General features: G+C 36.7%; 3 protein-coding genes and 1 long non-coding RNA gene across 4 annotated transcripts in view; 2 read left to right on the forward strand and 2 right to left on the reverse strand.

The window, feature by feature from the left end:
• Positions 1 to 2,742: 2,742 nt before the first annotated feature.
• Positions 2,743 to 6,808, forward strand: LOC113343263. Its single transcript, XM_026587509.1, has 3 exons — positions 2,743 to 3,207; positions 3,336 to 3,491; positions 6,662 to 6,808. The coding sequence occupies exons 1-3, from the start codon at positions 2,989 to 2,991 to the stop codon at positions 6,806 to 6,808; spliced, it is 522 nt and encodes a 173-aa protein (XP_026443294.1). The 5' UTR covers positions 2,743 to 2,988.
• Positions 6,809 to 7,664: 856 nt separating this feature from the next.
• On the reverse strand, positions 7,665 to 10,457 carry LOC113343366. The gene is made up of 3 exons (XR_003357204.1): positions 10,196 to 10,457; positions 8,679 to 8,884; positions 7,665 to 8,256 (listed from the first exon to the last, which is right to left on the reverse strand). It is a non-coding gene; the product is annotated as an uncharacterized LOC113343366 (long non-coding RNA).
• A 2,749-nt stretch (positions 10,458 to 13,206) lies between these two features.
• Positions 13,207 to 14,160, reverse strand: LOC113343264 (F-box/kelch-repeat protein At3g23880-like). Its single transcript, XM_026587510.1, has one exon. The coding sequence runs from the start codon at positions 14,158 to 14,160 to the stop codon at positions 13,207 to 13,209; it is 954 nt and encodes a 317-aa protein (XP_026443295.1).
• Positions 14,161 to 71,004: 56,844 nt separating this feature from the next.
• The window catches only part of LOC113343355 (IQ domain-containing protein IQM4-like), a 2,178-nt gene continuing 1,093 nt past the window's right edge, over positions 71,005 to 72,089 (forward strand). Inside the window, exon 1 of the mRNA XM_026587576.1 lies at positions 71,005 to 71,123. Within this exon, the coding sequence (XP_026443361.1) occupies positions 71,112 to 71,123 (12 nt within the window). The 5' untranslated portion in view covers positions 71,005 to 71,111. The remainder of the gene's footprint in view (positions 71,124 to 72,089) is intronic.

Below are 72,089 nucleotides of genomic sequence, written 5' to 3' on the forward strand. Positions count from 1 at the left end.
ATGGTTGGATGTGAAATTGCATATTACACATGCATTTAGGGGTTGTATATCTACCATGTATATATGATTTTTCTCTTAAACTATACATTACAAAAGGAAATAATGTAAATTTGCTTACTTTGGATTTTGTGGTTTGCAATTAATGTACTTATCAATAGCCTAGCGTTGATTAAATGCTTTACCAAGACTTAACATATGCATACATTAGAGTTTATGTAGCCTCATTTTTTTTCAGTTTTCTTTTGGTTGATGTGAATTATTCGTAAATAATATAGATCTGCTTACTTTGCGTTTTGTATTCTGCAATTGATGTGCTTATTGACTGTCTAGTGAAGGTCAGTGACTATCCGAGTAAACAGAATGGGAAGAAGTCAAGTGGTGATGTTAACCAAGAAAACAGTGGAGACACCAACGGTTTGCATAGGTCCTGTGCTGCTATAGACCTAGCTCAATGGCTGTGTAGCCGTGGTATTCCGGAATGGGTTTTGAAGTTGAACGATGAGCTCACAGTCAATATTTGATAGTTCAACGGATTATCAATGAGCTCACAGTCAAGGTATGTCCTTACTCTAAAGAGTTCAAATTGTTGTGACAATTCCAGTTTAATCTTTTAGCTTCTAGCTTATGTTCTCATGCACCTGTTGATATTTCTGATACTCTGCATCATCAATTTATTATGATTTTAAACCAGCAATAATCAACATTACTTGTTTCAAAGAGAAAATTTCTTAGATATAGAGCTCTTTCCAAAATGTGTATGATTCCCTATTTTCACGCCATGTTTCTTGTGGTTCCAGGTATATGAAACACATGACCGTTTATCTCTAGAAGCTGGGGACTTGCCGGAGTTTAATCATGTTGTCTACTGATTCTTTTGTAAGTTATCTGACTCTTTTTGATTGTATAACTATTAGTTACACATGCTAATTAGATGTGTAACTTCAGGTACACAAGCTAAATGTATGTGTAGCTACTGGTTACACATGGTAGTTAGATGTGTAACTTATAGATACACGTTCTAATTGAATTACTAGTTAGTCAGATGTGTGACTACTATTTTCTGATGTTGTCATCTAGTATTGTTCCTGCATTTCTTATTCGATATTTAGGTTCACGGTTGCTCACTGATTGGTTATGTCTCTCGATATTGAATTCTTCATATTCCATTTTGTGGGTCTATATGGTCATGTTCTTCAGACGGAGTAATGATATTTTCAGCATTTTCAGTTCCTTCATTTTGCCGCAACCATCATTTGCTTCAGGTAAATTTTCCTTTAATTGCCTTCAGATGTTTGTCCTCCATATAAACTATAGACGAAATAACATCGAATGTCAGTTCGTTGGTATTTTTAATCTTGCTTTCATTCGGTGCTACTACCATATAATGTTATCTTAAGATGAGTTTTTCACATTGTCAGTCATGAAATCATGTTTAGAACCTTAGATTTTATCATAGGAATTTCTCCTTACACAACTCAGTTGCATGTGTAACTTCTCCTTACACATTTCTATATGCATGTGTAACTTCTCCTTACACTAGACAAATGCATGTGTAACTAGAAGTTACACAAGTTAGATGCTTGTGTAGCTCCTTATTACACATGCTAAAATAAAAATAACTCCTCCTCCTTACACTAGGCTTCAGAGATAAGTTATCATGTGCCTTTTATGTGATCTTTGTTCTATAATTTCGCCTTGCAATTATTCTATAATTTTGTTTCTTTATTTTTTGTCCATCCAACCTAATTCCATGGATGTTTATTCTTGTTTGCAAATGTGAAAATATATTGAAATCGAGAAAGACAAAAAAGAAAGGAAACATTTCTATTATAGGATATAGTGGATTTTTTCTAGGATTTCGCTTTCCATATCTCGTATTTTAATTTGTTTATTGTGTTCAAACAACCAATTACTATAATTGTAGTAATTGATGAACGAACAAATTATTGTAAAGGAAAATTAAAGTAATACATTTATTTATGATGAATAACTTGTAAATAACCTTACATATAGCATGTGTAATAAAAAGTTACACATGCATATGGATGTGTAACTTGTAGATACACATGCCATACGCATATGTATCTTTCGCGTACATATGTGTAACTACATAGTACACAACTATGTACAAGTGTAACTTTGGATTACACATTTTATATGAATGTGTAACTTCTGGATACACATGTCATATGCATGTGTAACTTCTGTGAACACATCCATATGTTGGTGGTTGTCGGCAGTGGTGGCGGGAGGTGATTGGCGGCAACGGCGTTTATCAGTGGCGGCGGGCGGCGGCGGCGGTTGGCGGTGGTGGTGGTTGGAGGTGGCTGACGGTGGTGGTTAGAGGTGGTTTGACTGGCGGGGGTGGTTTCACGATGGTGGTCGGAGGTGGTTGGTGGCGGTGGTGGTTGGCGGTGGGTGTGGTGGTCGGAGGTGGTTGGAACATCATCACATAATATTTTAATAATTATGGGCCTAAATTTAAATTATATTTAATTATGAGCTTGACAAGATGCGTAAGGGTATCAAGGTCTTTTAATATTTCGGGCCTAGATATTATGGGTTATCCATGTGTGGGGCCTTAGCCGAATTTTTCCTTCAAAAAATTCTTGATTTCAGAAAAGAGAAAAATGTTGAACGGACCAAAGCCCGTGCCACGGGTCATAACCAAGTCAAGAAATGAATTAACACTATAAAGACTCACCTCCTCCGATAACTATTAGGTTTTGCTTTCTTCTTAAATTAAGAAATGAATCAAATTTCAAGATTTTCTGTGTGCAGATCATTGTTAAAGAAACCCATTTATACAGAGAACAGTGTCATCAAAACCCATATCTTCTTCTTCATTAATCTCCAATAATAATCCAACTTCTTCTTCTTCTTCAAACCTAATAACAGTACTTATCTCAAAATTTCAATTATCCTCCGGAAATTCAGTGGAGAAGCAGCAGAAGACTGTCAATTTAGCATGATTATCTGAAAGATGAAATGTCTAAAGTTCATGATGCAGTACTCTACGCTTGGGATAACATAGAACGACGCACTCTACCTCCTCTTGATGCTGCCAAGGTACCGGCCGAGACATTTAATGCCTTCAGGGGAAAATTTGGTCTTGACAATGGGGATTTTCCGCATTACCTGCAGAGATTCGAAGAAGAGATTGATATGTTAGAAGAATCCGTTGATGAAACTGTGGCTTATGGGAAGGTATACATAATATCTGATTACTTAATTTATTTTTGATATTGCAATATGCTGTAGAAGTTACTAAATCACAAGAGTCCCTGTGTATGTAGTATGCTGATGTAGGTGGCGAATTGGGTTATGTGTTCTAGGATTGGTATAAAGCTGTTGGTAGGTTCCAGGGATGGAGTTCTGAATCAGAAAATGAAAGCGGCACTTTGCCAACTGATCAGGATCAGATTGCTATGCCTGTGGCTGATGCTGCTTCTGAAGTTGTTGCTGGAAACCGGGCTGACATTACCTATCAGGTTAGTTCTTTTTAGCTACACTATTGTTTCCTTCACATCACGTGCATCTTCTTTTTCATATGCCATTAGCTTAATCAAGTTATTTGCTGTTTGAAATATTCTTTGCAGTTTAAATTTATATTATTTGGATATGCTTGCTCTTAGCTCTTTACTTGATAGTCCATATTGCTTGTTGGATCTTAGCTTATTTGCCTCCGTGTTTTCTGTGCTTCTTGCCATATCTGGTTCAGCTTACGTATCTGTATTCATAATAGTAGTATGAAGCTTCTGTCAAGGAGTGTGCAAAGGCTAGCCCCCTCTATAACTTAAAATCACCTAAAACATCTAATAGAGCAATTCAATCCGTATCTGATCTTTCTTGCTGAGACTAAAGCATCTTTAGAAACTATGGAAAAAAATTACCAGGCGATTTAAGATTTGCAGAATGGTCCTTTGTACCTAGAATTGGTCTTGATGGGTTTCTATCAAATAGTTACAAGCGGAAAGCCACCACTCTACTAAATCGACTGATTGTGATTTTAAGAAAATATCATAAAAAGTCTGTTTTTTAAAGGACACGATAACAAGTATTTAAACCAGAAAGAAACCTCTATGGAAAAAACACAATACTTAGGACTGAAAAGCTGTCCTAAAGGATGACAACTAGTAAAACATTCCTAAAGAAGCTCAAACACTCTCCTGAATGTATCATATGATATCTTGCTGCTTTCCCATGATCTAAAACGAAAACCATATATTGAACTCCTTGTTGTGATTCCTTACATCTTTGAATAGCATACGGTGTATCTATGTACTTCTCCATTATTCGTGTTGGTTGTTTCACTTTAACATATCCCGCAAGTCACTAGTTGTTCCTTCACTTCTGTTATCTTAAGAATGACATCTGCCAACAAGTTCGGTTTGCAACCAGATCTTTTAGCCAAAGGGTAACCAAACTCTTCAAGTTAGTCAAGATACTCTCTAACCTTCGTGTTGCAGAAGGTTGTAGACCTTCACTGTTTGCAACAAACAAGATTGATCAGGGCCAAGCTTTTCAGCAAGAACAATAATCTTTAATACCCCATCTTTGCGCACTGCAAAGTTTGTAGAACTAAGATACTGCTGTAACTTCAACTATGTCTTTTGCCATAGAAGCACACATCTTGTCAGTCAAACCAGGAACTCTACTTCTAATACTAGTCTTATACCCAACTGCGTTGTCAAACATTGAAAGTTTCCATTGCAGCAGATATTGTATTTGTTCACAGAACTAATGACAAACCTCAGATTCCTACTAAATAAACAGGCTGTCACTTTATACCCAACCTGTGTTTCTGGATATTTAGGTGTCGATATCAAGGAAAGAGCTTTCATGTTACCGAAACTCACATAATCACCCAAACAGTATGTTCTCCCTACATCTGGAGGACACCTTTCTTCGACATTTGATGATGTTAACTCGACTTGGTGTAACACCAAAATCTTTTACGAGTTTGATACACCTTGACGTTACATCCTTTGAAATATAAACATCTCTGATGACACAACACAGTATAAACGAAGTGCAATGACAGTTCTGGATAACAGAATACATGGTCTATCCTCCCTTTCCTTGACTTAGGTGTGTTTCCTCCCCGACGACCGATTTCTGTTTAGCAGTCGAAAGTACTTGTAGACAGAGCCAAAACAAGCTGCTCGGCTACTAGAGTTGCACAGTGGCACGTACAAATCAGCTGAGATAGTCCAGGTTATTATTATCTCATGAGTAGAATTAGCAAAGAACATAGGCTCATATTTCACAAGAGATAGCATGACTTTCAATGCGTATAAAATTAGAACTGTTGGAGGATATAGGGAGCAACGTGGCTTTCTAAAACTAAGTTCCGATTTGATTTTAAGAAGACCACTAATCAGTTATTCCATTGTGATTTGATTTTAAGAAGACCACTAATCAGTTATGTCCATTATTTAGATCTGTCATCATAATCCCAACCATCGAACATTACACCACAGTTCATAGTGTGATCATGCATTTAGAAAGGGACGCATTCTTCAATTCTACCTCGGTCAGATCTCTACCAACAATTGAGATTACTTCCTCTGCCACTGTTTTTTTTCTTCTTTTTGATGGTTGCACACACCTCGATGGATACCCCTTATGTCATCAGCTTCTATTCCTCTCCAATTTGCTGGTCCAAAGGAGTGTTACTGGATCAACACCATATGCAGCTTGAGCAACACTTTTGTGATAGGTTGTGCTGGAATGGCGCACGTCTGTTTCAAGTTTTCCTAATAAATCGTGTCATTGGTTTCCTCCCGGAGTTCGAAAAATTCGTCATGGGATTCTACTTGTATAATTTACTGCACAAGTTTCCTCATGATAACTTTTTCTTAGACAAGTCTGAACTGAAAGTAATATTCTCTGTCGTACATGAAACTTAGAGTTTCATGAATGGAACATTGATAACGTAGGATTGGAATGCTTTAAAACTTTCATTCATCTTTCGCCATAAAAGAATGCCATGGGTTTACTGGGATACTTCGATGCTTGTGTCATCCTCAATAATAGAATTAATGCAAGCTGATTCAACGACTACATTTTCTTGTATCTCACTTTGTGAAAACAGCGGTTCCTTATGAACATGTCTATGAATAAGATTTTCATGGACTTCTGCGTTTCATCTTTTTTAGATTTAAACTAGATAACTTTACAGACAGTTTCATAATTTTCCATCTGAATACTATTTCACACAATTAGATTTAAGCTAGAAAACTGCTAACCTGTGATTACAAACTCAAATACTACATCATAAGCAAAAAAAAAAAAAGAAAAAAAAAGAGCCTAATACTCTGGCCGTAGCATATTGCTGTGATAAAAGAGAATAGAGTTAAGGCATCTGCTTTTCGGCATGAGTTGCATTAATGTTAAAATCCCTGCTGATGTTGCTTGTGCTAGAGAACACCTTTATGAAATTGGTAAGAATGTGATCGGCTATGCATACATTCATGGAAAGGTAGAGAGTCCAAGAGTTTTCTGTTTCTTTTGTGTTTCCTCTCACTTCTGTATCTCTATTATTTATTTTTCTATTCTGCTTATTTGGTGCAAATTACCCACATTGGCCACATCAGGAAACAACATCATTGTATTAATAAACTATCATGTTCCCTCCATATCCCTTTGAAATACTCAGGCTATGCCCTTCTTGAGTAATCCGCAACAAACACAACCTCGTACCTTTCCAACCCATGATGCTACAAATCCTTATGTCAAGTTGGATGCTGCTGGTGCTCAAACTCCTAATGATGGACTTCAACATCTGCAGTTATTAAACAGATAAATGTAACACAGTTGCTGCAGGTTACATAGCATCTGGCAATGATGGTGAACTGTGTCATGGATCAGAGGTGTTTGAACCCGTGGAGGCTACTGAAATCTCAGCTAATAATTACATGTTCAGTATTTCTATTCACGGATTGTTCCGAGCTGGCAGGATGGAAGATGCAAAAATACTGCGACTTTCATCATGGAAGCAAACAGATCTGCCAGCGGTTCAAAGGAAGGGTAGTTGGTCTAGAAATGCTAGATGATTTGTGCCCAATAGAGTTGAATTTTGATTCTCCTACCGGAAAATCTGAGAAGGAGTTGGACGCACTCAATTTATTGAAGACACTGATTTCCTTGTGACAGGATTTTGTTGGACGTCCAAGCATAAAAGATGAGTTTTAGAATTTCTCTTAATATTATTATACATCAATACTCTTTTAACTCTTCAGGTTGAAAAATTGGTTGAGTTATTTAGCTGTATTAGTTGCACATTTGTTTAGTAAATTTGGGTTCGTTTCTTCTAATCTGTCACAGTTTGCTGCCATATGTTTATTACAGCATATTTCAGTTTGCTGTAAGTGCGCACTAATATTTCAGTTTGCTGTAAGTGCCGCACCAATATTTCAGTTTGCTGGAAACTGCCATATGTTTGTATTCTAGAGTTCATTGTTTAAGAAGTTCGTAACTAGGTCTTTTCTTCCTTGTTCTGAAACTATGTTTTGTGCTTTTTCCCTGTTGGCAGTGTATAACAAAATTTGCGAATGTTTCTAGTATAACAAAATTCTCTTTTGCTTGCTAGTATGGATGTACTTGGTTACTAGCGTTTGGTTACTATTTGTTCTGTAGTCAATTTAAAAGTATCATCAAAATGAGAAATAAATTAGTGGTAATTATATAATTGCCCCTTGTTTTGATGGGCTTCACAAGTACCTTATCATACAATAATTATAATTATGCCCCTTTCAATCTTACGCCCATCAGGGTCCATCAACGAATTCTGCTCTTTCCATTTTTGTCCTTTTTTTAACCTTCGGGTCGTATGCTTCTTATTTCCACTTCCTCCTATTTTCACTAGTATAACACGCACGCGCGATGAGCCTGCCGCCTGAACCATAAAATTCTGCACAAAAAAGCCGGAAAATGGAAGTACTTGTGCTTTGACATTTATGATTACAAAAGCACGATAATGATATGATACAATTTTATTTTTTTTATTATTGCTTCCAGGCAAAAACGTCTTAATACAGGCTTATTGCCCTCCTTGCAACAACCAAACTACCCTAAAAAAATTTCTGCCATCAATTTCTAATGTCTTGCACAATTTGGCATTGTTGTTGCTTTGCCTATGTAACCATAGCTTGTCTTTTCCCTTGCAACAGCATTGTTGCTCCTCTTCGGAAAAGACAAAAGCAAAGACTTTAACTATTAAACCACTCTCTTCATCAAGCTTCACTCTGAATCCTGTTTTAGGAAACCGATAAATAGATTAGTACTTATAAAGGCTTGATCCTATTACAAAGTAGTGTACAGATATCAGTTCAACTATTCAAGTGGGGATTTAAACTTCGAATAGGACGTATCCAAGTACAGTGAAGTTTTAGATCATAAAGAAATATCAAGGAAATATACTCATGAAGGTTAAAGAGAGATATGGTGCAAGTATGCGCAAAAATAATCAAGCATGATACAACAATTTTTAAGCTTCCTACGCCAGCCTCACACAAATAATTGACACAATAAGGCTATATGATTGACGCCATAAATTTCATTTAGATACGAAAATTATTGACATTTCCAAATTTTTGAACCTCCAAATATTGGAAATGAAGTCGCAACTATTCAACTTGATAGAAAAATATAGACATAGAAAAAAGTACACTTACTTGGATTCCATTTTACTCTAATCGAACGCCATAGATTTTGATTGCTACACCTCCTCTGATCCTCTCTAGTGTGTTAAATGATTGATCATGAGTATGACATTGCTTGTCTTCAGCATTTTCTGTTGCATTGAATTCTGAAAGGCGCTCTGGCTCGATTAGTCTAGGACTTCGACAGAGATCAGGGAGGTTACTCTCCATCGATAGGTCTGCATTGAAAACACAAATCAACTAATAGAAACATATGAATTATCAAAATAATCAAGATGTCATCCCACATTTCTGATCCCCAGGATCATCAAAACACTACACATATCGAAAACGTTGAAATGGTGTGAATTATAGTTTAATCTATGAAGGTTCACTTGAATTCAATAAAATTTAATAAGAAATTGAGAGGCTAATAGGAAATAACCAATATGTTACCAGTACCAACTACAATTATAAATAAAGATATAAATAAGTACAAATAAGGACACTTGGTCTGGACAAAATGAGAGAACCACAGAACCTAAATGTCCCAAATACTTTAAAAGTAGGAATTTTTTTCATTGGGGTATTTTGTCGAACAGTTGAAGCTCTAACTGAAACAAATAGCAAACATGCATGAAAAAATGAAAAATCATGTAAATCTTAACATGAAATGGAAAATCAGGTATGTTTTAGCGAAAATGAATGATCGAGCTTCCCTATTCGGCTTTGTCACGGAAGGTATGATCCTTAGAAACCCCAAAGTTCCAGTGAATATAAATCACCTAACTACTGCAAACACGGAGCGTATACAACACAGAACAACAGCAAACATGGAGAGAAAAAAAAACTGAATTCACGAATAAAATTAGAACATGGAACAAAACATTAAAATTGTCAACTAAAGCAGTTGCAGACCCGGAACAACCATGATCAAACATAACGACATTACATTTTTCTCAAGCTTCTTATTCATGTTTTTATCTTCTGATTTTCTTTCAGTTGTGTCTTGGAGACATACTTAGCAAACAATATTCAAACCTAAACTGTGTCATAGAGGGATGACAACACAGGCATCACAAACTTAGGATTCAAACAGTAAACAGGGGTATATTCTTACCCAAACTGTGTTGCTACTGCTACTGTTATTTTAGGCAATTTATGGAAACAAACAATTCAAAAATTTGATCATATTGTTCATACTGTAACCCAGAAACCCAATTCAAACATTTGTTCCATTCAAACATCAAGACTACAAAATGAAGCTGGGAAAGTAACAGGTGAACGAAAAGGATGAATTGAAATTATACTATCAAAATCAGTCTTGAGCTAAAAATTTGCTCTAAAGTAACCCTAGAATTTGAAATTACACGATCAAAAGAAAATTTCAGCAACAAATTGGCCCTAAACTAACCCTAGAATTTGAAATTAAACAATGAAAAGAAATTTTCAGCCACAAATTAGCCCTAAACTAACCCTAGAATTTGAAATTAAACAATGAAAAGAAATTTTCAGCCACAAATTGGGCCTAGATCATGTCTGACACTTACTTGGGAAGTCTCTTCATTTTTTCTAGTTCATCTGCTACCACCAAAATCTTCGTGTTGCACTATTTTTGTTGTACGTTAAATTAATCGAGGAGAACGAAGAAGAGGGATGTTTTCATAGATTTTCTTTCTCAATTTCATAGTTAATCGAGGAGAACGAAGGAGATGCTTTCATGGAAGTCCCCAATTTCTGAATGAAGATGAAGAAGGTCTTCTTCTCTTTTTCTGAATGAAGATGCGAAAAGAAAAAACGATGAAAAGAAAGGAAAGGAAAAAATTGAAGGGAAACTGTGGATAGCAGGATTCGAACACGGATTCGTTAAGTCAGCGTTTTACATAACTAACCTTTCAGTTTGTCTTTTTTACGTGACATTTTAAAGGAAAAATGAAAATTCAGAGGGGTATTTTAGTCATGTCAAAAAGACTTCACCAAGAATAACTCTTTTCTACGTATTAATATATATATACTCGTTCGGTTTCTAAAAAAAAGTCAGCTTTGATTTTATCAAAATATTAAGGAGACCGTACTAGTTTACATGCATACCCTTAATTATTTGCCTAATTTATTTGGATAAAAATGTTAGTAATAAAAACTACCAAAAAATTGTTATGGGATTGTAAATAGAAAATAAAAATATATTTTAGATTTGACCCATTAAAAAAATAATTATGTATATAAAACTTTAAAGATATATCAAAGAATTTATTAGAAAAATATGACTATAAATAGAAATCGAAGGTAATTTTGAAACAGACCAAAATAGTGTAGAGGACGGTCTTTAAAAAAAATAGAGGGAGTATATATAAAAGAAGATTTGACCGCCACCCATCCATCTCAGTCGAAATTAATCGATATCATCACCATTTTTATCTCCCACCACCGCCATATTTATTGCTTCCACCACAACCAGCAACACCACCTCTGCCTCTACTATTAGCAGATTTAACCTGTTTTGTGTTCGTTTTCTAACCTATTTCAATTTGTTATTGGTTGTTCTTGATCTTCAAGACCAAATTCAGAGATCAAGTTGATTTTTTTGTTTTCAATTTGGTAATTTTCAACAATCGAATCCAATTTCTCTTCTTCTAATCCAAAACATTGAATGAATATAGAGATTCAACAAAAATGAATGTGTTGTTCTTCTTATTTTTAGATCGACTTTGGGGATTTTTCTTAGGGTTTGATTTTGTTTTAGATCGAGATTAGAAATTTAGAAGAAGAAAGTATGCCATCTCATGCAGATGTTGATCATCAGATCGAACATTTAATTGGATTTTGTTATCTGTTACACAAGACAAACCTATATTTAGTCAGTATACTATTTCACAACTCTAATTTCACTAGTGATAATGGTGGTGCTGGTGGCGGCCGTAGTGGAGGAGGATATCCACTATACGAGTGTAAAGACCTTGGATAATGATGTTTGAATAAATGCAAGAAAATTAATGGGACTATTTGATTGGAGAGAACTAATGGAGACCTATTTGATTGGAGAAAATTATTTTAAATTGCTGAAAATTACTTAAAAGTTTTGGTTGATGGGTGTGGAGTGGTTGTGTGATTTTGGCAGTATTGGTGGTGCTGGACTTACGGTAGTGGTGGTGGTACTGGTGGTGCTGTTGGAATCGGAGTTGGTGGTTTGCTATTGGTATTGGTCGTGAAGCAAGAAGGTGGCTTGCTCTTGGTATGTTTAACCCACTGTCGACACAATTCTGTTGGAATTATTATGAATACAGAAGTCTATATAATTGATACAGATAATTGAGTATTTGTTATTTGAAATTGTGAATCGTAAATTCATAGATGTCTGTTGTTGGTCTCCTAGTTCCTGATCTTTGCAAACTTTATTGTATTTCTCAAGATGAATCTGTGGAGTGATGGGATCACAATTGACTCTAGTCAGAAAATGCGTGTTCGATTTACGTCAGATCACTAATTTTAGTATATTAATTTTTGGGATCAACTTTGGTTGTTATTATCATATTTTGGGGTCAATTTTGGTTATTGATACCATAAATAAACATTATTTTAATTCTGGGGATCAACTTCGATTGTTGACACCATATTATTTATTTATTTTATTTTTTAATTTTTGTTTCGGGATCAACTTCGATTGTTGATGTCATATTTTAGGGATCAACTTCGATTGTTGACACCATATTTTTTCTTTTCATTTTCTGATTTTTAGTTTTGGGATCAACTTCAGTTGTTGACGTCATTTACTTAGTTTTTTTAAATTTTTCTGATTTTTGTTTCGGGAATCAACTTTGGTTGTTGACGCCATATTTTAGGGATCAATTTCAATTGTTGACACCGTATTTTTTCTTCCCATATTCTGCTTTTTGTTTTTGGGATCAACGCCTGTTGTTGACGCCATTTATTCATTTTTTAAAAACAAATTCTGATTTTTGTTTTGGGATCAACGTTGGTTGTTGACAGAGGTGGTGACGGCGACGGTGGTGGTGGTGGCGACAGCGACGACGGTGGCAGTGGTGGCGACGGCGAGGTGGTGGTATTTCGGTGGTGGTAGTGGAGTTGTGGTGGTGGTTGGTAGGTGGTGGTCGTTGAGTGGTGGTGGTGGAAATGGTAGTTGAATGTTGGTGGCGGTGGTGGAATAGTGGTGGCGACGGCGGTTAGGTGGTAGAGAAAAAAATAGTTGTATTTTGAAATAAAAGAAAATATTATATGAGTGAGGGTATCATGATAATCTATTTTTAAATGGATAAGGTTTTTGAATAATAAGCGTATATTTATTATTGCATAAGGGTATATTTGTTGGGTATTAAAACTAGGGGTACATAAATAATGTACCCGTGGGAAAATTAGAACGAATTGTCTGAAAAAGAAAAAATAAAAAAAAAATGGAAAATCTCAAAGAAATAAAGCACACATCTGAACAGCAGACACCTAAATACTTGGCACAACGCGCGGCATGTCTCACAGTCTCCTATGTGTGCTGTGCTGTTCACAAGAGAAGGATAATGAAAGAAACAAAACACCCAACAGCAGAAACCTAGATCCTTGGCGCAATATGGCACAGCGCACGGCATGCCTCACACTCTCCTATGTGTGCTGTGCTGACACACTTTGAGCCAACTATATCCTTCAGACAAACAGTGCTCTTTGTGTAGGCAACAGCATAATTATAACAATGAGCTTCTTTGGTGAAAACCATCTCAAATTCTTTAGTTTCCGTATCATAACAAGCCAATCCGTACCTGCAATTGAGATAAATCTTCTTACCTCGAACGCAAAAAGGCCTAATATGAAAAGGTGGCCTCTTAAAATTAATAGGATCCAGATCAATAAAATATGCCTTGACCCATAGATTTGTCATGTCAACGCAGTCCTTCTTCATCATCCATATATCCATCAGTCCACCACAAATATAGAGTTCCACAGAACAAAGACTGTTATCTAGTTCAACCATGTGCGATGTTGTGCTATCGTCATGACGCGGCTGCAGATGATGAGGACGTGTACTCTTCTCTACAGCTGCCGGTGCAGGAACCATTTTGAATGTGTCAGCTGTAACATCAAAACACACAATGTCATCGTAAGTCCACCAGTATATGGATCCTTCGAAAAATATTGATTCCGGACTGTCGTCAACATCCTTGAGATTTTGGTGAAGAAAGTTGTCTTGCTGTTGGATTCGTCTCCATGACATGTTGGTACCTATGTTCAGAACCATGCACTCCAATGAAGAGTCAGAGGGGCGACGTAACAATTGAACCGCTTTATATTCATTATTTTCCGCATCATATCCGAATCCGCATGCATTCGCAAACTCCACCTTTTCGTCAATCCTAGCCTTGGAGAGCATTATGGATTCTTTCGTAACAGGGTTCCACATAAGTACTGGATACTCCCTGTAAAAACATACGAGACCGTTGCAGGTAGCCAATCTCATTGAGTACTCCAACTCCGTAGCAGTCAAAGTTAATTCTAGCTCCTCAGCTTGCATCGCCACATGATCGCAATCTATTAGGAAATAATATAGGAGTCTATATTTAGGAGATATACATTTTAAGGAGTTTGAGTTATATTAGGAAAGTGTCTATGTTTAGAGTTTGATCTTAGGTAGGAAAGTGCCTTGAGTGGTCGTCAAGTTTGTGAACAATATAAATAGGCTGTTAAGCCATAAGAATTATATACCAAGATTATTATCAATGTAGTCTTTTATGCTTCCGCGTTTATGCTCTCCTCTCTCTTGCTCGATCCTTAACATGGTATCAGAGCGAGGTGAGAGGAAGAGAGGAGATGAAGAAAGGTTTAAAAAAAAAAAAAAAAAAGTTAGAAGAGTTTTTCCGTTTAGGGTTAAAAAAAAAAAAAAAAAAAAAAACGGCGCAAAGTTCTAAAACTGGTGTTTGGTTTTGCTTGAAATTAAGAAGACGTAAGGTATGTTGCTGCTCCAAAACCCGTGGCCTGTAAAGCCATGTTGCTGTTTTTCAAAGGAAGGAAGATGCTGTCATGAAAGCAAGGTTACTGTTCGTAACTTGTTGGATTGGAGAACAAGTTTTGGTCGCTGTTAGATCTGTCAAAAGCAGTGATTCAGTGAGGATGGATGCCGTAATAGGATCTGCTGCCAGTTGTTTTTCTTGGAAGATTGGTGGTTGATCGATGAATCTGAGTTCCAGTTTGGTTAGAGTACGGAGCAAACAAAAAAGAATTGGTGGGTTCTGCTGGTTGTCGAGAAAAGAAGGCTGCTACAAGAACCTTGAGATCAAGAAGAAAAAGGAAGAAAAGATGGAGAAGAAATTAGTACCATGAAGATGAGTTGATGCCGACTTCAGAATAGGGAGTGATGGATTCAGTTGAGCTCGAGAAAGATCAATGGAAGAGAGGATACAGAGCTTTGCAGTGACTATGACTATAAAACGGTGGTTTGATGATAAGAACTCGAGTTGTTGCGAGCAATCGACGGAGTTGCAGAGAGAATGGTTGCTGCCAGCGATAGAAGGTCCTGCAGTCGTGTAAGGAGCAGTTGTTGTTAATGGTGACTTCTGGTACTGGTCATTGCATTGTGAGAACGAGAGAGAAGCTTGAACTACAGAGAAGAAACCGAAGGGGATGGAAGAAGCTCAAGCTGTTGACTGCTGTAATAATTCCATGAAGAGAGAAGAGTATTGCCGATCGATAGTGATCATCAATGGCTCAAATAAGGAAGTTTGGGTACGACTTTTAGTTGGAATTTTTGGGTGAGATTGATTAATCAAACCCGTGAAGAAGAATGTTGCAGCCGGTTATATAAAGAGGGTGAATGATTGATAAGGGAGTTGAGCAAGGTGATGTTGTCATTGTTGGCAGTGGCGATGATGATCTGCTGCTATTGTTAAAAGATGAAGATGGTCACAAGGTCCGTAAAAAAAAAATAAAAAATAAAATAGTACGTGATGTTTAGGGTTTGGAGGAAGTGTTATTGCAAGTCAGTAACAGTACGTGATGTGTTCAAAGAACAATCACAGTTACAGAATTGTTACAGAGGAACAAGTAGTGTGACTAAAGGATGTCACAGTTAAGAAGAATCGTTACAGAAGCGTAACAGAAGCAAGTGTGACAGTTCTGTCAGAGGAGTTGTAGAAAGCTGTTAAAGAGTTTGAAGAACATGGTGATTGAAGAGTTTGTGGCAGAAATTTGGAAATCCTACAAAGTGTGGCAGACTTTGTGTTAGTTATTGCTTGTGGAAGAAGCATAACAAGAGAATTGTGAGAGAATCTTAAAAAAAAAAAAAAAAGTGTGAAGGTTTCGCAAAAATAGCGTGACTGGAACAAGAGAAGAGAAACAACATTCATGTTGTGAAGAAAGAAAAAAAAAAAGAGAAAAGAAAACAATCACCAAGAGGTAATGAGAAAAAGAACAACAATAATAGGTTGAAATCCTATGAGTTGTCGAGAGAGTACAAAAGTATTCTATCGAAGAAACCAAGAAAACAAGAGTACAAGAAGTATTCTTCAGAAGATAGGACCGAAACGTCCTTAAACTACGAAGATGGGACCGTAATGTCCTTAAACTACGAAGAGGACCGAAATGTCCTTAAACTACGAATAGGGGACCGAAACGTCCTTAAACTACGAAGAGGACCGAAAGATGTCCCTAAACTACGAAGAGGACCGTAATGTCCTTAAACTTCCGAAGGGGACCGAAATGTCCTTAAACTACGAAGGGGACCGAAACGTCCTTAAACTACGATCTGAAGATTTTTTTTTCACCAAAGTGTTGAAAAAAAAAAAAAAGAAGAAAACTGAAGTTAAATTTCTTTTGTCCAAGATGGGCATTCGTGATCTACATGCTCCATCTTGAGGGAGGGTATTAGAAAATAATATAGGAGTCTATATTTAGGAGATATACACTTTAAGGAGTTTGAGTTATATTAGGAAAGTGTCTATGTTTAGAGTTTGATCTTAGGTAGGAAAGTGCCTTGAGTGGTCGTCAAGTTTGTGAACAATATAAATAGGCTGTTAATCCATAAGAATTATATACCAAGATTATTATCAATGTAGTCTTTTATGCTTCCGCGTTTATGCTCTCCTCTCTCTTGCTCGATCCTTAACACAATCACACAATTTGTTGAAATTCTCAAGATCGTATCCCTCGGGATCGGGATCATCTGTTGTTGCTGTCATGAAAACAATACCCATAATAGTACTGAGAGTTTTACAGTGTTCTCACGTGTGTCTGCTTGTGTGAGAAATGTCTCTCATTGGCTGAGTGTGAGTTGTCTACAGCCTGTCATGTTCTAACATCTCTTGTCTTAGTCAGGTCTTGTATAAATACATGTCTGTCTAGTTTATAGTGTGTAATGAAAATCAGTTTCTTGTTTTGATCAATTACTGAAAGTACTACTATGGTATCAGATGAATACAGCTTCCGCAATCGCCATTAATGGCATTCAACCTTTCAACCAATTTTCAGATCTAATTTCTTCAATTTAATCAAAACTTTAATCAACCATCTTACTTCAATTCAATCTTTCAATCTACTTTCATCACTTTTATACACAATTTTCTTGTTTGTTCTTTCAATGGCAGCATATGAATCAAGAATTTCTCAGGTTCCTCTTATTCAAATCTCACAAATTCTCAGTTACAAACTCAAGGATGACAACTTCCTCACCTGGAAATCACTTCTTCTACCACTTCTGCGTCGATACAGAGTCAATGGTTTTCTTGATGGATCTTTACCATGTCCACCTTATCTGCTTAATAATGGTGTCAATCCTGGTTATACAGCCTGGCATGATGATGATACTACTCTTGTACTCTGGATTCAGATGTCTATCTCTGAATCTGTAATTCCATATGTTGTTGGAGCTGATTCTTCAAAAGATTTATGGGACAATATTGATTCCAGGTATGCAAGAAGCTCTTCTACACATTCAATTCAGCTTCGTCTCAAACTTCAATCCACAAAACTTGGATCAGGTACTATTTCTACTTTCCTAAGTGAAATCAAGAAGATAACAGATGAATTGTTTGCTGCTGGTTCACAAATTCATGATGATGAATTGGTAGTTACTATACTCAATGGGTTAGGCCAAGATTATAGTTCTTTTTGTACATCTATTCGTATTCGCAATCCACCAATCTCATCAAAGGAACTTCATAATCTGCTTCTTACTGAAGAAATAGTTGTCACAAATAAGCAAAAGAACTTACTTACTGAGGCCAATTCAAAGGATTTTGCTGCTACAAGATCTTTTGTTCAAAACTATAGAGGTAGTGGTAGAGGTTATCATTACTCTTCAAGTTCTGCAGTTCCTTACTCTGGATACATCAGACCACCTCCATCTTTTTATCCAAGAGGTTATTCTCAATTTCAGATGCATTCTGCTTCTTCATCAACACCATCACCTCATTTCAGTCCAAGACCTCACTATGGTTCAGCTCCTTCTTCTTCTGCTCCACCACCAATAACTGACAAGATTTGTCAGATCTGCAACAAAACTGGTCATCTTGCTTTGGAATGCAGACACAGATTGAATTTTGCCTATCAGAACAACTATACTCCTCACAATCTCAGTGCCATGCTTGCTACTGCCAATATCATGGGTGAAAATCCTTGGTATGCTGACTCTGGAGCAAAAGCCATATCACTAATGATGAATCTGAATTACCTGAAGCAACATCTTTTGAAGGCAGATGAGATTCAAGCTGCTAATGGAGAAGGTATGCCAATTACTCATATTGGTCATGTGTCTAAAACAGCTTCCTCTCATTCTTTTAATCTAAACAATGTGCTTCTTGTTCCAAAATCATCTCAAAACTTATTCAGTGCATAAATTCACTAGTGATAACAACTGTTCTATCACTTTGATTCTATTGGTTTTTTGTTAAGGATTACTCAACTGGGAGGATCATTTTACAAGGACCACATAAAGGAGGATTAATCCAGTAATTTTCCAAGTCTACTAAGAATAAAGCTTTCTTTAGCAACAATAATTCAGCTTCAGTTTGGCATCAAAGGTTGGCTCATCCATCTTTCAAGTACTTCAAAAAGTGTGCAGAGATATGCAACTGTCTAGTTTAGTCAAAACACCACTATTTTGTAATGACTGTCATCTAGGGAAAAGTCATAAATTGCCTTTTACTTTGTCTTCACATAGGGCTCAATCTCCACTAGAACTAGTGCATATGGACTTATGGGGTCCTAGTCCTGTAATCTCTTCAAGTGGTTTCAGATATTATGTCAATCTCATAGATGACTATTCAAGATTTTGTTGGATATTTCCTTTGTCTGAAAAGTCTGAATTCAAAGATATTTTTCTACATTTCAAATCTATGACTGAAAAGTTACTGCATACTTCAATTGTTAAAATCAGAACTGATGGAGGAGGGGAATTCTTAAATAATGCACTACAAGAATTTCTTAGTATACATGGAATTATGAGGTTTCTTGCCCTCATACTCAAGAACAAAATGGACTGGCTGAGTCCAAACATAGACATCTTGTAGACACAGGGAGAACTTTTTAATTCAATCAGGTCTCTCAGAAAAATTTTGGGTTGATTCTTTTCATACAGCCAATTATGTTATTAATAGACTGCCTGTTAGAAGTTTGGATTACTATCTCCTTTTGAAAAGTTGTTTGGTCAGAAACCAGATTATTCCTTCTTCAGATCCTTTGGTTCATCATGCTTTCCATGGATAAGGCCTTACACTACACACAAACTCCAACCAAGGAGTGTACACTGTGTTTTTATTGGTTACAGTTCTATGCACAAAGGATACAGATGTTTAGATATTAAAACAGGGAAAGTATATATCTCCAGACATGTAGTATTTAATGAGACTTTCTTCCCATTGAGATCTTCAGATACATTACTTCCTGGCATTGCAAATTCTCAGCACCAACTGATATTGCTTCTACAGCTCCATCTGTCAAGATTTCTGCACCAACACCTGCAACATCAACCTCACCAGCTGCATCCATTGATACTTTATCTACTGATCCTTCAAACATTGTTAAGTCATCTGATGCTCCACTACAACAATTTCTGAACATACTTCAGCTTCTGGTATTCTTCACTGGCTAATTCACACTCCATGGTAACAAGGGGTAAAAGAGGTATTTTTAAACCCAAAGTTTTAATACAAAGTATGTTCTATCAGCCAATTACTTCTGCTATTCCACCACCACACCTACTTGTTATTCTAAGGCAATTAGAATACCTCAATGGAAACATTCTATGGAAGAAGAACATACAGCTCTTAAGGATGCAGGCACATATACACTTGTTGCACCAGATCCATCCTATAATGTTGTAGGCTGTAAGTGGGTGTTTAGAATCAAATATAAGGCTGATGGTTCTTTAGATAAATGTAAATCTAGACTGGTGGCCAAAGGGTTTCATCAACAAGAAGGAATTGACTACACAGAAACCTTTAGTCCTGTAGCCAAACCAACAACTATTAGACTAATCATTTCATTGGCAGTTCACTTCAACTGGGAAATGAAACAATTAGATGTTAGTAATGCCTTTTACATGGGGATTTAGCTGAAGATGTCTATATGCAACAACCTCCAGGCTTTGTTGATCAAACCAAGCCTCATTATGTATGTAAACTTCATAAATCATATATGGCTGAAGCAAGCTCCCAGAGCTTGGTATGATAAATTGTACAAATTCTTATCACTCATGACTTCAAACCCTCCTTAGCAGATGCTTCCTTATTTGTTCAAAAGTTTGGCTCAAGGATTACAGTTCTTCTGGTCTATGTAGATGACATTATTATCACTGGGAATTCAACTGAGTATATTTCTCAGTTTATCAATCACCTTAAGACATACTTTCCCATCAAAGACTTGGGCTCTCTTCATTATTTTTTGGTCTTCAGGTGAAAAGAAATTCAGACAACCTTTTTCTTAGTCAAACTAAGTATGCCTTGGACTTATTGGAGAAATTCAATATGACTGGTGCTAAACCCTGTGTACACCAGTCTCCTCTCTACTTCACTCACTGCTTCAGCTGGTACTCCATTAGCAGACCAAGTGAATACAGATCATTAGTGGGTGCTCTACAATATCTTACTTGGACAAGGCCTGAAATTGGTTTTGCTTGAATCAGGTATGTCTTTATATGCAAGCTCCCACTGATCAACACTTTATTGCAGCCAAGAGATTCTAAGATACATCAAAGGCACCCTAGATGGTATACTGTTTTCCAAAGGTCTTCTTACACTACATGGCTTTAGTGATGCTGACTGGGCAGGATCAATTGATACAAGAAGATCTACAGGATGCTTTTGTATATTTTTTGGTCCGAATCCAATTTCATGGTCTAGCAAAAGACAAGGTGGTGTTTCAAGAAGTTCCACTGAATCAGAATACAGGTCTCTAGCCAATACCACAGCTGAAATTGTTTGGGTTTGTCGGCTACTCAAATATCTTCATCTCTTGCTTCCTGCTCCACCATTGATTTCTTGTGACAATCAAAGTGCGGTTTCTCTGTCATCTAATCCAGTATTGCATAGTAAAATGAAACACCTGGACATTGATTATCATTTTGTCAGAGAACTTGTCCAGAACAAAAATATTCAGGTCACATACATTTCAACTTGGGATCAAATTGCTGATATTCTCACCAAGGGACTGGCAGGACCAAGGTTTTCTACACTCAGAGACAAGCTGAAGGTAATCTCTAGTAGAAACCTCCAGCTTGAGGGGGTCTAATAGTAATGAGAGTTTTACAGTGTTCTCACGTGTGTCTCCTTGTGTGAGAAATGTCTCTCATTGGCTGAGTGTGAGTTGTCTACAGCCTGTCCTGTTCTAACATCTCTTGTCTTAGTCAGGTCTTGTATAAATACAGGTCTGTCTTGTTTTTAGTGTGTAATGAAAATCAATTTCTTGTTTTGATCAATTACTGAAAGTACTACTAACCCATAGAATCATTGTTTCCATTGCTAACGGAATTCATCTTTGCAATTGATCACTAAAAAAACTGGTTCTAGACTTGCGGAAGTGTATAAAAGACGTGGGACGAACAAAGCAGTAGTTGTCTTGGCCAAGGACTTTGGGCCAAGCGCATATATATAATCAAGTTACGTATAATTAAGGATACTTTGGGTAAAGAAAGGAAGAAAAGGAAATAACGTGTAATTGCTAAATCTGGTTTTAGACGAACGGTTTAACCTCAAACCTGTAAACGTACGATAATGAAGACTGGTTTTAACAGGTAAAAACCAATTTATTATGTACGAATTATATATTTTTGGGACAACAAAATGCAAATTTAAAACAATCTGTCTTATTTTATATTTTTTGTGTGGTAAAATTTCTACAAACCATTGATCATCGGAGGAGGAGGACTCCGTGGATAGAATTTTGAATAGCAACGACTCGTAACAACGACCATAGGTCCAAAATGCTATGTATATTCCAATTTCCAAGACACTCACAAAATACCCCATAGAAAAAGGTTGCTACCAATATTTAAACTCAGGAGTACAAATACTGACTACCGAGTATATTTTGTACCCCCAAAGTAAAAAATAAGAAGCATAGCATTGCTTGGTCTTCTTTCATGTCGATGAAAAGTAAACTTTCTTCTCAGTCGACAAGTTTTGATCTCTATTAAATGAGCTGGTCACTCCGATCTCGACCTTCAATGAATAAATGGAATCTTAAATCAATAAACTTTTTTTTTATAAGTTAAAACGCATTCAAAAGACTAATTTAAGGAGTTAGTAACCCTTACATCAAGTTGAGTTGAGACATCCAATTTTGAGGTATCAGTCTCCCCCAAACATTTGATTTATCTATTTCTAAAGCAAGTTTAATACATAAAAGAGGTTCATTTTTCCAATTAAAGAAGTTTTTGAAAAATTTAGCCTCTTTAGCCAAGATATCAGCTACATTATTTGATGTTCTTGGTACATAGAAGAAACCCAAAAAATTATGGTAAAGTTTAAACTCTCTACTAACTTCGTCCATGATGGCCTGATTTTTCCAAGTAATCTGAGATGGTATCCCATTTAGGTAGTCAAATTCTTACAGTCACCTTCCACACCGAAATTTGAAAGCTTTTCCTCTTTAGCCCACTGTGCTGCATGTAGAAGTCCTAGCGCTTCTGCTTCTTCTGGAGATGAAGCTGCAATTGGTCCTGCTCTTTCTTTTTCAAAGTGTCCTACATCATTTCTGAAAATTAAAGAGAAGTCCAGGTTGCATCAATGATTATCTTATTTTTACCCTTCCCTGGGACTTGCCATTTATCATTAGGAACCGTTCTAATAGTAGTAGATCTAGAATGAGATATATATTTATCCTTATGCCAAAACTGCAAGTGTCTTTGGATTTCTAAAGCTAATTGGTTATGGTTTGTTGTTGTTTACTAAAAGCTCTATTGCATGTCTCTTTCCAGATAAACCAGATTTTGGTCATAATAATTTCTAAAGGTATAGATGGATTGTTCTTCCCCATCCAGTCTTTACAGACATCTAAAAAGGAAGTAGAGGTATTAAAGTTCAATTCCACTGGAAAGGGATCTGTCAGCCATACAACTTTAGCAAAAGAGCAGTGCAAAAAAAGATGTTCAATAGATTCTGGTTCCATACATCCAAAAGTACATGAGGGGGTTATGTCTTCCTTAAATCTAGACAGTTTGAGATTAGTAGAAACTGCATTTCCAAGTAAAAATTTTAATTCTTTGTGAAACTTCTAAAGCCCATAGTTTTTTCTAAAAGGATTCAGGTTGACCTAAGTTATAATTGTTTATAGTTTTGTCATATAACTTATGATACATGGATTTAACTGAGAACTTTCCAAATTTTGTAAGGAGCCATCTTAGAGTATCCTCTCTAGCAACCAAGTTATTACCCATGGCAATTCTAATGTTACAGTTTTTCTTAGCTAAATTGAAGGGGAATGAGGCATGAATCAAAGATTCATTCCATTTTTTTGTATTAGGATCAATTAGATCCTTGACTAGGATTAAGGAAGAGTTAGTTGTAGTTCTGGATTGAGAAAGGTTTCCTATAAGATTTGGTATCCAATTATCTTCCCATATATTAACACTAGACCCATCCCCTATTTCCCAGATACTATTCTGTTCAACTAATTTAATTCCTTTGTAAATGCATTTCCAAATCCAAGAACTAGTAGATGGGGCTTTAGCTCTAAAGGCTGGGGAGTTCCTAAAATATCTAGGTTTTAGTTGTGTGTCCCATATAGCTTTGGGTTCTGTTAAAAGATCTTGGATAATAACCTTTATAGTTGGTTTCTTTTCCCCACCAAAAATCTCTTTGAAGAGCATCAATTTTACTAGTAATATTTTTAGGCAGAATGAAACACCCCATCTGTTAACTGGCCATACTGGCTAAGGTTTCTTTGTTAAGGACAATTTTACTTGATTGAGCTTAAATTTTACCCACCCAACCTTGAACTTTCTGTTCCATTTTTTCAACAATTCCTTCAAAAAGTTTTTTTTTTGCTCTATCTATGAACAAAGGGGTACCTAGATAAAAATCCTTTAAGTCTACTTGTTTGATCTTCAACAACATACTAATCATTCTATGGTGTTTAGGATGAACCTTTTTACTGAAAAAATTCCTGATTTCTCAAAGTTGATTAATTGTCTAGAGGCTTTATTAAAAGTTTCTATTATTTTTAGTATATTATGGCATTCTTTTAGGTCTTCTCTAATAAACAGAAGGCAATCATCAGCAAAGAACAGATAAGAGATGGGACTATTTTTTGGAGTTAGTTTTATACCATGAATAACTTTTTCCTCTTCACTGGTTAGCAGGAGTCTAGAGAACATCTCCATACAAATAATAAATAGATACGGAGATCTAAGACCTCCAGAAGGTTTAAAAAAATTCCCTGGACTTCCATTGAGCAAGAAAACAATAGAAGTAGAAAAGACACATTGATAAATAAGATAGCAGAAAGCTTGATCAAAACCAAAAGCTTTCATAGGGGATATTAGGCAGTTCCATTTTGTCATATCAAAAGCCTTAGACATATCAATTTTAATACCCATTCCAGCATGCTTGATTTTCTTTTTCTTAAATGAATGAATATGCTCCTGGGAAATTACTATGTTGTCTGATATTTGTCTACTAGAAACGAAAGCAGCTTGAAAAGGGAAGATAATAGAGTTAAGGAGGTTTTATCCTATTGGCTAGAATTTTTGCTTTAATTTTGTAAATAGTATTACATAATCCAATTGGTCTAAACTGACTAGGGTCTTTGGGATGCCTTTTTTTAGGAATAAGAAAAAGATAAGTTTTGTTAAAATCAGGATGGAGCTCTCCCGTTCTAAAGAAGTCTTGAAAAGAGGATATAACTTGTTCTCCTATTATATCTCAGTTCATCTTAAAAAATCTAGCTAGAAGGCCATCTGGTCCAGGGGATTTATTAGGTTTAAGTTTTTTTAAGACTAGGAAAATTTCTTCAGGTCAGGGGATAACATGCATTAAGAGATGAATTTTCCTCTTTTGTCACACTTGGTTGGATATTCTCAAATAAGGCAGGACAAGGTGGTTCAGAGTCAGGAGATTCGGAGAATAGTTTGGAGAAATAGGTTCTTAGAGTATTATGCATTTCTAATCTATTAAAAGTAATCTCCTTATTCTCCATTTGGAGACATTCTATATTATTCCACTTTCTTCTTCTAAGGGTTTTGGTATGAAAGTATTTGGTGTTTTTTCTCCAAGTTGGACTTGGTTGTCTCTAGACTGTTGTTTAGTTATAGCTTCCTGTGTTTCATATAGTTTTCAAGCAAAGAAAGTTTTTCCTTGATTTTTTCCTCTTTCTTGTATACATAGTTGGATTTATAAAGGTTGTCTATTTGAGCTAAAACTCTTTTGATCTCCTTAGAAGGCTTCCCAAAGACATTTTTTTTTCCAGAAATCCAAGTTAGTTCTAAGATCTTGTATGTTAAGAAGCAGGGAATTAGTTATGTTTTCCTTAATAACATGGTTCCAGGAATCTCTAATTGTTTGTACACAAGAAATTTCTTTTTGCCAAGTGGCATGGTATTTGAAAGTGTATTCTAGTTTAATATAGTTAGAGTCTAAGTTTAAGGATATTGGACTATGGTCGGATCCTACAACTACCTGATGAGTAAGTTCAACATTAGGGAACTAAGTGTTCCATTCTACATTAGCTACAGCTCTATCCAGCCTTTCCTGAATGTTTGTTGCACCCTCTCTATGATTGTTCCATGTGAACTCATAGCTTTTAAATCCCAAGTCAATAAGACCAGCATTATTTAAGATATTTTGGTAATAGCAGCTATCTTGATCCTCCTATTTTTTCATCCTGATTAAAGACCAAATTCATATCCCCTATTTTTTCATCCTGATTAAAGACCAAATTCATATCCCCTAATAAAATCCATCGCATAGAATTCTTGTCCACCTGTTATGAGATTTCAGAAATGAAATCCCATGCAATATTTCTGTTGGAAGGGTATGGGCTTCCATGGAATCAAGTCGACAACCATTTTTTTGATTCTAAGTTAGTTTGAAATCCTATGCCATTACCCCAAAAATGTCTTAATACACCTCTATTATTTTCTGTTGAATAAGTTTCAACAGAGAAGACTCTGGCTAATATACTATTTTCTTTAATCCTAAAATCTCTAATGAACTCAGGGGGGAGTAGGGAGAATTCCTATATTAGTATAGTTTGCATAGCGTTGTGTTAATGAAAAACCACTAAGATGCCTATATAAGCTGTAGTTATCGCCCATTAGAAGAATAAAAGAAGAGAAGAGTTAATAAGAAGAAAGGAAAAAAAAAAAGAGAAAGAATACAGCGACTAAGGAAGAAAGCGCTAGAAGAAATATATAGAGGAGGGAGAAAAGCTAGAGAGAAAAGCAGCTTTGTCCATGACTTACAAAACGATATTGGGAATAAAACCTTAATCTATCTGAAAGAAAAATCGAACAATCCTAGGTTGACAACCAAAGGGATAAAAGAACTTAGGGAAAAGCGTAAGCAGTGTCAAGGAAATAAAGGTGCAGTCACCCAAGCAAAGGATATGTCCATCAACTGCTCTGTCCTAGAGAAGCTAAAAGACTATGAGGGGACAAGAAATATCAAACATTCAAATTTGACTAAGGTCTAAAGGGAAGGGTATACCTAAAGGTGCAGCTAATGAAAAAGGGTTATATGAATAGCCACTACCCTCCATTGCCGCCTATTCTAGAATAGGGTTACTGTTTCAAAACGCCACTAATCGAAAAATTAAGAGAGAAGGAGACACGAGGAGGCAAGGTTCTATGAATGACGAAAACCATTCTTGGAAGCAACATGAAAGAAATTAATGCAAAGAAGGTGAATAGAGATCGCTAGCTAGTATTTAAAAGGTCTCTAGAGGAAGAAGGTAATTAGAGAAGCTAAGAAAAAAGAATAGAGAAATTATGGCTTGTAATTATTCTAGGATTCCTTTAGGTGCTCCAATATCTTCAACCAAAGTTGTTCGGTGTCGAGAGAAGCAGCTTTATCGAATGCAGTATTATCGGTGCATGACATGTCAAAGAGAGGCATTTTTGTACCCTACTCAGGCACAGAGGTTCGCCCTATGCAACTTGAGTGAAGAATAAAAAGAACGAATTGGGAAGGCACGTCTTTAAGGAGTTGCATGAACGACTAATCACCGGAGTACCGGTCATGGATGCCTACTTCCATGGAGAGTACCTTCCAGGGATGGATTATGCATATGTGCATGAAAAATCCGCGATTTACCAACAAAAGTTTGTTCATATACAAATAGATGATAAAGAATCAGAAGAAGAAGAGTCATGAAGATGCAATTAACTGGGGATCTAGCCAGAAACTGAGATTGCAATTCAATAAAGTTAAGACGAATAACGTATCAAAAGAGATGATGGTATCTGAAGGGATTATATAACAGTTCTTTGGAGTTACCATTGATGATGTGTATGCAATTGGCAGTTAATATTTTCACACACTTGTTTTTTTTGCATATATCGATAGAAATAAACCATAACCTCCATAAGTTGAGGTTCGGTAAACTATTCATCTTGATTTCAGTTTCGTATGTTCAAATAAGTTAGAATTTCCCATATAGCATTTCCTCACCGGACATGTTTAATAGCATACTCGTTACAAAATACTGCTAATTTAGTTGCCCAAATTATGTTTGATCTCATAACTAAAGTGAAAGCTTGAACTAGAAAATTTATATCAAATTTTGTGTTATTGCAGAAGTATCCGATGTCTCTGTATCTTTGTTCTCTTACCTTTGCGTATTTTCTTATAAGCAACGTAAGAGTAGGTTCTGAACCACTTCTGAAAGTGATGGTGTGTCCACTCCATTTTGTGGCCCATTTAAATGCTGCCTCGGCTCCTTCCTCTTCTAGTTGATCTCCGGTTGTTGTTGTTGTAGAGTGCATTCCCCTTGCTTCTCTGATGTTTCTTGTATAATCACATAATGTCAGCCCAATTCCATATTTTGCATTATATTTCATCATTGTTAGTGCTATGTTAATCTTTATATCCAATTGAAGCCTGTTTGGCCTTTTGTCTGTTAAGTTTCACTTTCAGAGTTTCATCTTTGAGGGGATTATAGAACAAAGATTGTATTATACTCTGATTAGTCTTGTTCACTACCAAATAATTGTTTAAGTATTTTACAATGTTATTAGCAATTGTTACACTGTTCTGCCTCTTCTTAAAAGTTATGTCACATCTCGCTTTCCAAATATGTTATATGATAACACTACAAAGCACTTGCCAATCTACCCCATACCCACCTCTATCAGGGTTTTCAAAACAGTTATTTTAGCCGTCCATGAAAAGAATTTGTGCCATTAGTAATAAATTGCATGCCAAAATTAAAGTGCATCCAAACCTGAATAGCAAAGTTACATTCCAAAAATAAATGGGTTAGAGTTTCCTAACAACTCTTACAAAGATTACATGTGGTATTTATATTTGGAATAACGACTGCAACTCTCACACTATTAGGGAGTATAGAGTGAGCAGCTTTCCATATGAAATTTTTAACTGATGGAGTGATTTTCACACACTTGGAAAGCTATTTTCTTCACGTTTTTTGTTCCCACCTAATTTCATGTAAATCATCGGCCGGATCTCCCTCACCCATTTTTATTTTGTTTTGCTCAAAAACTCCCTCACCCATTGATAAACGCATTTATGTGTCTAATTTATCCTCAATATTTCGTATTGTTAGTACTCGTTTTCGTCCTTATTGTGGTGTTTTGTGTGTTTGTAGGTATTTTTGGAGAAATAAACATGCGTGGAAAATTCAGCTTGAAAAGTTGTCTATGGCACCCCGGAGAACATGTGCTATGTGGACTCTCATTTTGGTTAAGGGGCTCCTCAATCACTAAGGGGCACCTCAGTTGGGCAGCTGCTATTCGCACCCTACTCTGGATAGGAGGATACCCATCTTCATCGTTTCAAAATTATGGTTTTGGCGGGAAATAATGGCAGCAGAAGAACATATTTCTGGTTCAAGATTTGGGATGATTTAGCGAAACTCAATGGCTAGATCCGCAGAGGAAGACGTGACAGAGATTAACAGGCGTGGTATGGGATTTTTCTTGGATTAAGTTGGGCTATATTGGTCGGGTTAAAGATGGACAGTGTGCACGAGAATATCTCACCCTTTCCCGTGAATTCTGTATTGTGCGTGTGTCTTGAGAGTGTTTGAACCAAACAATGACATTCAGTAGCGTGTTTTAGTGTGTATAACCAACAACAGATACTGAGAATCACTTGCAGACGCGTGAACGGGTTTTAAAAGGAAAAAAAATAATCCCGTGATAGAAGAGTATTGAAGAGAGAATTATTTACAGTTATGATGCGAGATTTGGGTGCAGTGAGGCTATATAAGTCGTTCAGGTCAGTAGAGTGATGGGGGTAGTGATTGGGAGAGTTGCAGAGCATTAGAGAGTCGAGATAATCAAGTGGCAGGAAACCACCATTTTTGCTGCTGTGAAAAACACGAAGAACATAAGACCAACATAGACAATCGTTTACGCTACAGTAATTGCAACAAAGCCTGGAAGTCTTAGAAGCTACAGTAACAGCGACAATTACCCGTGGGGTCGCAGACTGATAGTTGACAGTCTTATATACTACAGTAACAGCGACAGTTTGCATTTATCTTTCTCTGTAACTTTAACCATTCTCATCATTTGTAAACCATTTTTGAGCATAAATGAAATCAACTTTTGAGCGTGTTTCCAAGATGATCATGAGCTAAACACAATCCTTGGGGCGATGGAGGAAGCTGTTGTTTCGGTAAAAGTAACATATCTTTATTTTAATTAATTATAAGAACTCTATTATGTTTTGCATTGAACTCAAAATTGATTATATGATTTTATTAGTTAGGTGTATTTTCTCTTGATAGAATATGCTTTCTTTAGTGTTTTGATATTCTATGCTTGGATTAACATCTATTCTTTTGGAAATCTACATGTCTAGGCAATACTATTAGAATCAATTTGAATGTTGAGTTGCATAATTATTGTTTTATTAAATCACTAATATCGACCAATGGTGGAATCCTAGCCCCGGTCTTTCTATAATTTTTACAACACTTTTATTGAGTTTGTTTTTTTTTTATAAAATTAATCAAAATCTCCTTCACAAGTCTCAACGAACCTTTTACTACAACATCATTGAAAATAACCATCAATTTTTGGCGCGCCGACGCGGACTTGTCTTTAGGCTAGAGTTTTTAGATTTTTTTTCTTTTTAGGTTTTTATTTGTTTTATTTATTTTGTTCTTCTTTACGTTTTTGGGTTTTTGTCTTTTCCTTACAGAATTTGGAATTGGAGCGAAAGAATATTTTGCCAAAGCTTTTGGTGAATACTTAAAGACTTGGAGTAAAAGGCAAAGCGAAAGGAGCGAAAGAAGAAGTTTTTTTTATTTAATAAAAAAAGAGAGACATTTTTTTAGATATTATTTTTTTATTTTTTTAGACTTTTCTTTTTCTTTTGCACTTTTTTTTTGGACTTGGACTTGGACATTTTTTTTTTTAAACCCTACGGAAGGGTAGTATTAAATATAAACTGTTTGCAGAGAAGGACGCGATTGCGATATCGCCTCGGCCCCTCGGGTTCGTACATGACATAGGAGTCGTGGCCCGAGTCGACTTCAGCGGTTCATCCCCCGTCTGGAACGGGAGGTAAGTTTGTCGAAACACTCGCGAATCCCCTGTCAGCGAGTTACTGTCTTCCTTCGTGTGAATATATGTCGAGGAACTGAATACGGCTGCTTTAATTTCCTAGTAAAGGGCAAGGACTGGCCATACAAGATAAGGGTTCGGATTTCATCACCGTTCTCTTCTTGCCCGCCTTAGGAAAACGATACCAAACGCGAACCTAAGCTTAAAATACTGACTAGAACGAGATCTATAGGGTAACGAGCTTAATAGGAAAGTCGTTCGAAAAATATTGGTTACTCTTTTAAGCATACTTCGAAGTTCATGATGGTTTCTGTGAGTTGAATGCGTGACTGCGCCGCCTTGTAATGCGGTGAGGCCTTGGGTATAAAAGCTCCACGCATCTTCCCTCGCCTCTATTCAACTTACTTTTACTCGGATTGACTCCAGAGGGGTTTGCTTAAATTGTAACGAATTCCCTTTCGAAGGATTAGAAGCTGGTCTAGAAACAATCTAAGTGGAGCCATCATGCTTTTTGTTTGCTAGAAATCAGTAGGTTTGTTGTGGTGAAGTCAGCCTTGTTTGTGTTTGCATATAACTTCCCTTCCTTTTAGGACTTTTCTTTTTCTTTTGTTTTTCTAGTGTATGCCCGAGGTTATTAGAGAGCGGGCTTGGAAAAGAAACACTCTAGGTCGTTTGATTAATGATAAACCTAGTAGTTCTTCTTGTGAAGGCGGGAAGCTCGAAGATTCTTCTTTTGAGAGCCCCGTTTTTGGAAACTTCAGTTTTGAGAATCTATCTCTCTCTGAAGAAAGTACCCCTAGTACTTCGGCTGTGCCAGCGATGACAACTTTGAAAGATTACATGTTCCAACCGAGCTTCGTGCATTAAATTGCCAGCCAATACAGCTAATTTCGAGATAAAACCTAGTATTCTTCAGATGATCCCTATATTCTTAGGAAAAGATGATGAGAACCCTTATTTTCATATTAGGGACTTTGAGGAAATTTGTGTGACAGTTAGAATAAAAGACCTTACTGATGAAGTTTTGAAACTTAAGATGTTCCCATTTTCCTTGAGAGATAAATCCAAAACATGGCTGAAAAATCTACCATCTGAATCCATTGAAACATGGCAGGAACTTATTGCTGCTTTCTATACGAAATTCTACCCTAAGCATAAAACTGCAACTGTTAGGTAGAAAATCAGTGTTAGTGTGCAACAAGAGGGAGAGTCTCTCTATAGGTTTTTAGAGAGATTCAATGATATCCTATCCCAGTGTCCTAACCATGGATTTGATAAGATGAAACTTGTAGAGATTATTTATAATGGTTTAGACTATTCTACCAAAGCCATGGTCGAGTCTATGTGCGCTGGTGAGTTTACTATTAAAAATGCTGATGATGCTTTTACCTTCTTAGGAGTTATTGCTGAAAAATCCCAACAGTGGGAGTCTTGTGTTGAACCCCCTAAAAGACTCTTGGTCAATAGAAATTGCACCAATGTGGTAGATACAAGCTTCGGGTCAGATGCTAAGTTTGCTGCTTTGTCTAGAAGGTTAGAAACTTTGGAATTGAATTGCCTAAACATAGGTCTCTTGTTGAAACTGATGATAGGATTAGAGCCTCTCAAGTCTCTAGTTGTGGAGTAGAACCCAATAACTCGTTTTGGGAAGGTCATGTTAGTGAAGAGCAAGCCCATGTTGTCTATAACAATGCTAGGTTCGAGAACCGTCATAAGTTTGATCCATACTCAGAGACCTACAACCCTGGTTGGAGAAACCATCCTAATTTTTCTTGGTCCAAGGGACAGAATCAAGGTCAGCCTAGTAATACTCATCCTCCCCAAGGTTTTGGTTATACTCAGAACCCTTCAGGACAAACCCAGTTCCAGAACACTTCTGAGAAAAAGATCTCTACCTTAGAAGAAGCTCTTACTATGTTAGTAAAGAACCATGATATGTTATCAGCTAACCACCTTAGCTTTCAACAATAAACCATGCAGAACCATAAGGATAATTCCCAGACTCTTGCTAAATTAGAACTTCAAGTCGGCCAAATAGCTAAGTATTTAAGTGAGAGAGGAGAAGGTAAGTTTCCTAGTCAAACTCAAGCCAATCCTAGGGGGTCCATCAAATATCTTTAGTTGGTGAGGAATCATCAAACCATGTGAACTCGATAAAAACCCTCAGGAGCGGTAAAATAGTATACAATAAGGTAGCCATGCCTAGTGACCATACTGTAGTTCCACCCTCTACTTCCCAAGAGGAACCCATTACTGAGGAAACTGAAAAAATTTCTAAGGAGTCACAAGAAATTCCTGATAGGACTATCTTTGTGCCTAGAGCCCCATATCCTCAGTTGTTAACCCCAACAAAGAAGGAGTCAACTTTCAACGAGATAATGGAAATATTCAAGCATGTGAACATTAACATTCCTTTATTAGAAGCAATTAGGCAGATGCCTGCTTATGCCAAGTTCCTTAAAGATCTTTGTACAAGAAAGCGTAAGCTTAATGTTCATAAGAAAGCCTTTTTAGCTGGTCAAGTAAGTTCAATTCTTCTAAATCAAACACCCCCTAAGTATAAGTACCCTGGATTCCCTACCATATCTTGTGCAATTGGTAACCACACTGTCGATAAGGCATTACTTGACTAAGGAGATAGTGTTAACTTACTCTCGTATCATTATACACCCAGCTAGGTCTTGGTAAGTTGAAACCGACCAAAATGATACTACAATTAGCTGATCGGTCTGTCAAAGTCCCTCGTGGTGTCATAGAGGATGTTCTGATTGAGGTTGATAAGTTTATTTATCAAGTGGATTTTATTGTTTTAGACACCCGGTCAGTTCAGAACCCAAGTGCTCAAATCCCGGTGATTTTAGGTCGCCCATTTTTAGGCACAGCTAACGCTGTCATCAACTATAGAACCAGACTTATGAGCATATCCTTTGGTAATATGACCACTGAACTAAATATCTTTAATGTTACTAGACAACCTTCTGAGAATGATGAATTAGAAGAAATGAATATGATTATCACTTTAGTTCAGGATAATTGGCATGATACTCTATTGGGAGATTCTTTAGATGAATTTGAGGAAACCATTCTCTTAGATCAGATGTGTGATCAATCTTTAGAAGAAGCCCTTGAGTATTTTAAAGACTCTACGGACTCTGAAATTCAGGCAATAGTGTTAGGTCTTTCTGAGAGTAATGATAACCAAAAGATTGGGGCTGGAGAATTGGAAGAATCTCTTGAGTATTTTAAGGACTCTGAAGATCCGGAAATTCAAGCAATAGTTAGAGGTTTTTCTGTGAGTAGTGAAAACCCTAAGTTTGGGGGTAGTAATGGTTCTTATCATTGTCACGTATCCCTAATTTGAGTCCCTAACTTGGAACTCGAGCTTTGTGCATCTGAGATATCACTTGAGTCTATTCAGACTCCGCAACCCGATCCACCTAATACTGTCCAGGAGGTAACTCAGGTATTAGAGATCCGTTTTTCGGATGAATCTATTTATCAAGATACACATAAGAAGCTCAATTATGCTACCCAGATAAACCCAGTTGTCTTGACAGAAACCTTAGAAGAGGATGTGCTCTTTCTTTTCATTTTTTTGAACCAGTGTTGTTGTCTCATATTTGTGTTATCTCTATTTGGTCTTGTGGACCCACAATTGTTTCGACTATTTGTATACGACTTTGGGAGGTGGCAATCCTTTTTGAGGTATTTGATGTCTAACTAGAGACTTTAAATTTAGCATTTACTGGGAGGCATCCGCGCTCATGTGACACGGTAATATCCTTCCTTGTTTCTTTTCCTCAAGTGGTAACAGTTTCTCCTTGTTCATGCTTTTAATTTCATTTTTAGAACATTGAGGACAATGTTAGATTTAAGTTTGGGGGTGGGGAAGAAACTTTTTGTTAGCTGCAATACATAAACTCCAGAGCCTAGAAATTTATGTTTATTAAGGATGGCACTAACCAATCTAAGTGGATGGAAGCATTTTGGTTGTAGGAATTGAGGAACCAATCTGATTAGATGGAAACATCTAGAAGAGACTATTCATAAAAGCACAGAGCTCAGGTGTTAGAAAAAAAGAAAAAAAAAACATGGTAGTTTCACCATATCCTCGTGATGGAAACATCGAAAGAATCCTGATCAGTTCTTTTTATCTTTTTACCATTGCTAGGGTGAAATAGAGTGACTGAGATCAAAAAAAAAGAAAGAATTGAGACAAGACCACCAGACCAACCGGAATAAATACAATAAATTCGACCACTCGTACCCTTGTATATGCCAGCTGAGTTGACCTAGAGTTAGGATTATCGACCACTGGTTCCCTTGCATATGCCGGTGTGTTGATATTAGTCCAGACCAGTATCTCAGTCCATTAGATAGGTTCACCTTAGTTAACATCATCTACGTTTTTCTCTACATCCATCTTCTTAATCTATCCATGTGATTGGTTGACTCCGGTTTATGATGTCCAGAAACTATCTGAGTAGAGCTCTGTCACTTTATATGAATTTTAGTATGCTTGAGTTCAAACTCGTGTACATCAATTGGAATTTCGCATCAGGGTACTTCCTCCTGTAGTCAATAAGTATGCCAACCAAGGAGATTCTTTAGTGCCTTCCAAGGTTCTGCGTAGATAGCTTGGGTCTGGAGTAATGGTTTTGTGGGTACACCTCTGGTAAGCCCTCCCGAGATTAACTCGGTTTTATTACTTTTCCTCGAGGACTAGCAAATAATAAGTTTGGGGGTATTTGATAGACGCATTTATGTGTCTAATTTATTCTCAATGTTTCGTATTGTTAGTACTCGTTTTCGTCCTTATTATGGTTTTTGTGTGTTTGTAGGTATTTTTGGAGAAATAAACATGCGTGGAAAATTCATCTTGAAAAGTTATCTATGGCACCCCGGAGAACATGTGCTATGCGGACTCTCATTTTGGTTAAGGGGCACCTCAATTACTAAGGGGCACCTCAGTTGGGCAGCTGCTATTCGCTCCCCTACTCTGGATAGGGGGATACCCATCTTCATCGTTTCAAAATTCTGGTTTTGGTGGGAAATAATGGCAGTAGAAGAACATATTTCTGGTTCAAGATTTGGGATGATTTAGCGAGACTCAGTGGATGGATCCGCAGAGGAAGACGTGACGGACATTAACATGCATGGTCTGGGATTTTTCTTGGATTAAGTTGGGATATATTGATCGGGTTAAAGATGGACAGTGTGCACGAGAATATCTCACCCTTTCCCGTGAATTCTGTGTTGTTCGTGTGTCTTGAGAGTGTTTGAACCAAACAATGACATTCAGTAGCGTGTTTTAGTGTGTATAACCAACAACAGATACTGAGAATCACTTGCAGACGCGTGAACGGGTTTTAAAAGGAAAAAAATAATCTCGTGATAGAAGAGTATTGAAGAGAGAATTATTTGCAGTTATGATGCAAGATTTGGGTGCAATGAGGCTATATAAGTCGTTCAGGGTCAGTAGAGTGATGGGGGGAAGAGATTGAGAGAGTTGCAGAGCATCAGAGAGTCGAGATAATCAAGTGGCAGGAAACCGCCATTTCTGCTGCTGTGAAGAACACGAAGAACATAAGACCAACAGAGACAGTCGTTTACGCTACAATAATTGCAACACAGCTTGGCAGTCTTAGAAGCTACAGTAACAACGACAATTACCCGTGGGTCGCAGACTGATAGTTGACAGTCTTATATATTACAGTAACAGCGACAGTTTGCATTTATCGTTCTCTGTAACTTTAACCATTCTCATCATTTATAAACCATTTTTGAGCATAAATGAAATCAACTTTTGAGCGTGTTTCCAAGATGATGATGAGCTAAACACAATCCTTGGGGCGATGGAGGAAGCTGTTGTTTCGGTAAAAGTGACATATCTTTATTTTAATTAATTATAAGAACTCTATTATGATTTTTGCATTGAACTCAAAATTGATTATATGATTTTATTAGTTAGGTGTATTTTCTCTTGATAGAATATTCTTTCTTTAGTGTTTTGATATTCTATGCTTGGATTAACATCTATTCTTTTGGAAATCTACATGTCTAGGCAATACTATTAGAATCAATTTGAATGTTGAGTTGCATAATTATTGTTTTATTAAATCACTAATATCGACCAATGGTGGAATCCTAGCCCCGGTCTCTCTATAATTTTTACAACACTTTTTAATTGAGTTTGTTATTTTTATTTATAAAAATTAAGTCTAAAAAAATCTTCCTTCACAAGTCTCAACGAACCTTTTACTACAACATCATTGAAAATAACCATCACCCATCTACTAGAAGTACATAATAGCTCCCATTCAAAGATTACTATTTTTTTCATTTATGAACGGTCTTGAATGTTGAATCTAAGACTCCCTATGTAGTCTTATTTTTTATTTTTTATTTTATTTTTATTTTTTTCCCCTGAAGAGGCATAAAATTTTATTTAACACAAACATAGGATACAATACTCGATTGACAGACACTCAACTCCCAATAACACACTTACAAAAACAAGCCCCTGAATACATACTACCGTGACTAGCAGCAACAAAATTAGACCCTTCCTTATTTGTTAACATTATATCATAGGAATCCTTAACTAGAAAAAGAATGATAATTGTTGGAGGAACTGCATCCCACTGTTGATTACATTTATTTATTCTACCATATATACTTAGTTAAGGCATCAACTACCCTATTACAGACTCTTGGAGAAAACCTAAACTTAACTTCAGATAAACCCGTAAATAAACTTAAACATTCAGACAGAAGATAATCATCTTCCTATCAAATATTCTCTAGTTGATTCTGTTGCATAGCTTTCATGATAATTTTGTTATCCCCTTCACAATTACTTTACATAAACCCTTGATTTCAATCCATTGTGCCACCATGAATAGAGATAGAGTTTCAGCCTGATCTACATCCCTTGCACTCCTTGTCCAGGTCATGGCTTCCAAGAACTCTCCTAAATGACTACGAACCACAATAAATACACCAGCATAATTAGTAATTAGGAAGAATAAAAGCATCAAATTTAACTTTCACCATGCAAGTGGAGGAGGGTTCCAATGATGTTGAAAACTTATGCAAGAACGAGAGTTATGAGTAACTGAATGACTAGAACTAATATGAATGCATATGTTATGAGCATAGCGAAACTTGTAGATCTGCTGAATAATGGTGGTAGGAGACTGAATTTTCCGATACTTTTTTTTCAAACATCTACTCTTCCAAATGTGCCACATCGTTATCACTGCCAAATTCAGGAACTCCTTCCTAGTAGTTGAAACAAAGTTATCCATATCAAACCAGGGAAGAATATATTACCGAATATTTTAAAATATATGAGCTACTTGAAGTATTGAATGAGAGACACCATTCCAAATTGCTTGAGAAAAAGTACATTAAATCGAAAGGTGAGTTGTGGTTTCAAGACTTTGTGCATACATCACACATTGAGGGTGATACGTACATTCTAGTTATTCTTTATAATTTAACGACAACTGCTAAAATGTCTTTAATAATTTTCCAAATAAATATTTGACATTTAAGGAACCGCCAAATAATCAGCCACATCTGCTGCTGTTTTAGGACTGATATCATCTGATTCATCTGAATTTGACTCAATATGTTTTTGCTTTGAGTCAGATATGACCCATATAACTCAAAAATATGTGAGTCAGTGGCTTGGTCCTATGAGTCAGGATCATTGGGTTAGGTCTGAGTCAAATCTGACTCAAAATAATTAAAAAAAAAGGGTCTGACATATGATTCGAACCGTGTCAGGAGCTGAGTCATATTCAGACGTCGATTCAACAAATGCACACTCGAGGAAGAGGGTGAACTTACTCCTGAGGACACAAGCCATCAATAATCTAATGTGGTCCAAGGTCATATCTGAAACATCTCCGACCATATCTACAATCTAACTTTGACCCTTGAATTGATATATCTCCGACCATATCTAGAATCTAACTTTACCCCTTGAAACTTAAGGTACTCTTAAAAATACTTAATAATAGTTTATTAGGGGAATAATTAACATTATTAGGAATCATTTGAATTGCAGAAACTTGTTGATTTATGAAGGAGACGTGTATGAGGTACAAAAATAGCCATATACTTTTGAAGAGATTCTCACCACAAGTGCATCATTGCAGAAAATAAAAGAAAACTTAGGTATGAGAGCACATTGAGAAAGCAAGTCCATGGCATTTTCTGTGCCAAGTTAATTGATATTATAAGTGAGAGGGGAAAAAGGAAAACACACTTCCAGATGGAGCTCAAGAGTTGCAGAAGAAAGTATATGTTAGAGCATAGCTCGGTCGACCTCGTATGTGTTTCTATATCAAGCATGTTTGTCAATGTTAGTGATCAAAACTATGAGTCTTGATTTCTAGTCTACATAGCTAAGTCTCGGACTAGGATATAAAAGTGTAGTTGAGCTCAAGGACTTCATGGCGATTCATCATACAACGAGGAAGATCTACTCAAGGAATCGTGGAACTTCATCAACAAAAAGGTATGTGGAGACTTGAACTTATTTATCACTCAAAAGTCTATCTCTTCTATCTCCTACTTCTTATGAGACAAAAGTTGTATGCTATATAGACTGGATCATACACATTTGATATTTCGAGCCGAGTATATCTCGCCTATCTATATCTCGAAATCATGTGTTGGTAAAGCGTTTCGCTTTGATCGGATTTATCTTCACCTAGTGACGAAAATCATAATGTTTCAATCACCTTGAAAATCGCTTTGACGAGAAATAGTGTAACAATTATATAACGTCCTCTAAGAATATTTCAATGGTTAGATTGAGAGCTTAGGTATATATAACCAATGATGGATATAAGCATTGTGTGGTAACACATATGTGCATAAGTTCTATTCCTTAATCCGAAGTTTTCGAACTTTATTGATTGAGAGAAACCGGAGGAATTGGCTTTGCGATGTCGCGAACTGACGAAAGTTCTTGTTCCGAGAATTTTTGCTGGGATTCCAAATTCGTTCGTGTAGTACAAGTCCGCGAACCTAGTCCGCGAACTGGCGGAAGTCTCCTTGCCGAGATTTTGTGCTCAGTTTGGAAAACTCTATCGGTTGTCTTAAGTCCGCGAACTTACTTGCGTACTTGAGTGGGTTATGATCTAAAGATGTGCTCTGAACATGAAACTTAAATTACTAAGGAATACAGTATGCAAACTATGGCTATAAAGTTCATGAGCTGATTCAATCGAATCGAATCATCTTTGTTTCAATTGTGTCTTGTGTAGTTACATAAGATCTCATAGAAATTGAACAACTCTCTAACTAGTTCATTTGAGTCAATTGAACTAGTTATGGTGAAGAATAACAAGGTTAATATGAAATGCTCATATGGTTGACCTTTTGGGTTACTATGTTGAACCAACATACACGTACACGTTTGGGCACGGTTTTCACAAACCCAGTAAACGTATAACTCAAGTGTGTGTGACAAGCTAAGTTTTCAATCTAACGGTTGAGAAATATTAGCTTGAATCTAAATCAGGTTTTCATCTAACGGTGAATATTGATTGCTTTGTAACTAAGGCAAAATCCTGATTTGAAGACTATATATAGGAGACATCTAACATTGGGCAAAACTAATCCCCACACGTCTTTGTGATACTAGTGCGCTCGCTAGAGTCGATTCTCCTCTAACCTTTGGTTTTCTTCTCTAAAACCAGGTTAACGACTTAAAGACTTCATTAGGATTGTGAAGCCAGATCGATACTACTTTTATCGTAGTTGTGTGATCTGATATTGTATCTTCTATCGTACGAGTACAATCTTATTGATTGGCTTGATATCGTGAGAGTTCTCTGATAGGCAAGATAAAGAAGTCACAAACATCTTCATCTCACTATTTGTGATTCCTCGACGTCCTCTTGTGTATCCAAGTAAGACTTTTGAGAGGTGATTGATTAATCTAGGTTGCTCTTCGGGAATATAAGACCGGATTATCAATTGGTTCCTGTTCACCTTGATTTCATATCTTAAGACGGAACGAAAACCTAGGGTTTTTCTGTGGGAGACAGATTTATCCTTTGATAGACTTTTCTGTGTGAGACAGATTTGTTTATTATCAAGTCTACGATTTTGGGTTGCATCAACTCTTGGTTGTGGGTGTGATCAGCTAAGGGAATCAAGTGCGCAGTATCCTGCTAGGATCAGAGGCGTAGGAGTACAACTGTACCTTGAATTAGTGGGAGACTGATTGGGGTTCAACTATATTCCAGTCCGAAGTTAGCTTGGAGTAGGCTAGTGTCTGTAGCGGCTTAATACAGTGTGTATTCAATCTGGACTAGGTCCCAGGGTTTTTCTGCATTTGCGGTTTCCTCGTTAACAAAACTTCTGGTGTCTGTGTTATTTATTTTCCGCATTATATTTTTTATATAATAGAAAAAATACAGGTTGTGCGTTAAATATCATCAATTGGAAATCCAACCTTTGGTTGTTGATTGATATTGATTGATCCTTGGACATTAGTCTTTGGTACCGTCCAAGTTATCTCTCTTTGATAAAGACTCGCATATTTCCATTTGCCTGAGTAAAGATCAAATCGAGAGATTGAGATATAAACTCTTTGATATATATTTTATTGATTGAGTCTAACTGTCTAGTTGATTATCGTAAAAAATGTGTTGGAGTTTGTCCATACAGATTGCTAAGCGAAATATTGGATGGTGTTGTTAGACCCCGCTTTTTCAGTATAGTCGATGAAAAAGGATAAGTGTTTCTCTGTTTTGTGTATATTGAATAGTTAAGGTGGGATCCTAAACAAGCTAGTTTGTTGTCTCCGGTTACTTAGAAATAAACTATATTTTCCAAGTCTTCGAAGATAGTTGAAATTGACTAGTGTCACTATAATAGGTTGTGGAGAACTGTTCCATAGTTACATCCAATAATAGCTTCCTTGTTGAATCTCTTGGTCTTATGATTAGGCTGTTATGTGATGCATTATTTTGTTTGATTGGTCTTTTCTCCTTGGCAAAAAAATCTTCATATTATCAGGAATTATTTGAATTGGAGAATGACGGCGTTACACCCAAGAAATATATAGACAAAACATAGTAATAAAGAGCATGACAACAAATGATGGATCATTTGATGTGGAACCTCAGCAGCAATTTTCAAATCTCTGTTCTGCATAAATTTTTCAGCTCTCTGCAGGTTTATGCCTTACTCGTAAAACTTACTTGTAACGACACTACTTCGTGGGTTTTGTATGCAAGAATTTAACTAAGAAAGAGAATTCAATTCGAGGTTGTTGTAAGTGCGATACTTATACGTGGATATTGCAGAATGGGGGAAGTTAGTCTTGATCTAGAGTTACAGCGGGAGATCGTGCAATGGAACTACATGCCAAATGTGATTACATATATATCTATGATTTGTGGACTTTTCATAAATTACTTAAATTACAAGAATAACCTGCAGTTTTGTATTATTATGCAGTGGCTTAATGGTCGTAGGTGTCTCAGTTCTATATTACTTTCATGATATTCATGATAGTAAGGATTCCTACACTTGAGCTTATGGTCCAGAATTGGTTACATTGAATAATCGTGTTCACATAAACTATCCTTTGAAAAGTGAACACATAACCAGGTATATATATAACCGGTTGTCTTCGGTGGCAAAAATGAAATTAAAATAGTAACTGACAATTACTTTTACCTGACGTTTTGACCGAAATCTAGAGTTGACTAACGGGTGAACGACCCAGACTCAAAGATGGACAAACATAGGACCCAAATCCTAAACTATACCAAGATCAACCACCCAAACACTAATTTGCTCAAGTTTTTTCTTAGAAATTAAGTGAGTCAAGAAACGAGACATATAAGTGAAGAAAGATGAATGAAAGAAGCGAAAGATGTCTGTGTACCATTGTGGGCATAAATTTCTAGATCTACTTTCACATTTGGGGAGATTAGGTTTTTCTTAGAGAATAAGTGAATAAAGAAACTAGAGACATGTAAAGAATGATGAAGATGTTTATGTACCATAACAGTTATAAATTCTTATATCCATTTTTCACATTTGGATAAATATTTTCTTAGAAAATAAGTGAATCAATTCCACTGAAAGAAAAAGTAATGAAATATCTCAACGAGTACAAGACATAGAATAACAAGACATTTTCGTAATATGGAATTATAATTGAAGAATTTCTGGAGAAGACTCTCGTAGCTATCAGTGCCTCAGGTTTTGCACACAAATGATAGACAATGATGCTAGAATAAAATGACAGTAGCTAAAAAGCCAATACTAACTTCGATAAAAAAATAAAAATAAAATAAAAGCAATTCCAATAAAATGACAGTTGGTTTTTCACAAAACCCTAAAAGAAAAAACATAGCTGTCTTTTATCTCTCATTTTCCCTTTTTCCATCTCCATTACTTTACCCACAAACAAAAACGAAAGAATATGCTTTACCTGTTGTATGATATCTTGAAGCTGCTACATTTCTCCCACTCTCTTCCACCATTAGGTGACATTGATCTTGACAATTAATTCAACAAGTGAGATGGTGTGGGGAAAATAGGAGGGCCCATTTATATATGTTATGTGAGGTGATGGAAGGGAGTGGGGGATAAGTTGGGGGATAGGAGACATTTTCGATGATATCTTCATAGTCCCTTATTCCTAACTCTAGATGATCCTGTCAGTATTTTTACTCATCAAAACAGTCAAAATAGTAATCATATTTTCACCAGTTTAGAAAAGAAAAGTGTTAGAGCACTGCTAGGTCGAACTCGCATGCGTTGCTATCTCAAGAATGTTTGTCAATGTTAGTGATCGAAACAATAAGTCTTGATTTCTAGCCTATTTATAGATGTCTCGGACTAGGACATAGTTTGTGTAGTTGAGCTTAGACTTCACGGCGCTTATCACTTGAAGACGAAGAACTACTAAGGAGAGCTTGTGAAACTTCATCGAGGTATGTGGAGACTTAAACTCGTCTATCACTTGGAATGTCTATTTTTACTCTATCTCCTATATTGAGACATAAGTCGTGTTACAATATAGTTTTCTCTATGCACATTTGAGATTTCGAGCTGAGTATATCTCGTTTACATATTTCTCGAAATATGTGTTGGTAAGCTTTCGCTTCGACCAAGTTCATCTTATATCATGAGAAAATTGTCAAGTAACATGTTACATGGTTTGTGTGATACAATCATTTGGTGTAAGACTTGGAATGTTTCGATAATGATTATTTCAATATCTTGAAAATTGCTTTGATGCTAATAGTGTGTGAAAACGGCTATTGTCATTATAGAAGAATGTTTCAATGATTGAAATAAAGAGTTTATAATCTTGTAACCATCTTTGTATATAAGCATAGTGTGTTCGCATATTAGTGTATAAGTCCAAAACCGGGAGCCTAAAGTATGCATACTTGTGTGTATACAAAAAGGTTAGGAGACTGGGTAAGTATGCGTACCCGTACGCATACTGGCGGAAGTTCACGTCCGTGAATTTCTGCTGAGTTTGATAACCAAAACCAAACTCATCCGGTTACTGAAGTACGCGTACCCATACGCATACTGGAGGAAAGATCACGTCCGTAAATTTCTGCTGAGTTTGAAAACTAAAACAAACTCAAATCCGGTTACTTAAGTACACATACTCGTACGCGTACTTAAGTGGTTACTTTCTAAGATCGGTTGTATATGAACCTAAAACATTTATCAATAAGGAATGTAATCTTTGCAAACCGTGGCTATAATGTTCATGTAGTGATTCGAGTGAATCATACCGATTTTGATTCAATTTTTTTCTTATATAAATCCATGAGAATATAACAATTGTACAACTCTTTAACTAGTTTCATTTGAGTCATTTGAACTAGTTATGGTTAAGATGAATAAGGATGTGTTTATGGGTGAAAACTGTTTCTGCGGTTTTTGGTAAATTTGGGTGTGTGTGGATGAGAAACGAATATAAACCCTAAACAAATGCACTGCACAGGAGTGCTTTCTGATTTGAGAGATCAATCTGTACAAGTCTGGCCTAAACCAAGAAATGGCCGTTCCAGACTTGCTTCCGTCACAAAGTGAAGGAGATGGGGTTGATCTTAGGGAGGGAAGCGAAGAAGGTGTTGAGATCATGAAGGTGTTGGCTGTTTATGACTTGTATCAGAATACCGAACTAGCTTGCAATAATGTAAGCAAAGCTCTGTGTGTTTGAATAAGTTGTATCAACACTTGGTTTCTATCTTGTCTGTTGTGGAAATAGAGAGGAGAACCTATTTATACAAGTCATAAAGAACAACCCTCGTCTCTCGTGGGAAGTGGAGGAAGTGGAGTGATGAGTAGTGGAGTCGTGTTAGTGTCACACGATCAGTCTTTTCCCACTTCTCCCATCATCATTAATCGTCCATGTCTTCCTGACACGTTCTTGTGATGGCGCGTTGCACGCTGCACGCTGTAAACCACCAGAACAATACCCTAGTATGTATCCCCCAGTTTGTGACATGCTTGATGTATCGATTGTGTGGATCGTGGGAACCACCTAAAGTAGCATACGGTGCTAGGTTAAATAACTAAGTTATTTGAGAAATCGATATTTACGAAATATTGTGTGTATTCTATGCATGTAATTCATCGAATATATTCAATATGCATGAAGCATCGCTGTTTTAAAACTTATCAGAGTAAGTCGCGGATTAAGCGTCTCAAAACAGCTGCATGCATAGCTACCTTCAAGTGATCGTTTGGAGGCTGCGTAGGCAAGCCCTACCTTGACCGATCACATGATGTGGTAGAGTGACGGATGATGATCACCACGACACTTTATTGGCCATTTAACTCCTAGCCTGGGCTACCTAACCAAGCTGGTATAGTTAGACGGACGAGATGATATATGACGCTCATCTGCGACCGTTGATGAAATTTCAGCTTGGTCTAAACCAAACGTGGGAGGTTTTTTAGGAAGGACCGACCGGGCATGCGTGTAGACGGCTTGCCGGTGTACACGTCTGTACCTCACTGTCCCATGAAAGTGTGATCTAAGCCACTCAATTTGACAGGCAAAGAGGAGCGGTTGAGATTGATTTGCAACAGAAATACCATGCCCCAAAGGAGTTGGAAACCGCGCGACATGCCTAATTTGGGTGCTCGTTTCGAGACGTCCGGCCATGGTTGGCCTTGGTCGATCGGTCATGCGTGTAGATGGGACCATGGTGATCATGTTGACATGCTCGGGACCTTTTAAGTCTACATCTATACCTTCCGTCCAAGCTTGCGAAGATGGACGCTACCGCAAACCCTAATTAGGGTTTTGGATCGGTCGTGTGTACACGAATTCAACCTAACGGTTTGGCAAGCTATGTTCCTCCTTTGGGGAGGTCGACCATGTGGGGCCCACATTGAGCCGGTGGCGAGCATGTATGTACCTGTCCCACGGTCATAGGCTTGATCTAAGCCATCCAATCATGAAGGTGAAGTTGGATGGTCGTGATCAATTTAAGACACTAGTGGAATTTCCTGTGACCCTTAAAGCATCACGCCGACCGAACTTCGAGCAAGCGTTTGCTCCTTCCTGGCTAGGTCGTGAGAAGGTAGGTCAAGTAAGTAGAAAGGGGGCCCGCGGATGTGCAGGACAACGCTTGTCCAACCGGTCAAGGGACGATCTATGTCGTCCAACCATGCGGGCGAAGTTGGACGGACGCGATCTGTTTTGAGATCGACATTGGCAGTCTTGTGCGCACAAGCTTTTCCAAGCTGCTCCACACCATCCCAACCATCCTACTTTAGGCTGGAGTTCGGTGGTTGTTTGGGAGGCGTGGTATGTATTCGACTAACCAGGGAAAAAACGGCCCCGCTGGTGGTCATTAAGGTGGTAGCCAGCTTATGCTGAGGATTGTCTAGGATGGTTAAATCATGCGGTCAACTTGAGTGGTCGTTATTGTTTCTGAGACTGACACGGGCAGTCTAGATATGCTCAATCGAGATAGTATAACACACTGAGAGATCTCAATCGGGCTAGTATAACACACCGAGAGATGTAGCATGTACGGGTATCTCGTGCATGCCTCACTATTGGTACTTGGAGATTCGCGTTACTCTGCTGAGAGCAACACTCAGTCGTCATGCCACGCCAATAATGAGAGTTATGTGGGAAAAACACAGAAAATACAAGGCTAATCATGCATTTTAAATAATGTTAAAAATTCACAAGGTTTTTTGGGATTGTTGTTACATGCTCCATCCTGGATGAATTTTGTGTATTTAATTTACATAATACTGGGATTGTTGCCACATGCTCCATTCTAGGTGAATTAGTAAAGTTAAGAGGTACTCATCACTTATCAGATAGCTTTATCCTCTGCAGGATGACAGCGCATTAATTTGGCTTTTACAATTTTAGCCTTGAACGAAATCCACAATCAACAGGATGATATGAGAGTAATCATATGGCTAACCTCGGTTAACTCTTTGTTAACCAACATGGTGTACACGTTTAGGTTCGGTTACATAAACCTAAATGAGGGTACATTTCATTTGTGCGTAACAAGCTAAGTTCGATCTAACGGTTGAAAGATATTAGCTTGGTTGAATCAGGTTTTTCATCTAACGGTGATTATTGAATGATTTGTTACCAAGGTAACTTGGATTGCAAATCCTGATTTGAAAATAAAGGAGAACTATAACAACTGGTAAACCTAATACCCACACCTCCTGTGTGTTACTAGTTGCATAATTAGAGTCGATTCTCCTTTAACCTTAGGTTTCTTATCGAGACCCTATATGTTAACGACTTGCAGACTTCATTGGGATTGTGAAGTCAGACCCAACTATTCTCTTTGTAGTTGCATGATCTGATCTTGCTGTTTTTATCGTGATTGAGTGCAATTGTAAAATTAGCTTGAGATTTATATCTCCGATTGGCAAGATAGAAAATTAATCACAAACACATTCGTCTCATCCTTTGTGATTCCACAATAACTTGTTTCGCTAGTCGATTAAGTTTATTATGAGGTGATTGATAATACTAGGTTGTTCATCGGGAATATAAGTTCGGTGTATCACTTGGTTCCTGTTCTCCGTGATTTATCAAAAGATGGAACAATAACTCTTGGTTATTTCTATGAGAGAAAGATTTATTCAATCCTATAGACTTTTCTGTGTGAGACAGATTTGTTTACCAAGTCTTCAACTTTGGGTCGTAGCAACTCTTAGTTGTGGGTGAGATCATCTAAGGGAATCAAGTGCATAGTATCCTGCTGGGATCAGAGACATAAGGATCACAACTGTACCTTGAATTAGTGTGAGATTGATTAAGGTTCAACTATAGTCCAGTCTGAAGCTAATTGGTAGGAGGCTAGTGTCTATAATGGCTTAATACAGTGTGGTGTTCAAACTAGACTAGGTAATTCCTCTTATATTCTATCGGGCTCGCAGATTCTGGTGTCTGTGTTATTTCTTTTCCGCATTATATTTTGTTATATAATTGAAATATCACAGGTTGTACGTTAAGATCAATCAATTAAAATATGCATCCTTTGGTTGTTGATTTACATTGATTGACACTTGAACATTGCTCTTTGGTACTGTCTAAGTAATTCCTCTTATATTCTATCAGGCTCGCAGATTTCTATTTGCTGATTGCGGATTGAATTAAGAGTTAGAGATATTAAACTCTTTGATATACATTATTCTAGATTAGGTCTGACTGTCTGGTTGATTCTCTAGAAAGTGTATTGGAGTAAGTCCTCTCAGATTGCCAAATGAATTGTTGGGTGTGGTTGTTAGACCCCCGCATTTTCAATTGGTATCAGAGCAGGCAAACACGTTAAAGACCTTATAAGTTTGTGTTTGTAGCAATCTGATTTATGTGGGCTCGTGTATCTCTTAAACCAGCATATACAGAGATGTCTTCCAAATTTTCTGATTACACCACAAATCTTGGGTTTGCCTCAAAGGATAACTCCTTAGAAGATTCTTCTGAATCCAGAGGGAAAAACAAGACTTGTGATAACATGTCAGAATCAGAAATGGAACTCACCATAACGTTAACAAAATCTGCTGAAATCATTGATTGTCAAGCGGCCAAAATCAAGTCTCTTGAAGAAAAAAATGATCAACTTATTAATGAATTTGAAAAATCTCTTGACAAGGAACGCGAACTTTATAGCTATGTTGAATCTCTCTCTAACAATATTGAAAAACTGGCTCAAGAAACTACTCTACAACACAAGAAGATTAGTATTCTTGAAAATACTGTCAGAGAAAACTCATCTAGATAAGAACGTTTAGTCAAGACTTATTCATTAGAAATTAACAGCTTTCGTGTTGAAAAAGAGAAACTTGTTGCATGTCTTCAATATGCTCGAGAACAGTGTAACACCTTAAAAGGGAAAAACTCTGTTCTGATGAAAAAGTCATCTCCTGCACCTTCTTCTGTTTCTCACAAGGCTTTACCTTGTATGAATAGTTCTTCTAAAGAATTACCCACTGTGAATCACTTGCAAAATTTGCATGTGGCAGAAGAAGTTATGGATCAAGGCAAGCATGTCTCTAATCCACGATGTTGTACCTTCTGTGAGAAAAAGAATCACTATGCTCTTCATTGTTTTTCCAGAAAGAAACACATTTATATTCTTCATAAATTAGTTCTTTCTACTGTCAATGGAGTAGATTGTCAGAGGAAATCTAAAGAGAGGTTCTTACCTACAGAAAACCAGAACTCTTATAAAAATGATTTCCTTTCAAGGAATCGTCACAGGATACATGTTCATCCCAATGGTACAAATTCTTGTGCCACTAATGAACACATTCCATATGTGTATAAAAATGAGTCTGGTAAATCAAAGTCTATGAAATGGATTCTCTAAATCCCGATCCTCTTGAACAAATCTCAAGAGATCCTGGATGTTGTCCTCAGAGAAATCCTTCTGAAGGATAATGTTAAACAGGTTGAGTCCTACTCATATGGGATGAAAGTCAACCGAAGAAAGGCAAGGAACACAAAAGTTAAACGTTCTGATGTTGTTTACAACTCTTTCCTCAATGATCGTAGTGAGATTATTTCTCACTTTACCACCTTATTTCAGGTATTTTCATCCTTGTATCTAGCTTGGGAGCTTCAAGGATGATAATTGAGGAATGCTCCAGTATGATTGTACAATATTTGTGTTCTTTCTGATGAGCGGTCCACGAACGTTCGGGTCCTCCTCTAATGATTCCATAGGGTTTCCATAACAACAGTTTCCTTCGCCTGTTTACAAACGCATATGTATGTATTCTATATATTGTGTTTTCTCCATCCCTAACAAAAATTACATGGAGAACTCTGCAAAATCTCAAGAGATTGTGCATCTTGACATGGAGGAAGACCTTCAAGAATGCGAGTCGATTCAAGAGCTGGTTCTAAAGAAGATGCTTGCAAGGAAGGACCACAACTCCTGGATTGATTATTCTGTCAAGGATTTAACTCGTTTTCAGAATGATTCAAAGGTCGAGTTTGCAAATCGTCAACTGCAAATAAACCAACTCTTAGATGGTATGGCCAAAATCCTTTCAAATCAAAATATTTTGATATCGAATCAGAAGAAGATCATCATGGACTGTGTCAAAGCTAGAAAACTTGCTCGGGTTGTTGGTCATAAAGTTTGTGTACTTACTCACGAACATGGAGTTTCTACGGTCAGAAGAGTGAAGGAAATTAGTCACACATTCTATGATGGATTTATTGAAAGGTATGATGTTCTCAAGGAGCTTTGATTGTCTAGTAAATCTTCTTTTTTATGTTTTTAGAAGAATAACTAGGGTTTGGAATAGCATTTATTGTGAGTACACATAGATATGTCCAACGATTTTCATCTTCAATGTTTTTAGATTTATTTATTTAAATTCTAAGTTATTTGGAAGATGATTTTTTCAATTTTAATCATTATGATTTTATATACTGCAAATTGTTATGGTATATGTTGTTTACGTCCGTGAACCTGTGACTGTCATACTTGTTCAAAAGTTATCTCTATTATGTCGGTATGAAAGTATTGATAAAAGATAGAATGAACTTTTGACATTACAAAAGTTAAAGCCTTTTATGTCATTGTTTTGATGGAAGAAAGGATAAAACTTTTATTTACAAGGATTAAGTCTATTGTATGTCATTGTGCAAATAGTGATGGAAAATAGAATGAATCCTTGTAAATTCCGCAGTATTGGTAGATCTCCGATCCACATTTGTGTGAATATTCTGTGTTGCTCCATAAGTTTTCTTATTTTTTAGCATGACCAATTGAATTGATCATTCTCTTGTGGTTAGTTTAGTTGTTGCTCTGTAAGTTCTCTTATGACAAGCATGACCAATTGAATTGATCATTTTTGTGATTAATTTAGTTGTGTAATTCCAATTGAATTAATCATGAGTTTTCTTGTGGTTAATTTAGTTGTGCATTTCGATTGGATTAATCATAAATTCTTTTGTGGATAATTCAATTGAATACTTTGGAATCAAATTCATGTTTTAATGTGATTTGGTTATGTCCAAAGAAATCCTTCTTTTCTTGTGAAAGTAAGGTCGTCTTTGTTGTTTCTTCGGGAATGACATTTTATGGGGGAGAGTTCTTTTTGAACTTGTGATTAATTGCAAAATCTTTGTGGGGAGTGCGGTTGTGGAATATTACAGGGGTTATGTTGTATCTTTATAAACTCCTTGATGAATGCCTTCGGTTTTATGATGGCATCTAAATAAGTTGATATGGTATCCTCTTTTGGTAATGAAGTATATCTATGAAAATTTCTTGAGGATCCCACTAGTTTTCGTAACTTTGTCAATTTATATTGACAAAAAGGGGGAGAATTAATGTGTAGTGTGATACTACAAATACATATAGTTTACGGATCATTATGTAAGGGGGAGTGATTTTCATGTCGAGATGAAGTATTGACTAAAGGGGAGTAATACATATCACCATAGTATTGTTCTCAAAGTTGTGATACAATTGAACTTTGATGTTGTAATACTATGACACTGTATAACAATGATTGAGAGCATTTGTTTTCTCATTGTTATCGCTACGGATCTTTAACAACTATGATGCTGAACTTATAACCTTTAGGATCATGGAGTACTTGGAAGTGACGAAGATTTCAAGTCGCTTTGAAGAAGCCAAGGAGATCAAGCATTTGTATGAGAAGGTATAATTTTTATTTATTTTGTAATCCATACGTATTGATAGTTTTGCCACTAAAATTGACAAAGGGGGAGTTGTTAGCGCATTGCTCGGTCGAGCTCGCATGTGTTGATATCTAAAGCATGTTTTTCAATGTTAGTGATAAAAACTATAAGTCTTAATTTCTAGCCTATTTATAGATGTCTCGGACTAGGACATAGTTTGTGTAGTTGAGCTTAGACTTCACGATGCTTATCACATGAAGACGAAGAACTACTAAGGAGATCTTGTGGAACTTCATCGGCAAAAGGTATGTGGAGACGTAAACTCATCTATCACTTGGAAAGTCTATTTCTACTCTATCTCCTATGTTGAGACATAAGTCGTGTTACGATATAGTTTTCTCTATACACATTTGAGATTTCGAGCTGAGTATATGTCGCTTACATATTTCTCGAAATATGTGTTGGTAAACTTTCGCTTCGACCAAGTTCATCTTATATTATGAGAAAATTTCCGAGTAACATCTTACATGGTTTGTGTGATACAATCATTTGGTGTAAGACTTGGAATGTTTCGATGATGATTATTTCAATATCTTGAAAATTGATTTGATGTTAATAGTGTGTGAAAACGACTATTGTCATTATAGAAGAATGTTTCAATGATTGAAATAAATAGTTTAGAATCTTGTAACCATCTTTGGATATAAGCATACTGTGTTCGCACATTAGTGTATAAGTCCAAAACCGGGAGCCTAAAGTATGCATACTTGTGTGTATACAAAAAGGTTGTAGGAGACTGGGTAAGTATGCGTACCCGTATGCATACTGGCGGAAGTTCACGTCGTGAATTTCTGCTGAGTTTGAAAACCAAACCAAACTCATCCGGTTACCTAAAGTACGCATACCCGTACGCATACTGGAGGAAAGTTCACGTCTGTGAATTTCATCTGAGTTTGAAAACTAAAACAAACTCAAATACGGTTACTTAAGTATGCATACCCGTACGCGTACTTAAGTGGTTACTTTCTAAGATCGGTTGTACATGACCTAAAAAATTATCAATAAGGAATGCAATATTTGCAAACCGTGGCTATAATGTTCATGTATTGATTCGAGTGAATAAAACCGATTTTGCTTCAATTGTGTTCTTGTATAAATCAATGAGAATATATCAATCGAACAACTCTTTAACTAGTTTTATTTGAGTCATTTGAACTAGTTATGGTTAAGATTAATAAGGTTGATATGAGAGTAGTCATATGGCTAACCTTGGTTAACTATTTGTGAACCAACATGGTGTACACGTTTAGGTACGGTTACATAAACCTAAATGAGGGTACATTTCATTTGTGTGTAACAAGCTAAGTTCGATCTAACGGTTGAAAAACATTAGCTTGGTTGAATCAGGTTTTTCATCTAACGGTAATTATTGAATGCTTTGTGACCAAGGTAACTTGGATTGCAAACCCTGATCTGAAAACTATAAAGGAGAACTCTAGCAACTGGGAAACCTAATCCCAACACCTCCTGTGTGTTACTAGTTGCATAACTAGAGTCGATTCTCCTTTAACCTTAGGTTTCTTCTCGAGACCTTGCAGGTTAACGAATTGAAGACTTCATTGGGATTGTGAAGCCAGACACAACTATTCTCTTTGTAGTTGCGTGATCTGATCTTGCTGTTTCTATCGTGATTGAGTGCAATTGTAAAATTGGCTTGAGATTTATATCTCTGATAGGCAAGATAGAAAAGTAATCACAAACACCTTCGTCTCATCGTTTGTCATTCCACAATAACTTGTTTCGCTAGTCGATTAAGTTTATTGTGAGGTGATTGATAACACTAGATTGTTCTTCTTGAATATAAGTCTGGTTTATCAATTGGTTCATGTTCACCTTGATTTATCAAAAGACGGAACAAAAACTCTTGGGTATTTCTGTGGGAGACAGATTTATTCAATCCTATAGACTTTTCTGTGTGAGACATATTTGTTTATCAAGTCTTCGACTTTGGGTCGTAGCAACTCTTAGTTGTGGGTAAGATCAGCTAAGGGAATCAAGTGCGTAGTATCCTGCTGGGATCAGAGATATAAGGAGCGCAACTGTACCTTGAATCAGTGTGAGATTGATTAGGGTTCAACTACAGTCCATTCCGAAGTTAATTGGTAGTAGGCTAGTGTCTGTAGCGGCTTAATACAGTGTGGTGTTCAAACTGGACTAAGTCCCGGGGTTTAATCTCTGCATTTGAGGTTTCCTCGTTAACAAAATTCTGGTGTCTGTGTTATTTCTTTTCCGCATTATATTTTGTTATATAATTGAAATATCACGGGTTGTGCGTCAAGATCAATCAATTAGAATATCTAATCTTTGGTTGTTGATTTACATTGATTGACACTTGAACATTGGTATTTGGTAACGTTTAAGTAATTCCGCTTATATTCACTCGGGCTCGCAGATTTCTATTTGCTGATTGCGGATTGAATTAAGAGTTAGAGATATTAAACTCTTTGATATACATTATTTTAGATTGAGTCTGACTGTCTGGTTGATTCTCTAGAAAGTGTATTGGAGTAAGTCCTCTCAGATTGCCAAATGAATTGTTGGGTGTGGTTGTTAGACCCCCGCATTTTCAATTGGTATCAAAGCAGGAAAACACGTTAAAGACCTTATAAGTCTGTGTTTGTAGCAATATGATTTCTGTGGGCTTGTGTATCACTTAAACCAGCATATACAGAGATGTCTTCCAAATTTTCTGATTACACCACAAATATTGGGTTTGCCTCAAAGGATAACTCCTTAGAAGATTCTTATTAATCCAGAGGGAAAAACAAGACTTGTGATAACATGTCAGAATCAGAATTGGAACTCACCAGAAAGTTAACAAAATCTGCTGAAATCATTGATTGTGAAGCGGCAAAAATCAAGTCTCTTGAAGAAAAAAATGATCAACTTATTAATGAATTTGAAAAATCACTTGACAAGGAACGCGAACTCTATAGCTATGTTGAATCTCTCTCTAACAATATTGAAAAACTGGCTCAAGAAACTACTCTACAACACAAGAAGATTAGTATGCTTGAAAATGCTGTCAGAGAAAACTCAACTAGAGAAGAACGTTTAGTCAAGACTCGTTCATCAGAAATTAACAGCTTTCGTGTTGGAAAAGAGAAACTTGTTGCATCTCTTCAATATGCCCGAGAACAGTGTAACACCTTAAAAGGGAAAAACTGTGTTCTGATGAAAAAGTCATCTCCTGCACCTTCTTCTGTTTCTCACAAGGCTTTACCTTGTATGAATAATTCTTCTAAAGAATTACCCACTGTGAATCACTTGAAAATTTGCATGTGGCAGAAGAAGTTATGGATCAAGGCAAGCATGTCTCTAATCCACGATGATGTACCTTCTGTGAGAAAAAGAATCACTATGCTCTTCATTGTTTTTCCAGAAAGAAATACATTTTTATTCTTCATAAATTAGTTCTTTCTACTGTCAATGGAGTAGATCGTCATAGGACATCTAAAGAGAGGTTCTTACCTACAGAAAACCAGAACTCTTATAAAAATGATTTCCTTTCAAGGAATCGTCACAGGATACATGTTCATCTCAATGGTACAAATTCTTGTGCCACTAATGAACACATTCCATATGTGTATAAAAATGAGTCTGGTAAATCAAAGTCTATGAAATGGATTCTTTAAATCCCGATCCTCTTGAACAAATCTCAAGAGATCCTGGATGTTGTCCTCAGAGAAATCCTTCTGAAGGATAATGTTAAACAGGTTGCGTCCTACTCATCTGGGATGAAAGTCAACCGAAGAAAGGCAAGGAACACAAAAGTTAAACGTTCTGATGTTGTTTACAACTCTTTCCTCAATGATCGTAGTGAGATTATTTCGCACTTTACCACCTGATTTCAGGTATTTTCATCCTTGTATCTAGCTTGGGATCTTCAAGGATGATAATTGAGGAATGCTCAAGTATGATTGTACAATATTTGTGTTCTTTCTGCTGAGCTGTCCACGAACTTTCGCGTCCTCCTATAATGAGTCCATAGGGTTTCCATAACAGCAGTTTCCTTCGCCTGTTTACAAAAGCATATGTATGTATTCTATATATTGTGTTTTCTCCATCCCTAAAAAAAATTACATGGAGAACTCTGCAAAATCTCAAGAGATTGTGCATCTTGACATGGAGGAAGACACTCAAGAATGCGAGTCGATTCAAGAGCTGGTTCTAAAGAAGATGCTTGCAAGGAAGGACCACAACTCCTGGATTGATTATTCTGTCAAGGATTTAACTCGTTTTCAGAATGATTCAAAGGTCGAGTTTGCAAATCGTCAACTGCAAATAAACCAACTCTTAGATGGTATGGCCAAAATCCTTGCAAATCCAAATATTCTGAGATCGAATCAGAAGAAGCTCATCATGGACTGTGTCAAAGCTAGAAAACTTTCTCGGGTTGTTGATCGTAAAGTTTGTGTACTTACTCAAGAACATGGAGTTTCTACGGTCAGAAGAGTGAAGGAAATCAGTGACACCTTCTATGATGGATTTATTGAAAGGTATGATGTTCTCAAGGAACTTTGATTGTCTAGTAAATCTTGTTTTTTTTATGTTTTTAGAATAATAACTAGGGTTTGGAATAGCATTTATTGTGAGTACACATAGCCATGTCCAACGATTTTCATCTTCAATGTTTTTAGATTTATTTATTTAAATTCTAAGTTATTTGGAAGATGATTTTTTCAATTTTAATCATTATGATTTTATATATTGCAAATTATTATGGTATATGTTTTTTACGTCCGTGAACCTGTGACTGTCCCATACTTGTTCAAAAGTTATCTCTATTATGTCGGTATGAAAGTATTGATAAAAGATAGAATGAACTTTTGACATTACAAAAGTTAAAGCCTTTTATGTCATTGTTTTGATGGAAGAAAGGATAAAACTTTTATTTACAAGGATTAAGTCTATTGTATGTCATTGTGCAAATAGTGATGGAAAATAGAATGAATCCTTGTATATTCCGCAGTATTGGTAGATCTCCGATCCACATTTGTGTGAATATTCTGTGTTGCTCCATAAGTTTTCTTATTTTTTAGCATGACCAATTGAATTGATCATTCTCTTGTGGTTAGTTTAGTTATTGCTCTGTAAGTTCTCTTATGACAAGCATGACCAATTGAATTGATCAATTTTGTGATTAATTTAGTTGTGTAATTCCAATTGAATTAATCATGGGTTTTCTTGTGGTTAATTTAGTTGTGCATTTCGATTGGATTAATCATGAATTCTTTTGTGGATAATTCAATTGAATACTTTGGATTCAAATTCATGTTTTCATGTGATTTGGTTATGTCCAAAGAAATCCTTCTTTTCTTGTGAAAGTAAGGTCGCCTTTGTTGTTTCTTCGGGAATGACATTTTATGGGGGAGAGTTATTTTTGAACTTGTGCTTAATTGCCAAATCTTTGTGGGGGGTGCGGCTGTGGAATATTATAGGGGTTATGTTGTATCTTTATAAACTCCTTGATGAATACATTTAGCTTCGGCTTTATGATGGCATCTAAATAAGTTGATAAGGTATTCTCTTTTGGTCATGAAGTATATCTATGAAAATTTCACGAGGATCCCACTAGTTTTCGTACCTTTGCCAATTTATATTGACAAAAAGGGGGAGAATTAATGTGTAGTGTGATACTACAAATACATATGGTTTACGGATCATTATGTAAGGGGGAGTGATTTTCATGTCGAGATGAAGTATTGACTATAGGGGAGTAATACATATCACCATAATATTGTTCTCAAAGTTGTGATACAATTGAACTTTGATGATGTAATACTATGACACTGTATAACAATGATTGAGAGCATTTGTTTTCTCATTGTTATCGCTACGGATATTTAACAACTATGATGCTGAACTTATAACCTTTAGGATCATGGAGTATTTGGAATTGACGAAGATTTCGAGTCGCGTTGAAGAAGCCAAGGAGATCAAGCATATGGATGAGAAGCTATAATTTTTATTTATTTTGTAATCCATAAGTATTGATAGTTTTGTCACTAAAATTGACAAAGGGGGAGTTGTTAGCGCATTGCTCGGTCGAGCTCGCATGTGTTGATATCTAAAGCATGTTTTTCAATGTTAGTGATAAAAACTATAAGTCTTGATTTCTAGCCTATTTATAGATGTCTCGGACTAGGACATAGTTTGTGTAGTTGAGCTTAGACTTCACGACGCTTATCACATGAAGACGAAGAACTACTAAGGAGAGCTTGTGGAACTTCATCGACAAAAGGTATGTGGAGACTTAAACTCATCTATCACTTGGAAAGTCTATTTCTAGTGTATCTCCTATGTTGAGACATAAGTCGTGTTACGATATAGTTTTCTCTATACACATTTGAGATTTCGAGCTGAGTATATGTCGCTTACATATTTCTCGAAATATGTGTTGGTAAGCTTTCGCTTCAACCAAGTTCATATTATATCATGAGAAAATTTCCGAGTAACATCTTACATGGTTTGTGTGATACAATCATTTGGTGTAAGACTTGGAATGTTTGGATGATGACTATTTCAATATCTTGAAAATTGATTTGATGTTAATAGTGTGTGAAAACGACTATTGTCATTATAGAAGAATGTTTCAATGATTTAAATAAAGAGTTTAGAATATTGTAACCATCTTTGGATATAAGCATAATGTGTTCGCACATTAGTGTATAAGTCCAAAACCGGGAGCCTAAAGTATGCATACTTGTGTGTATACAAAAAGGTTGTAGGAGACTGGGTAAGTAAGCGTACCCGTACGCATACTGGCGGAAGTTCACGTCGTGAATTTCTGCTGAGTTTGAAAACCAAACCAAACTCATCCGGTTACCTAAAGTACGCATACCCGTACGCATACTGGCGGAAAGTTCACGTCCGTGAATTTCTGCTGAGTTTGAAAACTAAAACAAACTCAAATCCGGTTACTTAAGTACGCATACCCGTATGCATACTTAAGTGGTTACTTTCTAAGATCGGTTGTACATGACCTAAAAATTTATCAATAAGGAATGCAATATTTGCAAACCGTGGCTATAATGTTCATGTATTGATTCGAGTGAATCAAACCGATTTTGCTTCAATTGTGTTCTTGTATAAATCCATGAGAATATAACAATCGAACAACTCTTTAACTAGTTTCATTTGAGTCATTTGAACTAGTTATGGTTAAGATTAATAAGGTTGATATGAGAGTAATCATATGGCTAACCTCAGTTAACTATTTATGAACCAACATGGTGTACACGTTTAGGTACGGTTACATAAACCTAAATGAGGGTACATTTAATTTGTGTGTAACAAACTAAGTTCGATCTAACGGTTGAAATACATTAGCTTGGTTGAATCAGGTTTTTCATCTAACGGTGATTATTGAATGCTTTGTGACCAAGGTAACTTGGATTGCAAACCCTGATTTGAAAACTATAAAGGAGAACTCTAGCAACTGGGAAACCTAATCCGCACACCTTCTGTGTGTTACTAGTTGCATAACTAGAGTCGATTCTCCTTTAACCTTAGGTTTCTTCTCGAGACCTTGCAGGTTAACGAATTGAAGAATTCATTGGGATTGTGAAGCCATACCCAACTATTCTCTTTGTAGTTGCGTGATCTGATCTTGATGTTTCTATCGTGATTGAGTGCAATTGTAAAATTGGCTTGAGATTTATATCTCCGATAGGCAAGATAGAAAAGTAATCACAAAGACCTTCGTACCATCGTTTGTGATTCCACAATAACTTGTTTCGCTAGTCGATTAAGTTTATTGTGAGGTGATTGATAATACTAGGTTGTTCTTCTAGAATATAAGTCTGGTTTATCAATTTGTTCATGGTCACCTTGATTTATCAAAATACGGAACAAAAACTCTTGGGTATTTCTGTGGGAGACAGATTTATTCAATCCTACAGACTTTTCTGTGTGAGACAGATTTGTTTATCAAGTCTTCGACTTTAGGTCGTAGCAACTCTTGGTTGTGGGTGAGATCAGTTAAGGTAATCAAGTGCGTAGTATCCTGCTGGGATCAGAGATGTATGGAGCGAAACTGTACCTTGAATCAGTGTGAGATTGATTTGGGTTCAACTACAGTCCAGTCCAAAGTTAATTGGTAGTAGGTTAGTGTCTGTAGCGGCTTAATACAGTGTGGTTTTCAAAATGGACTAGGTCCCGGGGTTTAATTTTCTGCATTTGAGGTTTCCTCGTTAACAAAATTCTGGTGTCTGTGTTATTTCTTTTCCGCATTATGATAGGTTGGGAAACCTACAATAAAATACTGCAAGTGCACAGCGTCTAATTAGTAGACAATGGCAAGTACAGGTCGTTCCCACGAGGAGTGTGAAATACTCTGCTAACTAATACCAAAACTAAATAATCAAATAAGTAATGTTCTAACGATTTTCAAAAGATCGGAACAAAATGAAATAATAATAATTTTAACAATAAACAAAATGAAAACGGGTTATCAGGGTTTTCGGTTTCCACCAATTAAATCGTGTGAACTCTACTAATTTTTATATATTACTCAAGACAAAAATTGAAATTAATTTCATGTCTCGGAAGATAGTATGTTAAATTCCAAAATATTGTTTCTCCACTGTAAATTCCTTCGCTTCATCGGTAGTGATTCTATAAAGCATTATTTATCAATCCTAAAGCATATCACGTCAAAGAATTTAACCCAAGCACGCCATATCAATTGAAAAGCATAAATAATCAAAATAATCACATGAACAATTATACACCAAGCTATATGAAGTGAAAATACTAATCAATCAAACCATTATTAAAAATATCATCGTAGAGAGTACACAATTGAATTGGTTTCTACCTAAACCCTAATATGGATCTAGTTAGCCATGACTTTCTCAAAAACCATAAACAAATATCAAATAAAATCAATAGCTAATCGAAAAACGGAATTGAAACAAAACTTCAAACCATAAACGGCTGTGAAGCCGCAACAGCAGCAGCCTCCCTTCCTTCCTTCTTCTCTGTCTACGGCTCTCGCCTCCTCCTCCCTTTTTTTCTTCGTTTTGTTGATTTATACCTACTGCCTAAGGTACTGCGAAAGAATCCAAAATAAAACCCATCAAATATTTGTCTTCCAAGGCCCAGTCCACTAACAAACTCTTCCGAAGTCAGCAGCACCACTCTGATGCCTGAACTTTTAAACTGCGTCACCGATTGAGAGTTTGAGACCCCAACCCACTTTGCCCGGCTAAGTGTCTTCACCCTGCTCCTGCTATCTGAATCTCGTTAGGGTCATAGCAGCAACGAAAGCTCACTTCGATCATCCCCGGCATAACTGGTCGCAGCAACAAACGCTTCAGCCAAATTCCCAAATCCGTGCAAACTCAGGCCACATGCCCACATCATTCTATTCCTTGTCCGTTCCAATTTGCTCACCCATCGGCTGCACAGTTCCAGCGACTAGTCAGGCCAAGTCATCTCTGTCCGTCTAAACTTATTCACCTGAAACGCACCACCAACTTGCTTCTCAGAACCAGCTCAACTTGAACCCCGTAGTACCACTTAGAATTGGTCTTTATTCCCATCTCCATTCATGCAAACACGATCAGTATATACTCCTCTATTAATGACAGCAAATCGAGTCTCGTGTCTGACTTTCCGGCACAGAATTCAGTTCATTCTCCACCTCGAGCTCACTATGCATCCACCAAATCAACACCAGTACGATCCATGCAGTCCCCACAATCTGTGCTTAATGCACTGGCGACAACATTTCTCCACCTTCTTTCAAACCAGCTCAGCCAACCCCTATTTCATGAGCAACTGAGCATCTTTCTGCACTGCGAGACAATCCTCCATTTTCACTGTCTTTATAATCTCGTCATCACTTCAATAAATCGAGCCCCACAGGTCCATAGCATCACTTCTTCATGGCTAAACTCGACCACAAAACAGCTCTGCATTCTTCCCCATTTCCTCCTGCTCAACGCAAACACCATTTAGCTTCTATTTAGCCATTATTTTCCGGATTATCGGAATTCATCTGTACTTTCTACAAAAGCACTAAAATAGAGTTATTAGTCAAAATACCGAGTCTTAGCTAATATAAAATGGGTATAAAATGTAGCACATACGTGCTTATCAACACCCCCCACTTATATTTTGCTAGTCCCGAGCAAATCAAAACTAAAAAATAAAATTCTAACTCACTGTCGCAGGCATCGTCGATTGCATTTAGCGTATGCAATAAGCCTTTAAACCCCTAGGTGTCCCTAGTGGCCGAGTTATAGTCTCGGGAGGGCTTACAAGAGATATACCCACAAAACCTTTACTCCAGACCTTAGCTATCTACGCAAAATCTTGGAAAGCACTAAAGAATCTCCTTGGTTGACATACTAATTGACTACAAGAGGAAGTACCCTGACGCGAAATTCCAATTGATGTACACGAGTTTGCACTCAAGCATACTAAAATTCATATAAGTGACAGAGCTCTACTAAGATAGTTTCACTATGGACATCATATTCGGAGTCAACAAATCACATGGATAGATTAAAAGATGGATATAGAAAAACATAGATGGTTTTGATGTTGACTAAGTGAGTTGTGTTTCTCATATTTCTGAAGGCCACTTCCAAGATGAACCTATCCTAAATGACTGAGTTACCGGTCTGACTAATATCAACACACTGGTATATACAAGGGAACCAGTGGTCAATAGTCCTAACTCTAGGTCAACACAACTGGCATATACAAGGGTACCAGTGGTCGACTTTATTGAATTTTATTCCGTTTGGTCTAATGGTCTGGTCTCAAAAAAAAATTTATAACATTTTTTTTCTTTTTTCTCTTTTTTTTTCATAACTTTTTTTTTTCTCTTTTTTTTTTTTTTTTCATAACTTTTTTTTTTATGGGTATCTCAATCACTCTATTTCACCCTATCAATGGTAACAACTTGAATCGTGAGCCCCACCTAATCACTTAGAGAAACATAGTTTAAAATGAAAAAAAAAAAACAGAAGTGAAAAGGATTCAACGAGATATGGTGAAACTATCATGTTATTTCTAACACCTGAGCTATGTGCTTTTATGAATAGACTCTTTAGATGTTTCCATCTAGTCAGATTGGTTCCTCAACTCCTAAAACCAACATGCTTCCATCCACTTAGATTGGTTAGTGCAAACCTTAATAGGCATAAATTTCTAGGTTCTGGAGTTTATTTATAATGCAACTAAAAAGTTTCTCTCATACCCCCAAACTTAAATCTAACATTGTCCTCAATGTTCTAAAGATAAAATTAAAAGCATGAACAAGGAGAAACTGCTACCATTCGAAGCAAAAGAGTTAAGGAAAGATATTACCGTGTTGCATGAGCATGGGATACCTCCCAAGAAGTAAAATGTATTTTTTTTTCTTGCTGTCAGTAGAATGTCCTCAAAAAAGGTGGGGATGGTACCCAAAAGTAGACATCCAATCATATATATAGAGTATGAAAAGTTGAAGATCATCCCAACTAGTCCGGTCGGCTGAAAATATGAACCTGCAAACACTATAAAGCTCCAAATGGATGCGTAAGTTCATTCCCAATAGAAATCTGTAAGTAATATTCAAGTCATGCATGGACAGGATAGGTAAATCACTCCCGTAAGAAATAAGTTCAGATTGTTTGACAGTTTCTATTCGCGGGGCACGCTCTAAATCAGGTTCCAAATCAGCGGAAATAACTTCCACGGCTGAAAGTTCAGTTGTGGAACAAGGGCTCAATAGAGCAATAATATCATGACTCATAGACCCACTATCATCTACAACGGTTTCATTATGAATATTATCAAGATGAGAAAAACCATAACTTGATAGGTCAGAAAATGGTTTAAAGGTCAAGGTCGGACCTTTCTCGGCTGATGAAACTAGTCGAGACTCGGCCAATACTAGAGGTTCTATTATGGGTTTTCATTTATTAGTGTCTAGCAGTGGTGTGGAGTCTAATAAGGCATTGACTTCACAAATAACACTATCATCATCAAAATCATACCCAAAATGAGTTCAGCAAACCTCTAGTGGATCTTCCAATTGGTCCTTGCAAAAGCTTTGTGAATCCATACTTTCTTTTCACCCGCAGCACTTTCTAAGGTACCTAAAAAAAAATCAAATAAACTGCGTAAAAAGGAACTAAAAAAAATTTAAAGAAAAACAAAATAAATTATATACAAAAATAAAAATAAAATAAAACAATTATGTACAAGAAAATTGATATCAATCAGAGAGACTATACAGCCACTCCCCGGCAACGGCGCCAAAAACTTGATAGGTTGGGAAACCTACAATAAAATACTGCAAGTGCACAGCGTCTAACTAGTAGACAATGGCAAGTACAGGTCGTTCCCACGAGGAGTGTGAAATACTCTGCTAACTAATACCAAAACTAAATAATCAAATAAGTAATGTTCTAACGATTTTCAAAAGATCGGAACAAAATGAAATAATAATAATTTTAACAATAAACAAAATGAAAACGGGTTATCAGGGTTTTCGGTTTCCACCAATTAAATCGTGTGAACTCTACTAATTTTTATATATTACTCAAGACAAAAATTGAAATTAATTTCATGTCTCGGAAGATAGTATGTTAAATTCCAAAATATTGTTTCTCCACTGTAAATTCCTTCGCTTCATCGGTAGTGATTCTATAAAGCATTATTTATCAATCCTAAAGCATATCACGTCAAAGAATTTAACCCAAGCACGCCATATCAATTGAAAAGCATAAATAATCAAAATAATCACATGAACAATTATACACCAAGCTATATGAAGTGAAAATACTAATCAATCAAACCATTATTAAAAATATCATCGTAGAGAGTACACAATTGAATTGGTTTCTACCTAAACCCTAATATGGATCTAATTAGCCATGACTTTCTCAAAAACCATAAACAAATATCAAATAAAATCAATAGCTAATCGAAAAACGGAATTGAAACAAAACTTCAAACCGTAAACGGCTGTGAAGCCGCAACAGCAGCAGCCTCCCTTCCTTCCTTCTTCTCTGTCTACGGCTCTCGCCTCCTCCTCCCTTTTTTTCTTCGTTTTGTTGATTTATACCTACTGCCTAAGGTACTGCGAAAGAATCCAAAATAAAACCCATCAAATATTTGTCTTCCAAGGCCCAGTCCACTAACAAACTCTTCCGAAGTCAGCAGCACCACTCTGATGCCTGAACTTTTAAACTGCGTCACCGATTGAGAGTTTGAGACCCCAACCCACTTTGCCCGGCTAAGTGTCTTCACCCTGCTCCTGCTATCTGAATCTCGTTAGGGTCATAGCAGCAACGAAAGCTCACTTCGATCATCCCCGGCATAACTGGTCGCAGCAACAAACGCTTCAGCCAAATTCCCAAATCCGTGCAAACTCAGGCCACATGCCCACATCATTCTATTCCTTGTCCGTTCCAATTTGGTCACCCATCGGCTGCACAGTTCCAGCGACTAGTCAGGCCAAGTCATCTCTGTCCGTCTAAACTTATTCACCTGAAACGCACCACCAACTTGCTTCTCAGAACCAGCTCAACTTGAACCCCGTAGTACCACTTAGAATTGGTCTTCATTCCCATCTCCATTCATGCAAACACGATCAGTATATACTCCTCTATTAATGACAGCAAATCGAGTCTCGTGTCTGACTTTCCGGCACAAAATTCAGTTCATTCTCCATCTCGAGCTCTCTATGCATCCACCAAATCAACACCAGTACGATCCATGCAGTCCCCACAATCTGTGCTTAATGCACTGGCGACAACATTTCTCCACCTTCTTTCAAACCAGCTCAGCCAACCCCTATTTCATGAGCAACTGAGCATCTTTCTGCACTGCGAGACAATCCTCCATTTTCACTGTCTTTATAATCTCGTCATCACTTCAATAAATCGAGCCCCACAGGTCCATAGCATCACTTCTTCATGGCTAAACTCGACCACAAAACAGCTCTGCATTCTTCCCCATTTCCTCCTGCTCAACGCAAACACCATTTAGCTTCTATTTAGCCATTATTTTCCGGATTATCGGAATTCATCTGTACTTTCTACAAAAGCACTAAAATAGAGTTATTAGTCAAAATACCGAGTCTTAGCTAATATAAAATGGGTATAAAATGTAGCACATACGTGCTTATCAACACCCCCACACTTATATTTTGCTAGTCCCGAGCAAATCAAAACTAAAAAAAAAATTCTAACTCACTGTCGCAGGCATCGTCGATTGCATTTAGCGTATGCAATAAGCCTTTAAACCCCTAGGTGTCCCTAGTGGCCGAGTTATAGTCTCGGGAGGGCTTACAAGAGATATACCCACAAAACCTTTACTCCAGACCTTAGCTATCTACGCAAAATCTTGGAAAGCACTAAAGAATCTCCTTGGTTGACATACTAATTGACTACAAGAGGAAGTACCCTGACGCGAATTTCCAATTGATGTACACGAGTTTGCACTCAAGCATACTAAAATTCATATAAGTGACAGAGCTCTACTAAGATAGTTTCACTATGGACATCATATTCGGAGTCAACAAATCACATGGATAGATTAAGAGATGGATATAGAAAAACATAGATGGTTTTGATGTTGACTAAGTGAGCAGTGTTTCTCATATCTGTCTGAAGGCCACTTCCAAGATGAACCTATCCTAAATGACTGAGTTACCGGTCTGACTAATATCAACACACTGGTATATACAAGGGAACCAGTGGTCAATAGTCCTAACTCTAGGTCAACACAACTGGCATATACAAGGGTACCGGTGGTCGACTTTATTGAATTTTATTCCGTTTGGTCTAATGGTCTGGTCTCAAAAAAAAATTTATAACATTTTTTTTCTCTTTTTTTTTCATAACTTTTTTTTTTCTCTTTTTTTGTTTTTTTTTCATAACTTTTTTTTTTCATAACTTTTTTTTTTATGGGTATCTCAATCACTCTATTTCACCCTAACAATGGTAACAACTTGAATCAGATTGCCAAACAAATTGTTGGGTGTGGTTGTTAGACTCCCGCATTTTGAAAAAATATTTTAAATTTATTTATATGGTTGTATCTTAACCTACACCTATTTTGTTCTTTGTCCTACACCTATTTTGTTCCCCTTATATTAACCAGGTGTCACTTTCAGAAGTTTAAATAAATAAATAAAAATAAAAAACCTTTATGTCTTCTAGCCCTTATCTCTAACATCTCTACTATGTTTTGGCACCTCCAATTCCTTTCGAAACCAAGTAACCAAGCACTCCATTTCACAAAAAATAAATAAAAAATACTTAATAATAGTTTATTAGGAGTTTTTTTTTTGAAGCATGCAAAAACGAAAGAACAAGACTAGAGAGCTATTACACGTGGGTATTTCGTATCCGCAAAGTCATCTGAAAGAATTTAGCTGATAAAATGTGGGATTTCCTGGTCCCAAATTGTTGTTGAGAAGTTTCCTGCTTAGCTGCCATATGCCGCTTAATTCCCTTTTCTATAGATGTGTTTGAATAACACATTGTGGAATTTGTCGCACTTTCTGTTTAATTTTGGAAATCATGCATGTCTGCAATATACCATGGGACTTCAGTTTCGGATTTAATGAAATGCATAATATCTTCCGAGTCTGTGTCAAATATAAATTTTGTTCATTGGTTTTTCGTCGCTGTCCTTGATGCTAGAAGAGCTTCCCACGTTTCAGCTATCATGGCCGTAGTTATTCCGAAAGGTTGTGCAAAGGCCGTTGTTATCTGAGCACTCAAATACCCTGCAAATAAAACCCGCTCTCGCCATTCCGGGATGACTCCTAGCGGCCCCATCTGTGTTAATATTTATCAGTCTGGTTCCGGTCTGGTCCAACCTGTTAGTATGGTTGTTCTTCTGGGATTTGTTGGAGTGGCCCTAGTTGGTGGATCTCCAGGTAAGACCGGGGGTAGAACCTTTTTTGTTGTCTATAGTTGTATGGCATTGGTTGAACACCAATTCATTTTGGATGTCCAGAAGTTCCATAAAAGAAAACAAAAAGCTGATATATATATGGGGTATGACTAACATCTAATTTTTGAAATTGTTGACTTATTTTTTATAGTGATCCGCGACTTGAGGTTTGAGTGGATTGTTGATATACGTGATAAGATGTTTTTCCATGTATTCGAGGTTATTGGGCAGTGAATAAGCATGTGTTCTGCTGTTTCTGGGTCGGCGTTACACCGGGGGCATTGGTTGGAATCGGTAAGGTTGATATCGTGTAAAATAGATAAGGTCGGAAGACATTCATTTATAGCTTTCCACAAGAAAAGATGATTTTTTGGTGGACAGTGTAAGTTCCACAAGAATTTGGTGGGGGAGGGGGTTAAAATTGTGATGGTTGTCTTGTTTTAATAGACATTTGTATCCGCTGCCAGTTGTGTAGTTTCCGTATTTTGATTGTGGCCATATGATTTTGTATAAAGGCATGTTTTGGGGAATGTGAATGTTTATGATGTGTGGTACAACATCAGGTTGTAGGTGATTCAGTTTTGCATAACTCTAGTTGTGGGTTAAAGGGTCAATTAGATCAGCTACCAATTGGATTGGGGACCATTGTGTCGGGACCAGGTTTTGGGTTTGGGGTATCCAATTTGCTTGGATAGGAACCGTTTCCGATTTGATGGAAAATGAAGTGTTGTAGGGTAGGTATTAGGGAGGTCATTTGTTCCATTGTAGGCTGGATGAGGAAGAAATTGGTGTATTATCTTGGTAGATCGGTTTATTGTGCAGATACTTCTCGTTGTCAAATCTAGTGCAAATGGAATTAGAGGTTCCAATGTGATGGAATATTTCTCTGGCAATTTCTATGTTATCATGTATTGATATTTGTTGGACGAAGGCGCTATGGTACGGGGCTTATTAAAAAAGGGAGGAGAAGGCGTATATGATTAATCAAATTTTTTGAAATTATTTTGTAAATTACATTGCATAGGCTTATGGGCTAGAATTGAAAAGGCTTCGATGGGTGGTCGAGAGTGATGTTGGTGTAATTCATGAAAGGATGAATGTTTAGGTTGCTAAGAGCAACTGCAGTGGTGCGATCAAAACCAAAGATCAAAGATCAAAAAAAAGACCAAATTTTGGGTTTAGTCCGTGTTGTGACGTAACGGTTAAAAAAGATCAAAGATTAAAATTTCGTCAGGCGGACTTTAAAAGTCCGCCCCATTTTTTTTTTTCATCAGGCGGACCTTAAAAGTCCGCCCCATTTATATTTTTTGTAACTTTCATCAGGCGGACTCTAAAAGTCCGCCCCATTTTTTCGAAAATTTCATCAGGCGGACTTTAAAAGTCCGCCTCATTCTTTTTCTTTTTTATTTAATTTGAATTTTCATCGGGCGTAATTTAAATCTCCGCCCGTTAACAAGCGTACTTTAAATTTACGCCCAGCAACAAGCGTACTTTAAATTTACGCCCGACTATATTAGAATTTGGGATTTGGTCGCGACCATATTTGGTCTGGAATTTGATCTTTGGTTGGGATTTGATCTTTACTCCGTCCCACTGTGTTACAATCTCATCCCAAATTTTTGGTTATACTCGCCCACTGTGGATGCTCTAAAGAAGCTGCCGACTATAATTATTAGATGATGATGAGTGGCTCCCATTTGACCTCTGATTTTGATGCACATCCTAACCTTTCCCTGATTATACCAAGTCGAAGTACTTTTTCTCGCAAACTTTCCTTGTTTCAAACCAAGCGTCCCCTACCCTGTAAAATGCATTGGGAATCCACTAAAGTAGATATGAGGCGATCCCTCCTCGCTTTTGAGCACGCGGTCCCGTAACGGAAAGACAACTATGCCGATAAATAAAAGAAATCTTCGGCTGGGACAGTATGTCAAAATCAAACTCTCACTCTCAAAATTCTAGGGCTTACCCTGTGGGAGCTAATCTTTGTGGTGTAGAGTGGGAGCTAATCTCAACGGATCATAATTATCACCAGCAGCGACTCTGTATTTTATCTTTTCATTTCAAAATCCAAATGTTGCGATTATTTAGATCTAGGGTTAATTCCATTTCCTTCTATACCTTCTGTACCAGTAATAATGATATCAATTCATCTCCGGATTATCTGAGACTGTATCTGTTGATGTCTCTAAAAAGAGTTGATTTCAGAACCACATCCCAACCGGATTCAGTTATTACTAGAAAACTATGGGTTCACCAAACCCTACATTTCAAAACTCATTGCTAAGCATCCGTCATAGTTGTTATCGGATCCTCTTAAAACACCTAAATCCCAAATTGGGTTTTTTCTCATGGAATTGAACTAGCAAACTTCAATTCAAGGAACCCATACACTTTGAGGCTGAGATTAGATTCCCAAATAATACCATCATTTAATACCCTTAAGAGCATTCTTCATACGGACAGCAATATCATTACAATTCTTAAGGGTTCATATAGGGTTCCTCGACGTAAATGTAGTTGAAAGTTTGATGGTAAACCTAGAGAGTTTGAGATGTTAAGGTCCCCAATCTAATATTTCAAAGTTTCTAATAACACAACCTAGATCAGTTATGGGAGATGCTGATAAATCTAAAAGGATTCTGGAAAAGGTTAAAGGAATGTGTTCCAATCCTTTGCTTGCAACATTACAGAAGGGCATTGGCAGCAGTAAGTGAAGCCAATTGGAGAAAATAAATGAATGCTTACGAGAGAAGGGGTTGGTCTGAGGATCAAATTCAAACAGCATTTAGGAAAAGTCCTCATTGCATGATGGTTTCTCCGAAGAAAATAACTGCAGTTATGGATTTCCTTGTCAATGAAACGGGTTATGATTCACTAAGTATTGTGGGAACCCCAAAGATTTTTAGCAATAGCTTGAAGGAGAGGATAGTCCCTAGGTGCTCTGGTATAAGAATTTTTGTCCGGAAGGGTTTGATGAAGGGAAAAATTCCTCTGTGGTCACTTGTAGTAGTGACAGATAAATCCTTTTTAGACAAGTTTATGAAACCGTATGGGCAAGAAGCTCCTGCATTGATGAAGGTATTCCAAGGTCAATTGAGTTACCAAGAGCTGCTTCTGAAATGGAGGACTTTTAGAGATGAATATGGGGGTAAGTAGATTATCTGAATTTGAATTTCTTGTGTGCATTGTCTTTCTGCCATTTGTTTAGTTCCTGCAAGTCTTATGAATTTAGCTCATAGTTTTTTTACCGATACTTGCCACTTTTCTTGTTCATCCTAAATCAGTATTATGTGCGTGGCCATTTTCAAACTTCGATACAGATTATGCTTTCACTGAGTTCATGGTTTTCTTTGTGATCTCTTAACTGCTGAAACACAAATTAATGCTAGAAACATACAACTGAACAAAATAAATCGTCATAACATTTTCTTTTATCTACAAGCACAGTTGATATACAACCATATTTGAAAGGTTCATAACTAGAATACATAGACAGACTTATGCCATTGAGCTGATATTCTTTTTAAACAATTCTTAAACACACATGGTACTTAAAAGATACACCAAGTACTCTAAATTGATGTTGAACAATTTGATTCGATGTTTGGCTGTGAAACAGAAGGAAATATACTTTGGGCATGTATGCGCGGTTTGTTGATTGATTTTGAAAGTCTGTGTACTGTATTATACTCATAAGTGTTCATACAGAAACTAACTAGATTCTTCAGCTTATCTGTACTCTTGCCTACACAATGATAATCCCATCAAACTGAGTAGCTAGTAGATTGAACTTGAAGCTTGAAAGTTTGTTATTTTGCTAATCTTTAATGGAACTTTTAACAGATACAAGTTCAAATCACCTTAATCAGATTTTATGATTGTTTTATAGCAGATTTTATGATTGAAACGCCTTTAAAAAATCATTCAAGAGTTGAACTAAATCCAGTTTGGGTTTGAGTCGGTTAGAATCCTAATTTGGCTGAGTTAACTAAATGTATAACAGGGTGGTCTTTTGACGACTGACTAGGGTGTATATTCACTTAGAAGTTAGAACTATACATACGGAATTCTGTAAGAATCCTTTTTAAAGGGACTCTAACTTTTTCTATGCTGT

The sequence above is a fragment of the Papaver somniferum genome, unplaced genomic scaffold (genome assembly GCF_003573695.1).
Source record: "Papaver somniferum cultivar HN1 unplaced genomic scaffold, ASM357369v1 unplaced-scaffold_57, whole genome shotgun sequence".
In the NCBI taxonomy this organism is placed as follows: domain Eukaryota; kingdom Viridiplantae; phylum Streptophyta; class Magnoliopsida; order Ranunculales; family Papaveraceae; genus Papaver; species Papaver somniferum.

What these genes read in the sequence shown, in the direction of transcription:
- LOC113343264 (XM_026587510.1), bottom strand. Translation starts at nt 14,160, where the DNA reads ATGCAAGCTGAGGAGCTAGAATTAACTTTGACTGCTACGGAGTTGGAG.
- LOC113343263 (XM_026587509.1), top strand. Translation starts at nt 2,989, where the DNA reads ATGTCTAAAGTTCATGATGCAGTACTCTACGCTTGGGATAACATAGAA. An exon ending in AAACTGTGGCTTATGGGAAG is followed by an intron (nt 3,208 to 3,335) that starts GTATACATAATA and finishes TATGTGTTCTAG; the next exon opens with GATTGGTATAAAGCTGTTGG. An exon ending in GGGCTGACATTACCTATCAG is followed by an intron (nt 3,492 to 6,661) that starts GTTAGTTCTTTT and finishes TGAAATACTCAG; the next exon opens with GCTATGCCCTTCTTGAGTAA.